We start from the raw sequence: 59,126 nt of genomic DNA, 5'->3' as shown, positions 1-59,126 counted from the left end.
ATAACTGTCCACACTCTCTGTAAGGCCTTTACCCCTCTCCTGAAATGGGAGGGCCTAGAACAGAACACAATCCTCCAGCCAGAGACAAAACAAGATTTTATAAATTTTTAGCAGCACTTCCTGGTTTTTGTCATGTCTGTTTCACATGACGGAGCTGGTATTGGACTAGGGTGGAGCTCTGGGTTGGAGCACACACAGAGAGAGGCAGAGCAGGAGAATGGCAGCATCTGTCCAGCTCCAAGATCAACTCTTTCAAAAGCAGTGACTACAGACTGTTCTTCAACCTCGGAGAAGGAAGATAATGATGATGATACTCATACTTCTCATCCTTCTGTGTGGAGGGGCATCTGCTGGTGAGTAACGGGCATAGAGGGGATCTCAGTGCCAGTCTGGGTATTGGGGCATTAACACTTGGTCAGTGGGTAATGGGCATAGAGAGGGTCTCAGTGTCAGGCTGTGTACTGGGCATTAATCCTCAGTCAGTGGGTAATGGGCACAGAGAGGGTCTCAATACCAGACTGGGTATTGGGGCATTAACTCCAGGTCAGTGGGGTCAGAAAGGGCCTTAGTGCTGGAGTGGGGAAAGATAGACAATAAACTGGTTGGGGATAAGTTGACACTGGGATCAGGGGCTGGTGAGAGAGACTGGGAGACTGTGTAGGTGACTGAGGGACAGAGTGATGAGGCTAGAGGGAGAGAGATGGTGTGTGGGTGAGGGGCTTAGGGTGATGAGACAGTAGAAAGAGAGTTGATGTTAGGGTCTGAGAATGAGTGTGTTGAGGGTGGAGAGAGGGGTCAACAAAGGTTCGTTCCCTCCAGTCAGTCCCACCAATGTCCAATTAGATCAGAGCTGGTCTGTCGCTCATTCCCCAGCTTTGCTCAATCTCCTGGTTTGTCCAATATATCATTTCAGCTGCATGACACTGTAACCTTTTGCTATAAATTCTGATCCTGCTTCACAACTGCCTGGTGAAGGAGCAGCGCTCTGAAAGCTAGTGCTTCCAAATAAATCTGTTGGACTATAACCTGGTGTTGTGTGATTTTAACAGTGTCCACCCCAGTCTTACACCGGCTCCTCCACATTATAGAGAGGGAACAGCAGTCACAGGCTGATCATCGATCATTGCCCAGAAATACCAACTGCTTTTCTCTTCACACAGACAAACAAAGCTACTAGGGATTTCCAGCACTTTCAATTTGGATTCAGATTTCCAAAATCTGCAGTTTTTTTTGTAAAAGCCTATATCCTTCTGTACCAAAAACTGCAATTATTCCCCAGTATCTCCAGCTTTGTGAGGAGAATGTGTGAGTAACTGTTTCCTGATTCCTCTCCTGAACAGTCGAGGGTTAATGTTCAGATTATGTCACCGGTTATGTCTGCTCCCAGCAGAGGGAGTAGTTCCTCTGGATCTGAAACCTGTGTTGAAAGTTCCTCTTGGGATTGTTATAAAATAGTCAGACATTGAGCCCCACAAGAAGATGTTCAGACAGGGTGACTCAGTGTTTCGTGCTGCTACCTCACAGTACCAGGGTCCTGGGTTCAATTCCAGCCTTGGGCAACTGACTGTGTGGATTTTGCACATTTTCCCCGTGTCTGCGTAGGTTTCCTCGAGGTGCTCCGGTTTCCTCCCACAGTCCAAAGATGTGCAGGTTGGGTGAATTGGTCATACTAAATTGCCCATAGTGTTCAGGGATGTGTAGGTTAGATGCATTGATCAGGGGTAAATATAGGAGTAATACAGTAGGGGGATGTGTGTGAGTGAGTTACTCTTTGGAGGGTCGGTTTAGACTTGTTGGGCCGAAAGGCCTGTTTCCACACAGTAGGGGATTCTATTCTAAGGTCAAAGAGGGGAGTTAAATGGTAGGCCTGAAAGGTGGAAGGTGAGCTGGAGAGACGGAGAGGTTTAGGGAAGGAATTCCCTAGACTGGGCCTTTGATAGCTGAGGGTGCAGCAAGAGGGAGAGTTGTTGAAGTGGTCTCTGAAAGGGTTGTGGGTTTGTAAGAAATGATAGAGACTCGGGGGTGGGGAAGGTCACAAAGGGACTTGAAAACAAGTATAAAAATATAAAATGGTGTTGTTGTTTGACCAGGAGCCAGTGGAGGTCAATGAGCAGGAGATGGGAGATGGGGGAATGGGGAGTTGGGGGGTGTTGGGGTTGGGTGTATTTCAACTGGAGCTGGGGTGAATTGGAGGGTGAACTGTGAGATTCCAGTCAGGAGGCCTTCGGAATAGTCGTCTCCAGAATGAAGGTTTCAGGAGCAGGTGGAGGTGAGATGGGGTAAAGTTAAGTTGGAATTACATGCTCAGTTGTTCACTTCAGTTTTGGGAATATAGTATCATTCATATTTTAAACCCTTCCATTCACTCACCCCAATCTTCTCAATGAAAGGATTACAGACCCTCTGAATTTAACCATTTAATTTCCAAGCACATTAAGGTGACTGTACGCTGCACTCCCTCCCAGGCCAGCACCTCCTCCCTGAGCTGCAGTGTGCAGAACTGAACATAGTTCTCCAGCTGTAGTCTGAACAGGGTCTGTACAGATGGAATATAACTCCATCCCATTGTATGCTGTCCCTGGAGATAAATAACACTATTTCATCAGGGCAGTGGTTCCCAACATTTTTATTATCGAGGCACATGTTACAAACAGTTCCCCGGCTCACCCACTGTCTGCAGCTGAATTGGTTGCTCATAACCATCCCATTTACTTGCCTCTATTCTGGTTATGGCCTGACAAGAGGGATTTGCTACATCGTGCATACAGCAAGTTAAAGAAGGACCAAAATGTTAACGTTTCAAATCCACCAGCACCATTGTGAGAGCAGCCAGGTTTTCAAATTCAACTCAACTCAGTGATTTCTGATTATTCACGATTTGAAATCTGTTCCACATACCTCACTCACTTGAAAGGGTCTGAATTTCACAGGGAACATTTCATTTTTCTAATAATATTTTTAAAGTATGATTTTTATTACATAATTATATTCACTCACAGAATGTGGGTATCTCTGACTGGGCCTGCATTGCCCACAGGGCAGTGAAGAGTAAACCACATTACTGTGGGTCTGGAGTCACATGTAGGGGAGGTAAGGAAGGTAGATTTCCTTCCCTAAAGGACATTAGTGAACCTGATGAGCTTTTCCTAATAATGGATTTGTGGTCATTGATACACACTTAATTCCAGATTCTACAGATGCACATTCCACCATCTGCTGGGCTTCGATTCGAACCTGTGTCCCCAGGACATTATGAGAGTCTCCAGACTAATAGCCCAGTGATAAATGTATTGAATTGAATTAGTTTTATTGTCATATGTTCTCAATTCAATGCAAAGTTGATAGGTCACCACTTAGAGCGCCATTTTAGGTACAATGTACAGTTTATGCAGCTTTACATTGGTTACAGTGCAATGATATCACCAGCTGACTACTATCTTACAGACAAAGTATTGAGGGATGTTCCTTAGTTATGGAATAAAAAGAATGAAGAAGAAAAAGGTACATTACAGCGATACAAAGTATAACTACAGGTCAGAAAAACAAGAAGGCATGTTATAATACAAACATGACTGTCTCTGAGGGATCTCTGTAGCTGATCAGCACCGGGGGGTCTCCACATGGTCTGACCCTTGGCTGTACACAGGCTTCACACTGGGCCACTGATCGCTGGGGTCCCTGCTTCACACAGTGTGTCTGCGGGCTCAGTATCGGGGTCTATTTACAGGGAGCTCTGTGTTTTAGGGTTTATTTACAGGGGGCCCTGTGTTTTAGGGTTTATTTACAGGGGGCCCTGTGTTTTAGGGTTTATTTACAGGGGGCCCTGTGTTTTAGGGATTATTTACAGGGGGCCCTGTGTTTTAGGGATTATTTACAGGGGGCTCTGTGTTTTGGGGTTTATTTACAGGGGGCCCTGTGTTTTAGGGATTATTTACAGGGGGCCCTGTGTTTTAGGGTTTATTTACAGGGGGCCCTGTGTTTTAGGGTTTATTTACAGGGGGCCCTGTGTTTTAGAGATTATTTACAGGGGGCTCAGTGTTTTAGGGTTTATTTACAGGGGGCCCTGTGTTTTAGGGATTATTTACAGGGGGCTCTGTGTTTTGGGGTTTATTTACAGGGGGCCCTGTGTTTTAGGGATTATTTACAGGGGGCTGTGTGTTTTGGGGTTTATTTACAGGGGGCCCTGTGTTTTAGGGATTATTTACAGGGGGCCCTGTGTTTTAGGGTTTATTTACAGGGGGCCCTGTGTTTTAGAGATTATTTACAGGGGGCTCAGTGTTTTAGGGTTTATTTACAGGGGGCCCTGTGTTTTAGGGATTATTTACAGGGGGCTCTGTGTTTTAGGGTTTATTTACAGGGGGCTCTGTGTTTTAGGGTTTATTTACAGGGGGCCCTGTGTTTTAGGGATTATTTACAGAGGGCCCTGTGTTTTAGGGTTTATTTACAGGGGGCTCTGTGTTTTGGGGTCTATTTACAGGGGGCCCTGTGTTTTAGGGTTTATTTACAGGGGGCCCTGTGTTTTAGGATTTATTTACAGGGGGCCCTATGTTTTAGGGTTTATTTTCAGGGGGCCCTGTGTTTTAGGGTTTATTTACAGGGGGCCCTGTGTTTTGGGGTTTATTTTCAGGGGGCCCTGTGTTTTAGGGTTTATTTACAGGGGGCCCTGTGTTTTGGGGTTTATTTACAGGGGGCCCTGTGTTTTAGGGTTTATTTACAGGGGGCCCTGGGTTTTAGGGTTTATTTACAGGGGGCCCTGTGTTTTAGGGTTTATTTACAGGGAGCTCTGTGTTTTAGGGTTTATTTACAGGGGGCCCTGTGTTTTAGGGTTTATTTACAGGGGGCTGTCTGTTTTAGGGTTTATTTATAGTGTACACTGTGTTTTAGGGTTTATTTACATGGGGCCCTGTGTTTTAGGGTTTATTTACAAGGAGCTCTGTATTTTGGGGTGTATTTATTGGTGAATTGAATCTCGGGCCGAGCCTGGAGAGGATGACCTGTGCCTGTGTTTTATTTCAGTGACTCACTCCCTGCGATACCTGCACACTGCCGTCAGTTCCTTGTCGGAATTCCCTGAGTACACTGATGTGGGTTATGTGGATGATCAGCAGTTTGTTTACTATGATAGTAAGATCCAACAGTACACCCCTCGGCAGCGTTGGATCACGAAGAATGTGGCAGCTGATTACTGGGATCAGAACACACAGAAACTGCGGGGCTGGGAGTCGTCGGGAAAGGTCGCTATCCAGACGCTAATGGAGAGGACCAACCAGACCGGGGGTAAGTGACTAGGGGGTCACCCCCTGCGGAGGGAGGGGGTGATCCTTTGGGGGTGGGGGCTGTGATTGGCTCTCTGTGTGTGATCCCTCCCTGTGATTGGCTCTGTGAGTGTGACATCTTTAATGGCCTTATATTACATTCTGTATCATAGTGTCTTCAGAAAAAGGAAGATGCTGAGAGTTTTTCTATGGTTTATTTCAGGTATTAATGAGACACTCCACTGTTAAAATATCATGTGATTGGCGGTCCCTGTGTGTGTGTGATCCTTCCCTGTGATTAGTTCTCTGTGTGAGATCCCTCCCTGTGATTGGTTCTGTGTGTGTGATTCCCTACCTGTGATTGACTCTGTCTGCATGATCCCTCCATGTGATTGGTTCTCAACGTGTGATCCCTCTGTGTGATTGACGGTCCCTGTCTGTGTGAGAGACCTCCCTGTGATTGGCTCTGTGGGTGATCCCTCCCTGTGATTGGCTCTCTATGTGTGAATCCCCCCTGTAATTGGCTCTCTCTCTCTCTCTCTGTGATCCACAGGGATCCACACCTACCAGCTGGTATACGGCTGTGAGCTCCAAGATAATGTCCCCATCAGCGGGTTTCATCAGCACGGCTGGGATGGACGGGATTTCATCAGCTTTGACAAGGACAGGATGGTGTGGGTGACCCCTGTAAGCTGGGGGGAGAGCACCAAAAATAAATGGGACAAGGACTCAGGATTAAACAAACAGAAGAAGGGTTACCTGGAGCAGGAGTGTATTGAATGGCTGAAAAAATACCTTCAGTATGGAGAGAAAGAACTGAAACCAGGTAATCAGATAGAGAGAGAGGTCGAGCGGGAGGAGGAAGGGATGGGGTGGGTGAGGAGGGATGGTGAGTGGGGGTGAGGGGTTGAGAGTCTCTGTGTCCCTGTCTAACCTCTCTCTCCCTCACTCTCTCTCTCTCTCACTCTCTCTCTCTCCCAGTTAAACCCTCTGTAACACTGACCCCTGTGAGGGAAAATAAAGATCTCTCCTGTTTCGCCACTGGCTTCTACCCTCAGGCCATTGAAGTGAATCTGTTCCGGGATGGAGTGAAGATTGATGAATTACAATCGACTGGAATCCGACCCAATCACGATGGATCCTACCAGATCCGCAAACGGATGGAGTTTGACCCACATTCCCAGGCCAAGTATTCCTGCGAGGTGGAACACAATGGATTGGGGCAGAAGCTGGTCGTCTTTTATGGTAAGGATTTTCCTCAGTGAGTCAGGGTCCAGTCTCTCTCTCCCCAGGAGGGGGATCGATGCTGAGCACAGGGTGGGGATCCAGTCCCTCTCTCCCCAGGAGGGGGAACAGTACTGAGCACAGGGTGGGGATCCAGTACCTCTCCCCAGGAGGGGTTCAGTGCTGAGCACAGAATGAGGATCCAGTCCCTCTCTCTCCAGGATGGGGATCAGTGCTGAGCACAGGGTGGGGATCCAGTCCCCCTCCCACCAGGACAGGGATCAGTGCTGAGAACAGGGTGGGGATCCAGTGCCACTCTCACCAGGAAAGGGATCAGTGCTGAGCACAGGGTGGTGATCCTGTCTCTCTCCCCAGGAGGGGGAACAGTGCTGAGCACAGGGTGAGGATTCAGTACCTCTCCCCAGGCGGGGTTCAGTGCTGAGCACAGGGTGAGGATCCAGTACCTCTCTCTCCAGGATGGGGATCAGTGCTGAGCACAGGGTGCGGATCCAGTCTCTCTCCCCAGGAGCAGGATCAGTGCTGAGCACAGAGTGGGGATCCAGTCCCTGTCTCCCCAGGAGGGGGATCAGTGCTGAGCACAGGGTGAGGATCCAGTCCCTCTCTCCCCAGGAGGGGGATCAGTGCTGAGCACAGGGTGGGGATCCAGTCACTGTCTCCCCAGAGGGGGATCAGTGCTGAGCACAGGGTGGGGATCCAGTCCCTCTCCCCAGGAGGGGGATCAGTGCTGACGACAGGGTGGGGATCCTGTCCCTCTTTCCCCCAGTGAGGGACCAGTGCTGAGCACAGTGCGGGGATCCAGTCCCTGTCACCCCAGGAGGGGGATCAGTGCTGATCACAGGTTTGGGATCCAGTCCCTGTCTCCCCAGGAGGGGGATCAGTTCTGAGCACAGGGTGGTGACCCAGTCCCTGTCTCCCGAGGAGAGGAATCAGCGCTGAGCACAGAGTGGGATTCCAGTCCATCTCCCCAGGAGGGGGATCAGTGCTGAGCACAAGGTGAGGATCCAGTTTCTCTCCCCAGGAGAGGGATCAGTGCTGAGCACAGTGTGAGGATCCAGTCCCTCTCCCCAAGAGAGGGATCAGTGCTGAGCACAGGGTGGGGATCCAGTCCCCCTCTCCCCAGGACGGGGATCAGTGCTGAGCAGAGGGTGGGGATCCAAACCCTCTCTCCCCAGGAGGGAGATCATTGCTGAGCACAGGGTGAGGATCCAGTCCCTGTCTCCCCAGGAGGGGGATCAGTGCTGAGTTCAGGGTGGGGATCCAGTCCCTGTCTCCCCAGGAGGGGGATCAGTGCTGAGCACAGAGTGGGGATCCAGTCCCTCTCTCCCCAGGAGGGGGATCAGTGCTGAGCTCAGGGTGGGGATCCAGTCCCTGTCTCCCCAGGAGGTGGATCAGTGCTGAGCACAGGGTGGGGATCCAGTCCCTGTCTCCCCAGGAGGGGGATCAGTGCTGAGCACAGGGTGGGGATCCAGTCCCTCTCTCCCCGGACAGGGATCAGAGCTGAGCACAGGGTGGGGATCCAGTCCCTGTCTCCCCAGGAGGGGGATCAGTGCTGAGCACAGGGTGGGGATCCAGTCCCTCTCCCCAGGAGGGGGATCAGTGCTGAGCTCAGGGTGGGGATCCAGTCCCTGTCTCCCCAGGAGGGGGATCAGTGCTGAGCACAGAGTGGGGATCAAGTCCCTCTCTCCCCAGGAGGGGGATCTGTGCTGATCACAAGGTTGGGATCCAGTACCTCTCCCCAGGAGGGGGATCAGTTCTGAGCACAGGGTGGTGACCCAGTCCCTGTCTCCCGAGGAGAGGAATCAGCGCTGAGCACAGAGTGGGATTCCAGTCCATCTCCCCAGGAGGGGGATCAGTGCTGAGCACAAGGTGAGGATCCAGTTTCTCTCCCCAGGAGAGGGATCAGTGCTGAGCACAGTGTGAGGATCCAGTCCCTCTCCCCAAGAGAGGGATCAGTGCTGAGCACAGGGTGGGGATCCAGTCCCCCTCTCCCCAGGACGGGGATCAGTGCTGAGCAGAGGGTGGGGATCCAAACCCTCTCTCCCCAGGAGGGAGATCATTGCTGAGCACAGGGTGAGGATCCAGTCCCTGTCTCCCCAGGAGGGGGATCAGTGCTGAGCACAGGCTGGGGATCCAGTCCCTGTCTCCCCAGGAGGGGGATCAGTGCTGAGCACAGAGTGGGGATCCAGTCCCTCTCTCCCCAGGAGGGGGATCAGTGCTGAGCTCAGGGTGGGGATCCAGTCCCTGTCTCCCCAGGAGGTGGATCAGTGCTGAGCACAGGGTGGGGATCCAGTCCCTGTCTCCCCAGGAGGGGGATCAGTGCTGAGCACAGAGTGGGGATCCAGTCCCTCTCCCCAGGAGGGGGATCAGTGCTGAGCACAAGGTGGGGATCCAGTCCCTCTCTCCCCCGGACAGGGATCAGAGCTGAGCACAGGCTGGGGATCCAGTCCCTGTCTCCCCAGGAGGGGGATCAGTGCTGAGCACAGGGTGGGGATCCAGTCCCTCTCTCCCCAGGAGGGGGATCAGTGCTGAGCTCAGGGTGGGGATCCAGTCCCTGTCTCCCCAGGAGGGGGATCAGTGCTGAGCACAGAGTGGGGATCAAGTCCCTCTCTCCCCAGCAGGGGGATCTGTGCTAATCACAAGGTTGGGATCCAGTACCTCTCCCCAGGAGAGGGATCAGTTCTGAGCACAGGGTGGTGATCCATTCCCTGTCTCCCCAGGAGGGGGATCAGTGCTGAGCACATGGTGAGGATGCAGTCTCTCTCCCCAGGAGAGGGATCAGTGTTGAGCACAGGGTGGGGATCCAGTCCCTCTCCCCAAGTGAGGGATCAGTGCTGAGCACAGGGTGGGGATCCAGGCCCTCTCCCCAGGAGGGGGATCAGTGCTGAGCACAGGGTGGGGATCCAGTCCCACTCACCCCAGGAGTGGGATCAGTGCTGAGCACAGGGTGAGGATCCAGTCCCTATCCCCCAGGAGGGGGAACAGTGCTGAGCTCAGGGTGGGGATCCAGTCCCTCTCTCCCCAAGAGGGCGTCAGTGCTGAGCTCAGGGTGGGGATCCAGTCCCTGTCTCCCCAGGAGGGGGATCAGTGCTGAGCTCAGGGTGGGGATCCAGTCCCTGTCTCCCCAGGAGGGGGATCAGTGCTGAGCACAGTGTGGGGATCCAGTCCCTATCCCCAGGAGGGGGATCAGTGCTGAGCACGGCCTGTGGATCCAGTCCCTATCCCCAGGAGAGGGATCAGTTCTGAGTACAGGGTGGGGATCCAGTCCCTCTCTCCCGAGGAGAGGAATCAGGGCTGAGCACAGAGTGGGATTCCAGTCCATCACCCCCGGAGGGGGATCAGTGCTGAGCAAAAGGTCAGGATCCAGTCTCTCTCCCCAGGAGAGGGATCAGTGCTGAGCACAGGGTGAGGATCCAGGCCCTCTCTCCCCAGGAGAGGGATCAGTGCTGAGCAGAGGGTGGGGATCCAGGACAGGGATCAGTGCTGAGCACAGGGTGGGAATCCAGGCCCTCCCCCCAGGAGGGGGATCAGTACTGAGCACAGAATGGGGATCCAGTCCATGTCTCCCCAGAAGGGGGATCAGTGCTGAGCACAGGATGGGGATCCAGTCCCTCTTCCCAGGAGGGGGATCAGTGCTGAGCACAGGATGAGGATCCAGTCCCTCTTCCCAGGACAGGGATCAGTGCTGAGCACAGGATGGCGATCCAGTCCCTATCCCCAGGAGGGGGATCAGTGCTGAGCACAGGGTGGGGATCCAGTCCCTCTTCCCAGGAGGGGGATCAGTGCTGAGAACAGGATGAGGATCCAGTCCCTCTTCCCAGGAGGGGGATCAGTGCTGAGCACAGGATGAGGATCCAGTCCCTTTTCCCAGGAGGGGGATCAGTGCTGAGCACAGGATGGGGATCCAGTCCCCCTCTCCCCAGGAGGAGGATCAGTGCTGAGCACAGGATGGGGATCCAGTCCCTCTCCCCAGGTGGGGGATCAGTGCTGAGCACAGGGTGGGGATCCAGTCCCTCTTCCCAGGAGGGGGATCAGTGCTGAGAACAGGATGAGGATCCAGTCCCTATCCCCAGGAGGGGGATCAGTGCTGAGCACAGGGTGGGGATCCAGTCCCTCTTCCCAGGAGGGGGATCAGTGCTGAGAACAGGATGAGGATCCAGTCCCTATCCCCAGGAGAGGGATCAGTGCTGAGCACAGGGTGGGGATCCAGTCCCTGTCACCCCAGGAGGGGGATCAGTGTTGATCACAGGGTTGGGATCCAGTACCTCTCCCCAGGAGAGGTATCAGATCTGAGCACAGGGTGGTGATCCAGTCCCTGTCTCCCGAGGAGAGGAATCAGCGCTGAGCACAGAGTGGGATTCCAGTCCATCGCACCAGGAGGGGAATCAGTGCTGAGCACAAGGTGAGGATCCAGTCTCTCTCCCCAGGAGAGGGATCAGTGCTGAGCACAGGGTGGGGATCCAGTCCCTGTCTCCCGAGGAGAGGAATCAGGGCTGAGCACAAAGTTAGATACCAGTCCATCTCCCCAGGAGGGGAATCAGGGCTGAGCACAGTGTGGGGATCCAGTCCCTCTCTCCCCAGGAGGGGGATCAGTGCTGAGCACAGGGTGGGGATCCAGTCCCTGTCACGCCAGGAGGGGGATCAGTGCTGAGCACAGGATGGGGATCCAGTCCCTCTCCCCAGGAGTGGGATCAGTGCTGAGCACAGGGAGGGGATCCAGTCCGTCTCCCCAGGATTGGGATCAGTGCTGAGCACAGGGTGGGGATCCAGTCCGTCTCCCCAGGAGTGGGATCAGTGCTGAGCACAGGGTGAGGATCCAGTCCCTCTCCCCAGGAGTGGGATCAGTGCAGCGCACAGGATGGGGATCCAGTCCCTCTCCCCAAGAGAGGGATCAGTGCTGAGCACAGGGTGAGGATCCAGTCCCTCTCCCCAGGAGGGAGATTAGTGCTGAGCACAGGATGGGGATCCAGTCCCTCTCCCCAGGAGGGGGATCAGTGCTGAGCACAGGATGGGTATCCAGTCCCTCTCTCCCCAGGAGAGGATTCAGTGCTGAGCACAGGGTGGGGATCCAGTCCCTGTCTCCCCAGGAGAGGGATCAGTGCTGAGCACAGGGTGAGGATCCAGTCCCTCTCCCCAGGAGAGGGATCAGTGCTGAGCACAGGGTGAGGATCCAGTCCCTCTCCCCAGGAGGGGGATCAGTGCTGAGCACAGGATGGGGATCTAGTCCCTCTCCCCAGGAGGTGGATCAGTGCTGACCACAGGGTGGGAATCCAGTCCCTCTCTCCCCAGGAGTGGGATCAGTGCTGAGCACAGGGTGGGGATCCTGTCCCTCTCTCCCCGGGAGGGGGATCAGTGCTGAGCACAGGGTGAGGATCCAGTCTCTCTCACCAGGAGGGGGATCAGTGCTGAGCACAGGGTGAGGATCCAGTCCCTCTCCCCAGGAGGGGGTTCAAATGCTGAGCACAGAGTGGGAATCCAGTCTCTCTCTCCCCAGGAGGGGGATCAGTGCTGATCACAAAGTGGGGATCCAGTTCCTGTCTCCCCAGGAGGGGGATCAGTGCTGAGCACAGGGTGGTGATCCAGTCCCTGTCTCCCGAGGGGAGGAATCAGCGCTGAGCACAGGGTGGGGATCCAGTCTCTCTCCCCAGGAGAGGGATCAGTGCTGAGCACAGAGTGGGGATCCAGTCCCTCTCCCCAGGAGGGGGATCAGTGCTGAGCACAAGGTGGGGATCCAGTCCCTCTCTCCCCCGGACAGGGTTCAGAGCTGAGCACAGGCTGGGAATCCAGTCCCTGTCTCCCCAGGAGGGGGATCAGTGCTGAGCACAGGGTGGGGATCCAGTCCCTCTCTCCCCAGGAGGGGGATCAGTGCTGAGCACAGAGTGGGGATGAAGTCCCTCTCTCCCCAGCAGGGGGATCTGTGCTGATCACAAGGTTGGGATCCAGTACCTCTCCCCAGGAGAGGGTTCAGTTCTGAGCACAGGGTGGTGATCCATTCCCTGTCTCCCGAGGAGAGGAATCAGCGCTGAGCACAGAGTGGGATTCCAGTCCATTTCCCCAGGAGGGGGATCAGTGCTGAGCACAAGGTGAGGATGCAGTCTCTCTCCCCAGGAGAGGGATCAGTGTTGAGCACAGGGTGGGGATCCAGTCTATCTCCCCAAGTGAGGGATCAGTGCTGAGCACAGGGTCGGGATCCAGGCCCTCTCCCCAGGAGGGGGATCAGTGCTGAGCATAGGGTGGGGATCCAGTCCCACGCACCCCAGGAGTGGGATCAGTGCTGAGCACAGGGTGAGGATCCAGTCCCTATCCCCAGGAGGGCGAACAGTGCTGAGCCCAGGGTGGGGATCCAGTCCCTCTCTCCCCAAGAGGGCGTCAGTGCTGAGCTCAGGGTGGGGATCCAGTCCCTGTCTCCCCAGGAGGGGGATCAGTGCTGAGCTCAGGGTGGGGATCCAGTCCCTGTCTCCCCAGGATGGGGATCAGTGCTGAGCACAGGGTGGGGATCCATGCCCTCTCTCCCCAGGAGAGGGATCAGTGCTGAGCTGAGGGTGGGGATCCAGGACAGGGATCAGTGCTGAGCACAGGGTGGGAATCCAGGCCCTACCCCCAGGAGGGGGATCAGTACTGAGCACAGGATGGGGATCCAGTCCCTGTCTCCCCAGAAGGGGGATCAGTGCTGAGCACAGGATGAGGATCCAGTCCCTCTTCCCAGGAGGGGGATCAGTGCTGAGCACAGGATGGGGATCCAGTCCCTCTTCCCAGGAGGTGGATCAGTGCTGAGCACAGGATGAGGATCCAGTCCCTCTTCCCAGGACAGGGATCAGTGCTGAGCACAGGATGGGGATCCAGTCCCTCTCCCCAGGAGGGGGATCAGTGCTGAGCACAGGATGGGGATCCAGTCCCCCTCTCCCGAGGAGGAGGATCAGTGCTGAGCACAGGATGGGGATCCAGTCCCTCTCCCCCCGTGGGGGATCAGTGCTGAGCACAGGGTGGTGATCCAGTCCCTCTTCCCAGGAGGGGGATCAGTGCTGAGAACAGGATGAGGATCCAGTCCCTATCCCCAGGAGGGGGATCAGTGCTGAGCACAGGGTGGGGATCCAGTCCCTCTTCCCAGGACAGGGATCAGTGCTGAGCACAGGATGGGGATCCAGTCCCTCTCCCCAGGAGGGGGATCAGTGCTGAGAACAGGATGAGGATCCAGTCCCTATCCCCAGGAAGGGGATCAGTGCTGAGCACAGGATGGGGATCCAGTCCCCCTCTCCCGAGGAGGAGGATCAGTGCTGAGCACAGGATGGGGATCCAGTCCCTTTCCCCCCGTGGGGGATCAGTGCTGAGCACAGGATGGGGATCCAGTCCCCCTCTCCCGAGGAGGAGGATCAGTGCTGAGAACAGGATGAGGATCCAGTCCCTATCCCCAGGAGAGGGATCAGTGCTGAGCACAGGGTGAGGATCCAGTCCCTGTCTCCCCAGGAGGGGGATCAGTGCTGAGCACAGGCTGGGGATCCAGTCCCTGTCTCCCCAGGAGGGGGATCAGTGCTGAGCACAGAGTGGGGATCCAGTCCCTCTCTCCCCAGGAGGGGGATCAGTGCTGAGCTCAGGGTGGGGATCCAGTCCCTGTCTCCCCAGGAGGTGGATCAGTGCTGAGCACAGGGTGGGGATCCAGTCCCTGTCTCCCCAGGAGGGGGATCAGTGCTGAGCACAGAGTGGGGATCCAGTCCCTCTCCCCAGGAGGGGGATCAGTGCTGAGCACAAGGTGGGGATCCAGTCCCTCTCTCCCCCGGACAGGGATCAGAGCTGAGCACAGGCTGGGGATCCAGTCCCTGTCTCCCCAGGAGGGGGATCAGTGCTGAGCACAGGGTGGGGATCCAGTCCCTCTCTCCCCAGGAGGGGGATCAGTGCTGAGCTCAGGGTGGGGATCCAGTCCCTGTCTCCCCAGGAGGGGGATCAGTGCTGAGCACAGAGTGGGGATCAAGTCCCTCTCTCCCCAGCAGGGGGATCTGTGCTAATCACAAGGTTGGGATCCAGTACCTCTCCCCAGGAGAGGGATCAGTTCTGAGCACAGGGTGGTGATCCATTCCCTGTCTCCCCAGGAGGGGGATCAGTGCTGAGCACATGGTGAGGATGCAGTCTCTCTCCCCAGGAGAGGGATCAGTGTTGAGCACAGGGTGGGGATCCAGTCCCTCTCCCCAAGTGAGGGATCAGTGCTGAGCACAGGGTGGGGATCCAGGCCCTCTCCCCAGGAGGGGGATCAGTGCTGAGCACAGGGTGGGGATCCAGTCCCACTCACCCCAGGAGTGGGATCAGTGCTGAGCACAGGGTGAGGATCCAGTCCCTATCCCCCAGGAGGGGGAACAGTGCTGAGCTCAGGGTGGGGATCCAGTCCCTCTCTCCCCAAGAGGGCGTCAGTGCTGAGCTCAGGGTGGGGATCCAGTCCCTGTCTCCCCAGGAGGGGGATCAGTGCTGAGCTCAGGGTGGGGATCCAGTCCCTGTCTCCCCAGGAGGGGGATCAGTGCTGAGCACAGTGTGGGGATCCAGTCCCTATCCCCAGGAGGGGGATCAGTGCTGAGCACGGCCTGTGGATCCAGTCCCTATCCCCAGGAGAGGGATCAGTTCTGAGTACAGGGTGGGGATCCAGTCCCTCTCTCCCGAGGAGAGGAATCAGGGCTGAGCACAGAGTGGGATTCCAGTCCATCACCCCCGGAGGGGGATCAGTGCTGAGCAAAAGGTCAGGATCCAGTCTCTCTCCCCAGGAGAGGGATCAGTGCTGAGCACAGGGTGAGGATCCAGGCCCTCTCTCCCCAGGAGAGGGATCAGTGCTGAGCAGAGGGTGGGGATCCAGGACAGGGATCAGTGCTGAGCACAGGGTGGGAATCCAGGCCCTCCCCCCAGGAGGGGGATCAGTACTGAGCACAGAATGGGGATCCAGTCCATGTCTCCCCAGAAGGGGGATCAGTGCTGAGCACAGGATGGGGATCCAGTCCCTCTTCCCAGGAGGGGGATCAGTGCTGAGCACAGGATGAGGATCCAGTCCCTCTTCCCAGGACAGGGATCAGTGCTGAGCACAGGATGGCGATCCAGTCCCTATCCCCAGGAGGGGGATCAGTGCTGAGCACAGGGTGGGGATCCAGTCCCTCTTCCCAGGAGGGGGATCAGTGCTGAGAACAGGATGAGGATCCAGTCCCTCTTCCCAGGAGGGGGATCAGTGCTGAGCACAGGATGAGGATCCAGTCCCTTTTCCCAGGAGGGGGATCAGTGCTGAGCACAGGATGGGGATCCAGTCCCCCTCTCCCCAGGAGGAGGATCAGTGCTGAGCACAGGATGGGGATCCAGTCCCTCTCCCCAGGTGGGGGATCAGTGCTGAGCACAGGGTGGGGATCCAGTCCCTCTTCCCAGGAGGGGGATCAGTGCTGAGAACAGGATGAGGATCCAGTCCCTATCCCCAGGAGGGGGATCAGTGCTGAGCACAGGGTGGGGATCCAGTCCCTCTTCCCAGGAGGGGGATCAGTGCTGAGAACAGGATGAGGATCCAGTCCCTATCCCCAGGAGAGGGATCAGTGCTGAGCACAGGGTGGGGATCCAGTCCCTGTCACCCCAGGAGGGGGATCAGTGTTGATCACAGGGTTGGGATCCAGTACCTCTCCCCAGGAGAGGTATCAGATCTGAGCACAGGGTGGTGATCCAGTCCCTGTCTCCCGAGGAGAGGAATCAGCGCTGAGCACAGAGTGGGATTCCAGTCCATCGCACCAGGAGGGGAATCAGTGCTGAGCACAAGGTGAGGATCCAGTCTCTCTCCCCAGGAGAGGGATCAGTGCTGAGCACAGGGTGGGGATACATGTCCCTCTCCCCAAGAGAGGGATCAGTGCTGAGCACAGGGTGGGGATCCAGTCCCTGTCTCCCGAGGAGAGGAATCAGGGCTGAGCACAAAGTTAGATACCAGTCCATCTCCCCAGGAGGGGAATCAGGGCTGAGCACAGTGTGGGGATCCAGTCCCTCTCTCCCCAGGAGGGGGATCAGTGCTGAGCACAGGGTGGGGATCCAGTCCCTGTCACGCCAGGAGGGGGATCAGTGCTGAGCACAGGATGGGGATCCAGTCCCTCTCCCCAGGAGTGGGATCAGTGCTGAGCACAGGGAGGGGATCCAGTCCGTCTCCCCAGGATTGGGATCAGTGCTGAGCACAGGGTGGGGATCCAGTCCGTCTCCCCAGGAGTGGGATCAGTGCTGAGCACAGGGTGAGGATCCAGTCCCTCTCCCCAGGAGTGGGATCAGTGCAGCGCACAGGATGGGGATCCAGTCCCTCTCCCCAAGAGAGGGATCAGTGCTGAGCACAGGGTGAGGATCCAGTCCCTCTCCCCAGGAGGGAGATTAGTGCTGAGCACAGGATGGGGATCCAGTCCCTCTCCCCAGGAGGGGGATCAGTGCTGAGCACAGGATGGGTATCCAGTCCCTCTCTCCCCAGGAGAGGATTCAGTGCTGAGCACAGGGTGGGGATCCAGTCCCTGTCTCCCCAGGAGAGGGATCAGTGCTGAGCACAGGGTGAGGATCCAGTCCCTCTCCCCAGGAGAGGGATCAGTGCTGAGCACAGGGTGAGGATCCAGTCCCTCTCCCCAGGAGGGGGATCAGTGCTGAGCACAGGATGGGGATCTAGTCCCTCTCCCCAGGAGGTGGATCAGTGCTGACCACAGGGTGGGAATCCAGTCCCTCTCTCCCCAGGAGTGGGATCAGTGCTGAGCACAGGGTGGGGATCCTGTCCCTCTCTCCCCGGGAGGGGGATCAGTGCTGAGCACAGGGTGAGGATCCAGTCTCTCTCACCAGGAGGGGGATCAGTGCTGAGCACAGGGTGAGGATCCAGTCCCTCTCCCCAGGAGGGGGTTCAAATGCTGAGCACAGAGTGGGAATCCAGTCTCTCTCTCCCCAGGAGGGGGATCAGTGCTGATCACAAAGTGGGGATCCAGTTCCTGTCTCCCCAGGAGGGGGATCAGTGCTGAGCACAGGGTGGTGATCCAGTCCCTGTCTCCCGAGGGGAGGAATCAGCGCTGAGCACAGGGTGGGGATCCAGTCTCTCTCCCCAGGAGAGGGATCAGTGCTGAGCACAGAGTGGGGATCCAGTCCCTCTCCCCAGGAGGGGGATCAGTGCTGAGCACAAGGTGGGGATCCAGTCCCTCTCTCCCCCGGACAGGGTTCAGAGCTGAGCACAGGCTGGGAATCCAGTCCCTGTCTCCCCAGGAGGGGGATCAGTGCTGAGCACAGGGTGGGGATCCAGTCCCTCTCTCCCCAGGAGGGGGATCAGTGCTGAGCACAGAGTGGGGATGAAGTCCCTCTCTCCCCAGCAGGGGGATCTGTGCTGATCACAAGGTTGGGATCCAGTACCTCTCCCCAGGAGAGGGTTCAGTTCTGAGCACAGGGTGGTGATCCATTCCCTGTCTCCCGAGGAGAGGAATCAGCGCTGAGCACAGAGTGGGATTCCAGTCCATTTCCCCAGGAGGGGGATCAGTGCTGAGCACAAGGTGAGGATGCAGTCTCTCTCCCCAGGAGAGGGATCAGTGTTGAGCACAGGGTGGGGATCCAGTCTATCTCCCCAAGTGAGGGATCAGTGCTGAGCACAGGGTCGGGATCCAGGCCCTCTCCCCAGGAGGGGGATCAGTGCTGAGCATAGGGTGGGGATCCAGTCCCACGCACCCCAGGAGTGGGATCAGTGCTGAGCACAGGGTGAGGATCCAGTCCCTATCCCCAGGAGGGCGAACAGTGCTGAGCCCAGGGTGGGGATCCAGTCCCTCTCTCCCCAAGAGGGCGTCAGTGCTGAGCTCAGGGTGGGGATCCAGTCCCTGTCTCCCCAGGAGGGGGATCAGTGCTGAGCTCAGGGTGGGGATCCAGTCCCTGTCTCCCCAGGATGGGGATCAGTGCTGAGCACAGGGTGGGGATCCATGCCCTCTCTCCCCAGGAGAGGGATCAGTGCTGAGCTGAGGGTGGGGATCCAGGACAGGGATCAGTGCTGAGCACAGGGTGGGAATCCAGGCCCTACCCCCAGGAGGGGGATCAGTACTGAGCACAGGATGGGGATCCAGTCCCTGTCTCCCCAGAAGGGGGATCAGTGCTGAGCACAGGATGAGGATCCAGTCCCTCTTCCCAGGAGGGGGATCAGTGCTGAGCACAGGATGGGGATCCAGTCCCTCTTCCCAGGAGGTGGATCAGTGCTGAGCACAGGATGAGGATCCAGTCCCTCTTCCCAGGACAGGGATCAGTGCTGAGCACAGGATGGGGATCCAGTCCCTCTCCCCAGGAGGGGGATCAGTGCTGAGCACAGGATGGGGATCCAGTCCCCCTCTCCCGAGGAGGAGGATCAGTGCTGAGCACAGGATGGGGATCCAGTCCCTCTCCCCCCGTGGGGGATCAGTGCTGAGCACAGGGTGGTGATCCAGTCCCTCTTCCCAGGAGGGGGATCAGTGCTGAGAACAGGATGAGGATCCAGTCCCTATCCCCAGGAGGGGGATCAGTGCTGAGCACAGGGTGGGGATCCAGTCCCTCTTCCCAGGACAGGGATCAGTGCTGAGCACAGGATGGGGATCCAGTCCCTCTCCCCAGGAGGGGGATCAGTGCTGAGAACAGGATGAGGATCCAGTCCCTATCCCCAGGAAGGGGATCAGTGCTGAGCACAGGATGGGGATCCAGTCCCCCTCTCCCGAGGAGGAGGATCAGTGCTGAGCACAGGATGGGGATCCAGTCCCTTTCCCCCCGTGGGGGATCAGTGCTGAGCACAGGATGGGGATCCAGTCCCCCTCTCCCGAGGAGGAGGATCAGTGCTGAGAACAGGATGAGGATCCAGTCCCTATCCCCAGGAGAGGGATCAGTGCTGAGCACAGGGTGGGGATCCAGTCCCTGTCACCCCAGGAGGGGGATCAGTGTTGATCACAGGGTTGGGATCCAGTACCTCTCCCCAGGAGAGGGATCAGTTCTGAGCACAGGGTGGTGATCCAGTCCCTGTCTCCCGAGGAGAGGAATCAGCGCTGAGCACAGAGTGGGATTCCAGTCCATCGCCCCAGGAGGGGAATCAGTGCTGAGCACAAGGTGAGGATCCAGTCTCTCTCCCCAGGAGAGGGATCAGTGCTGAGCACAGGGTGGGGATCCAGTCCGTCTCCCCAGGAGGGGGATCAGTGCTGAGCACAGGGTGGGGATACATGTCCCTCTCCCCAAGAGAGGGATCAGTGCTGAGCACAGGGTGGGGATCCAGTCCATCTCCCCAGGAGGGGGATCAGTCCTGAGCACAAGGTGATGACCCAATCTCTCTCCCCAGGAGAGGGATCAGTGCTGATCACAGGGTGGGGATCCAGGCCCTCTCCCCAGGTAGAGGATCAGTGCTGAGCACAGGATGGGGATCCAGTCACTCCCCCCAGGAGAGGGATCAGTGCTGAGCACAGGATGAGGATCCAGTCCCTCTCCCCAGGCGGGGGATCAGTGCTGAGCACAAGGTGAGGATCCAGTCTCTCTCCCCAGGAGAGGGATCAGTACTGAGCACAGGATGCAGATCCAGTCCCTCTCTCCCCCGGACAGGGATTAGTGCTGAGCACAGGATGGGGATCCAGTCCCTCTCCCCAGGAGGGGAATCAGTGCTGAGCACAGGATGCGGATCCAGTCCCTCTTTCCCCCGGACAGGGATCAGTGCTGATCACAGAGTGGGGATCCAGTTCCTGTCTCCCCAGGAGGGGGATCAGTGCTGAGCACAGGGTGGTGATCCAATCCCTGTCTCCCGAGGAGAGGAATCAGCGCTGAGCACAGGGTGGGGATCCAGTCTCTCTCCCCAGGAGTGGGATCAGTGCTGAGCACAGGATGGGGATCCAGTCCCCGTCTCCCCAGGAGGGGGATCAGTGCTGAGCACAGGGTGGGGATCCAGTCCCTCTCCCCAGGAGTGGGATCAGTGCTGAGCACAGGGAGGGGATCCAGTCCATCTCCCCAGGTGTGGGATCAGTACTGAGCACAGGGTGGGGATCCAGTCCCCGTCTCCCCAGGAGGGGGATCAGTGCTGAGCACAGGATGAGGATCCAGTCCCTCTCCCCAGGAGGGGGATCAGTGCTTAACACAGGATGGGGATCCAGTCCCTCTCCCCAGGAGGGGGATCAGTGCTGAGCACAGGATGGGGATCCAGTCCCTGTCTCCCGAGGAGAGGAATCAGGGCTGAGCACAGAGTGGGATTCCAGTCCATCACCCCAGGAGGGGGATCAGTGCTGAGCAAAAGGTCAGGATCCAGTCTCTCTCCCCAGGAGAGGGATCAGTGCTGAGCACAGGGTGAGGATCCAGGCCCTCTCTCCCCAGGAGAGGGATCAGTGCTGAGCAGAGGGTGGGGATCCAGGACAGGGATCAGTGCTGAGCACAGGGTGGGAATCCAGGCCCTCCCCCCAGGAGGGGGATCAGTACTGAGCACAGAATGGGGATCCAGTCCCTGTCTCCCCAGAAGGGGGATCAGTGCTGAGCACAGGATGGGGATCCAGTCCCTCTTCCCAGGAGGGGGATCAGTGCTGAGCACAGGATGAGGATCCAGTCCCTCTTCCCAGGACAGGGATCAGTGCTGAGCACAGGATGGCGATCCAGTCCCTATCCCCAGGAGGGGGATCAGTGCTGAGCACAGGGTGGGGATCCAGTCCCTCTTCCCAGGAGGGGGATCAGTGCTGAGAACAGGATGAGGATCCAGTCCCTATCCCCAGGAGGGGGATCAGTGCTGAGCATAGGATGAGGATCCAGTCCCTCTTCCCAGGAGGGGGATCAGTGCTGAGCACAGGATGGGGATCCAGTCCCCCTCTCCCCAGGAGGAGGATCAGTGCTGAGCACAGGATGGGGATCCAGTCCCTCTCCCCAGGTGGGGGATCAGTGCTGAGCACAGGGTGGGGATCCAGTCCGTCTCCCCAGGAGTGGGATCAGTGCTGAGCACAGGGTGAGGATCCAGTCCCTCTCCCCAGGAGTGGGATCAGTGCAGCGCACAGGATGGGGATCCAGTCCCTCTGCCCAAGAGAGGGATCAGTGCTGAGCACAGGGTGAGGATCCAGTCCCTCTCCCCAGGAGGGAGATTAGTGCTGAGCACAGGATGGGGATCCAGTCCCTCTCCCCAGGAGGGGGATCAGTGCTGAGCACAGGATGGGTATCCAGTCCCTCTCTCCCCAGGAGAGGATTCAGTGCTGAGCACAGGGTGGGGATCCAGTCCCTGTCTCCCCAGGAGAGGGATCAGTGCTGAGCACAGGGTGAGGATCCAGTCCCTCTCCCCAGGAGAGGGATCAGTGCTGAGCACAGGGTGAGGATCCAGTCCCTCTCCCCAGGAGGGGGATCAGTGCTGAGCACAGGATGGGGATCCAGTCCCTCTCCCCAGGAGGGGGATCAGTGCTGAGCACAGGGTGGGGATCCAGTCCCTCTCTCCCCAGGAGTGGGATCAGTGCTGAGCACAGGGTGGGGATCCTGTCCCTCTCTCCCCGGGAGGGGGATCAGTGCTGAGCACAGGGTGAGGATCCAGTCTCTCTCACCAGGAGGGGGATCAGTGCTGAGCACAGGGTGAGGATCCAGTCCCTCTCCCCAGGAGGGGGTTCAATGCTGAGCACAGAGTGGGAATCCAGTCCCTCTCTCCCCAGGAGGGGGATCAGTGCTGATCACAGAGTGGGGATCCAGTTCCTGTCTCCCCAGGAGGGGGATCAGTGCTGAGCACAGGGTGGTGATCCAGTCCCTGTCTCCCGAGGGGAGGAATCAGCGCTGAGCACAGGGTGGGGATCCAGTCTCTCTCCCCAGGAGAGGGATCAGTGCTGAGCACAGAGTGGGGATCCAGTCCCTCTCCCCAGGAGGGGGATCAGTGCTGAGCACAAGGTGGGGATCCAGTCCCTCTCTCCCCCGGACAGGGATCAGAGCTGAGCACAGGCTGGGGATCCAGTCCCTGTCTCCCCAGGAGGGGGATCAGTGCTGAGCACAGGGTGGGGATCCAGTCCCTCTCTCCCCAGGAGGGGGATCAGTGCTGAGCTCAGGGTGGGGATCCAGTCCCTGTCTCCCCAGGAGGGGGATCAGTGCTGAGCACAGAGTGGGGATGAAGTCCCTCTCTCCCCAGCAGGGGGATCTGTGCTGATCACAAGGTTGGGATCCAGTACCTCTCCCCAGGAGAGGGATCAGTTCTGAGCACAGGGTGGTGATCCATTCCCTGTCTCCCGAGGAGAGGAATCAGCGCTGAGCACAGAGTGGGATTCCAGTCCATTTCCCCAGGAGGGGGATCAGTGCTGAGCACAAGGTGACGATGCAGTCTCTCTCCCCAGGAGTGGGATCAGTGTTGAGCACAGGGTGGGGTTCCAGTCCCTCTCCCCAAGTGAGGGATCAGTGCTGAGCACAGGGTGGGGATCCAGGCCCTCTCCCCAGGAGGGGGATCAGTGCTGAGCATAGGGTGGGGATCCAGTCCCACTCACCCCAGGAGTGGGATCAGTGCTGAGCACAGGGTGAGGATCCAGTCCCTATCCCCAGGAGGGCGAACAGTGCTGAGCTCAGGGTGGGGATCCAGTCCCTCTCTCCCCAAGAGGGCGTCAGTGCTGAGCTCAGGGTGGGGATCCAGTCCCTGTCTCCCCAGGAGGGGGATCAGTGCTGAGCTCAGGGTGGGGATCCAGTCCCTGTCTCCCCAGGAGGGGGATCAGTGCTGAGCACGGGGTGGGGATCCATGCCCTCTCTCCCCAGGAGAGGGATCAGTGCTGAGCTGAGGGTGGGGATCCAGGACAGGGATCAGTGCTGAGCACAGGGTGGGAATCCAGGCCCTACCCCCAGGAGGGGGATCAGTACTGAGCACAGGATGGGGATCCAGTCCCTGTCTCCCCAGAAGGGGGATCAGTGCTGAGCACAGGATGAGGATCCAGTCCCTCTTCCCAGGAGGGGGATCAGTGCTGAGCACAGGATGGGGATCCAGTCCCTCTTCCCAGGAGGGGGATCAGTGCTGAGCACAGGATGAGGATCCAGTCCCTCTTCCCAGGACAGGGATCAGTGCTGAGCACAGGATGGGGATCCAGTCCCTCTCCCCAGGAGGGGGATCAGTGCTGAGAACAGGATGAGGATCCAGTCCCTATCCCCAGGAGGGGGATCAGTGCTGAGCACAGGGTGGGGATCCAGTCCCTCTTCCCAGGAGGGGGATCAGTGCTGAGAACAGGATGAGGATCCAGTCCCTATCCCCAGGATGGGGATCAGTGCTGAGCACAGGATGGGGATCCAGTCCCCCTCTCCCGAGGAGGAGGATCAGTGCGGAGCACAGGATGGGGATCCAGTCCCTCTCCCCCCGTGGGGGATCAGTGCTGAGCACAGGGTGGGGATCCAGTCCCTCTTCCCAGGAGGGGGATCAGTGCTGAGAACAGGATGAGGATCCAGTCCCTATCCCCAGGAGGGGGATCAGTGCTGAGCACAGGGTGGGGATCCAGTCCCTCTTCCCAGGACAGGGATCAGTGCTGAGCACAGGATGGGGATCCAGTCCCTCTCCCCAGGAGGGGGATCAGTGCTGAGAACAGGATGAGGATCCAGTCCCTATCCCCAGGAGGGGGATCAGTGCTGAGCACAGGGTGGGGATCCAGTCCCTCTTCCCAGGAGGGGGATCAGTGCTGAGAACAGGATGAGGATCCAGTCCCTATCCCCAGGAGGGGGATCAGTGCTGAGCACAGGATGGGGATCCAGTCCCCCTCTCCCGAGGAGGAGGTTCAGTGCTGAGCATAGGATGGGGATCCAGTCCCTCTCCCCCCGTGGGGGATCAGTGCTGAGCACAGGATGGGGATCCAGTCCCCCTCTCCCGAGGAGGAGGATCAGTGCTGAGAACAGGATGAGGATCCAGTCCCTATCCCCAGGAGAGGGATCAGTGCTGAGCACAGGGTGGGGATCCAGTCCCTGTCACCCCAGGAGGGGGATCAGTGTTGATCACAGGGTTGGGATCCAGTACCTCTCCCCAGGAGAGGGATCAGTTCTGAGCACAGGGTGGTGATCCAGTCCCTGTCTCCCGAGGAGAGGAATCAGCGCTGAGCACAGAGTGGGATTCCAGTCCATCGCCCCAGGAGGGGAATCAGTGCTGAGCACAAGGTGAGGATCCAGTCTCTCTCCCCAGGAGAGGGATCAGTGCTGAGCACAGGGTGGGGATCCAGTCCGTCTCCCCAGGAGGGGGATCAGTGCTGAGCACAGGGTGGGGATACATGTCCCTCTCCCCAAGAGAGGGATCAGTGCTGAGCACAGGGTGGGGATCCAGTCCATCTCCCCAGGAGGGGGATCAGTCCTGAGCACAAGGTGATGACCCAGTCTCTCTCCCCAGGAGAGGGATCAGTGCTGATCACAGGGTGGGGATCCAGGCCCTCTCCCCAGGTAGAGGATCAGTGCTGAGCACAGGATGGGGATCCAGTCACTCCCCCCAGGAGAGGGATCAGTGCTGAGCACAGGATGAGGATCCAGTCCCTCTCCCCAGGCGGGGGATCAGTGCTGAGCACAAGGTGAGGATCCAGTCTCTCTCCCCAGGAGAGGGATCAGTACTGAGCACAGGATGCAGATCCAGTCCCTCTCTCCCCCGGACGGGGATTAGTGCTGAGCACAGGATGGGGATCCAGTCACTCTCCCCAGGAGGGGAATCAGTGCTGAGCACAGGATGCGGATCCAGTCCCTCTTTCCCCCGGACAGGGATCAGTGCTGATCACAGAGTGGGGATCCAGTTCCTGTCTCCCCAGGAGGGGGATCAGTGCTGAGCACAGGGTGGTGATCCAATCCCTGTCTCCCGAGGAGAGGAATCAGCGCTGAGCACAGGGTGGGGATCCAGTCTCTCTCCCCAGGAGTGGGATCAGTGCTGAGCACAGGGTGGGGATCCAGTCCCCGTCCCCCCAGGAGGGGGATCAGTGCTGAGCACAGGGTGGGGATCCAGTCCCTCTCCCCAGGAGTGGGATCAGTGCTGAGCACAGGGAGGGGATCCAGTCCGTCTCCCCAGGAGTGGGATCAGTGCTGAGCACAGGGTGGGGATCCAGTCCCCGTCTCCCCAGGAGGGGGATCAGTGCTGAGCACAGGATGAGGATCCAGTCCCTCTCCCCAGGAGGGGGATCAGTGCTTAACACAGGATGGGGATCCAGTCCGTCTCCCCAGGAGGGGGATCAGTGCTGAGCTTAGGATGGGGATCCAGTCCCTGTCTCCCCAGGAGGGGGATCAGTGCTGAGCACAGGATGGGGATCCAGTCTCTGTCTCCCCAGGAGGGGCATCAGTGTTGAGCACAGAGTGGGCATCCAGTCCCTCTCTCCCCAGGACGGGGATCAGTGCTGAGCAAAGGATGGGGATCCAGTCCCCCTCTCCCCAGGAGGGAGATCAGTGCTGAGCACAGGGTGGGGATCCAGTCCCTGTCTCCCCAGGAGGGGGATCAGTGCTGAGCACAGGATGGGGATCCAGTCCCTCTCCCCAGGAGGGGGATCAGTGCTGACCACAGGGTGGGGATCCAGTCCCTCTCCCCTGGAGGGGGATTAATGCTGACCACAGGGTGGGGATCCAGTCCCTCTCTGCAGGAGGCGGATCAGTGCTAAAATGATATCCAGGTGAAGGGCATTTGCCTGAAACATTGATTTTCCTGATCCTCAGATGCTACTTGACCTGCTGTGCTTTTCCAGCACCACTCTGATTTTGGCTGAATTCTGAGCGTACCAGGCTGTTGGGTCCGACGTCAGAGGACCTGTTGGTCACTTCTTGTCCCAGGGACACCAACTGTTGTCTCGTTCCTTGTTAGACACTTCTGACCAGAATGTTCGGAATGAATTTGCCCAGGTTTCCAGTCTGTGAACACAAGCAGGTACCAATGCAGAACAGTCCCAACTTGCTTCGGAAACAAGTTACAATAATCTTCAATACAAAATATCTTCTTTCTAATCCTTTAGGCCCCTTAAGCCTTACAACACTTCTCGAGTCTCTTGTAGATTTACACAGTGGCTGTCGTTCTGTCTCTGGGTCTGTGGAGCTGCTTTCTTCTGTCTCTCTCTCTCACTCTCTCTCTCTCTCACTTTCTCTCTCACCCTCTCTCTCCCTCTCTGACTCTCTCTCTCTCTCTCACTCTCTGGATGGTAAATGAGTCCCTGCGTCTTGCTATGATGGTCTGTCCGAAGGCCTCATGATTTCAGAGAGGGGGCTGGAGGTGAACCCTGGTTTTATACCTTTTAGATCGTTTTCTGGAATGTTCTATAGTTCTGGTCAATCAGGGAGACACCCTTAATAGTTTGAAACCTTGTCAGCCATTTGGATAGTTTGTTACTGCTGGTGTCTTTGTGTAACTGGACTCTGTACCTTTCTGTCTGGGCCCTCTGTTTGGGGCTTAAATAGTTTGGGACATGCGTGTCCAGGAAACCGTTTGCCTTTTACGTTACACTGATGTCATTAGCACCTGGTTGCTGTGTCTGCACTGGGCCTGGTGTGTGGCTTTGGGATTTTAAGCTTTTTCTTGGCCTATGTACCCAGCATCCCTTGGTGTTTGGCCAAGTTAACAATCTGTCTGTGTCTCAGCAGCCAGGGGGCTGCGAGTGTGTCCCTGTCCAGTGTATACTCTGTTGGATTGCTGATGTGTGACTGTCTCTTGTTGGATAATTCTCTTCCAGAACCAAAGAGCAGCTCCAAGCTCCCGGTTAAAATCGGTATTGTCGTTGCTCTCCTGCTAATTGTTGCTGTCATCGCTGGGGCTGTCTGGTACAAGAAGAAAGGTAGGAGTCTGGGTGAGAAAGGGCAGGTACATGCTGTGGGAAGGGAGTCTGGGTGAGAATGGGCAAGTACATGCTGTGGGAAGGGGGTCTGGGTGAGAATGGAGAGGGACATGCTGTGGGAAGGGAGTCTGGGTGAGAATGGGGAGGTACATGCTGTGGGAAGGGGGTCTGGATGAGAATGGGGAGGTACATGCTGTGGGAAGGGGGTCTGGGTGAGAATGGGGAGGTACATGCCGTGGGAAGGGGGTCTGGGTGAGAATAGGGAGATAGATGCTGTGGGAAGGGGGTCTGGGTGAGAATGGGCAGGTACATGCTGTGGGAAGGGGGTCTGGGTGAGAATGGGGAGGTACATGCTGTGGGAAGGGGGTCTGGGTGAGAATGGGGAGGTACATGCTGTGGGAAGGGGGTCTGGGTGCCGAAGTGCGGGGAGAGACTGGGGAATTGTGTTAGAGAATGAAGAGGGTAAAGTGAGTAGGAATGGGCTGGCCCTGTGGGTGGAGAGGTGTCAATGTCCGCATCTGATGATCTGTAGGTCACTTGGTTCTGCAATCGGTCTCTTATCCAAGCACAAGATTTTCTTCCCGAATTTATATTGATTTATGTTTTCTTTAACTACGTGCGTATATCCTTGGGACCTACAAATGTTACCTTATATTTCTGTTCGTCCAAGTTATTACAAGATTTTCCCTAGGTAATCTGCCTTTAATGAACAAAAAACACAACTTCTCAGTAATTTCTTTCATGACTAACTAATCACAGGGTCAGTGTCCCGTCAGCATTCCATTTTGGAATCCGAGCCACATTTTGTATAATCTCTGTTTACCGTACCATGACCATATATCATGATATTTCTTGACATCAGCTTATACGAAGGGGCGTAACTACAAATTGAGGTGTGATAGATTTAAGAAAGATGTCAGAGGCAGGTTCTTTACTCAGAGAGTGGTAAGGGCGTGGAATGCCCTGCCTGCCAATGTAGTTAACCCCGCCACATTAGGGAGATTTAAACAATCTTTGGATAAGCACATGGATGATGATGGGATAGTGTCGGGGGATGGGCTTAGATTAGTTCACAGGTTGGCGCAACATCGAGGGCCGAAGGGCCTGTTTTGCGCTGTATTGTCCTATGTTCTATGTACTCTCATCACATAATAAGATCAAATCTGTTTATCATAGAGTCAGCGTCCCATCAGTATTCCGTTTCGGAATCTGAACCACAGACCGGTGTCCCGTTGGACTTCTGTTTTGGAAGCCAAACCACCTTTTTGTGTCTCAATTTAAATGCCACTATAATTCAAAACTTATCATTTGTAAGGCCTTGTTTCCTCAACATTCCCCTCCACAAAGTCTCCAATTGACGTACAACTCTAAAACCAGTATTCAATGTCAAAACTTCTTAAAATGTAAATTTCTGTGACTGATACTTTGTCGGGTTGGATCAGAACCAAAATCAGCGAGGAGTCGAGCCCACCCCGAAACAAGAGAGAGGAAAACCAAACGGAGGAGGAAATACTCACATCTGAGTGGCCCATTCCTCAACACCTAATCGTGAAGGACTCAAGGCACTTACACTGCTGCCGATGATCTGTCTGTAGTGAGTTGAGTCACGGCACCAAATGATGATCTGTGGGTCACCCAGTTCCGCGATCGGTCAGTTAACACACTCTTTGTCCAACACGCCAACAATCGTTTATTGTGTGTTCCAGCGCTGGGTTGGCAGATTCTGATTCACCCAGAAGTATGAAAACTTCTTGGCAATCAAAAGAATCCAACAACCTTACAGAGCCTGCATAAGGTTTATCTACATTATTCATCATCAGACATGGAGCATGTTCACATAGTTATAACCAATCACTTCATGGGTAGTTGGTTGAACCAATGATATTGATTAAGTCATAATGATTTATGTCACCTTTACAAAGATTTGCAGCTTGCAAAATGTGGTTTAGTATTTCCTCTAGGAGGACTCGCAGTTTGCAAAGGGTGGTTAGTTTTTTTCTGTGTACCTTTAGAGACTAGCTGCAGATAGCCACGTAGGCGCAGGGAACCATTTTGTCTCTAACTGCAATTTAGAATTAATCGTAATTTCTGTTTTTTATTGGAATGACATCAGTCTGTGGTTTCTTATTTCTGTCTAGTTCAGTGCAATCTAATTTAGCAATGCAGAAGCCATTCTTTGTAGGTCCTTTATCCATTTTGTCCTACCTCCCAGAGGCCCATATCCTCACATCCAGTGGGAGGAGAGTGGGGAGTGTGATACTTGGGAACGTCCAGTAACGGGAGAATTTGAAGATGTGAAATCTGGAATGTGACAGTGTAGTGTTAGAGCAGGAGGACAGATTGGAGACTGTGGAGCTTTGTTCACACAGACACAGGGAGTGTCAGGAATAAATAGATCAGATACACTAATTACTGTGGAGGATAGAAGACGGTGGGCAGGGCTGCTCGATCAACTAGACCCTAAGTTACATCGACTCAATAATGAGGGCAGCAGCTAAATGCTGGTGAGGGCGGCGTAGCCATGGTGATTGATTAATAGAGTCATGCGAGAGAATAGTTGACAGTGGATATTTGAGGGGTGGAATGAAGAAATGGAGAAGGATTTCAGCCTGTAGGAAGGAGGGGTTGTAGATCAGTCCCAATCGGATGGGATATTGGACAGGCCCAAGGAGAGGGGTAGGGATTGGGGGGCAGGGTTGGGGGTTGGGTGGGAGTGGTGGTGGAGGGGTTAGGGGGCTGGGGTGGGGGTTGGGTGGGGGTGGTGGTGGTAGTGGAGAGGTGGGGGGTGGTGTTTGGATGGGAGCGGTGGTGGAGGGGGTTTGGGGCAGGGGTGGGGGCGGTGGTGGAGGGGGAAGGGGGCAGGCGTGGCGGTTGGGTTGGAGCACTGGTGGAGGGGGTAGGGGTCAGGGGTGGGAGTTGGGTGGGGGCAGTGGTGGAGGGGGTAGGGGGCAGGGGTGGGGGTTAGGTGAGGGTGGTGGTGGAGGGGGTAGGGGGCAAGGGTGGGGGTTGGGTGGGAGCAGTGGTGGAGGGGGTAGGGGGCAGAGGTGGGGGCCGTGGTGGAGGGGGTGGGGGTCAGGGGTGGGAGTTGGGTGGGGGCGGTGGTGGAGAGTTGGGGGTTGGGTGGGAGCAGTGGTGGAGGGGATAGGGGGCAGGGATGGGGTTGGGTGGGGGTGGTGGTGGAGAGGTGGGGGGTGGGGGTTAGGTGGGAGCGGTGGTGGAGGGGGTTGGGGGAGCAGTGTTGCTATCTGGTCCCCTCTTACCCCTCGGTGCTGAGCTCTCTGTGGGAGCTGCTCCCGGGGGATATGGGAGGTGACAGTCCCTCCCTCCCAGATCTCTCTTCCTGACTGTGGGGGTGCGGTCACTAACTGAGCTTTCCTTGTTTTTCCAGCAGGCCAGAATACTGGCTACAACCCAGTGAAGAGTAAGTTTACCCCAATCACTGTCTCTCCATTGAATCATGCAGCAGGCAACATTGTTCATTCTGTGCGTGTGTGTCTGTGTGTGTCTGTGTGTGTCTGTCTGTGTGTCTGTGTGTGTGTCTGTGTGTGCGTGTCTGTGTGTGTGTCTGTGTGTGTGTCTGTGTGTGTGTCTGTGTGTGTGTCTGTGTGTGTGTCTGTGTGTGTCTGTGTGTGTCTGTGTGAGCGTGTCTGTGTGTGTCTGTGTGTGCGTGTCTGTGTGCGCATGTGTGCGTGTGTGTGTGCATGTCTCTGTGTGTCTGTGTGTATCTGTGTGTGTATGTCTGTGTGTCTGTGTGTGTGCTTGTGTGTGTGTGTCTGTGTGTGTTTGTTGTGTGTGTGTCTGTGTGTGTGTCTGTGTGTGTGTGTCTGTGTGTGCGCGTGTGTGTATGTGTCTGTCTGTGACTGTATCACTGGGTGTGTCCATGCGTCTGTATCTATGTGTGTGTGTCTGTGTGTGTCTATGTGTACTGAGCACTGCATTAGACTGTCTTCATTTCTGACTGACATCTCTTGTTGGCTTCATGAATATGTCAGGCTGCATCAACCCACCCGCCTTTTCTTGCAGAGTCCATGTCAATGTATATCAGTCTCTGTCCCCCCACACCCTCCCCATGTGTACCTGTGTCCCCCCCAAACCCTCCACGTGTTTCATGTCTGTGTCCCCCCCACCCCCTCCCCCTCCCCGTGTGTACCTGTCTGTGTCCCGCCCACCCCCTCCCTGTGTGTCAATGTCTGTGTCACCCCCACCCCCACACCCTTGCTGTGTGTACATGTCAGTGTCAACCCAACCCACACCCCGTGTGTACCTGTCTGTGTCACACCCACCCCCTCCCCATGTGTACCTGTCTGTGTCATCCCCTCTCCATGTGTACCTGTCTGTGTCCCCGCCACCCCCTCCCCGTCTGTACCTGTCTGTGTCCCACCCACCCCCTCCCCATGTGTACCTGTCTGTGTCATCCCCTCTCCATGTGTACCTGTCTGTGTCCCCGCCACCCCCTCCCCGTCTGTACCTGTCTGTGTCCCACCCACCCCCTCCCCATGTGTACCTGTCTGTGTCATCCCCTCCCCATGTGTACCTGTCTGTGTCCCCGCCACCCCCTCCCCGTGTGTAACTGTCTGTGTATCCCCCACCCCCTGCCTGTGTGTACTCGTCTGTGTCCCCGCCACACTCAAAGCCTCCCCGTGTGTACCTGTCTGTGTCACACTCCCACCCCCTCCCCATGTATACCTGTCAGTGTCCACCCCTACACCCTCCCCGTGTTTATCTGCCTGTGTTCCCCCCACCCCCTCCCCATGTGTACCTGTGTCTCCCCACCCCCTCCCCGTGTGTACCTGTCTGTGTCCTCCCCACACCCTCCCCCTGTGTACCTGTCTGTGTCCCCCACCACCCCATGTGTAGATTAGATTACTTACAGTGTGGAAACAGGCCCTTCGGCCCAACAAGTCCACACCGACCCGCCGAAGCGCAACCCACCCATACCCCTACATTTACCCCTTACCTAACACTATGGGCAATTTAGCATGGCCAATTCACCTGACCTGCACATCTTTGGACTGTGGGAGGAAACCGGAGCACCCGGAGGAAACCCACGCAGACACGGGGAGAACATGCAAACTCCACACAGTCAGTCGCCTGAGGCGGGAATTGAACCCGGGTCTCTGGTGCTGTGAGGCTGCAGTGCTAACCACTGTGCCACCGTGCCGCCCACTCCCTCCCCCCGTGTAGTTGTCTGTGTTCCCCCAACCCCTGCCCGTGTGTACTTGTCTGTGTCCCCGCCACACTCAAAACCTCCCCGTGTGTACCTGTCTGTGTCCCCCCGACCCCCCCAATGTGTGTACCTGTCTGTGTCACCCCCACTCCCACCCCCTCCCCATGTGTACCTGTCTGTGTCCCCCCACCCCCTCCACATGTGTACCTGTCTGTGTCACCCCCACTCCCACCCCCTCCCCATGTGTACCTGTCTGTATCCGCCCACCCCTCCACATGTGTACCTGTCTGTGTTCCCCCATCCCCTCCCCGTGTGTACCTGTCTGTGTCCCCCCATCCCCTCCCCGTGTGTACCTGTCTGTGTTCCCCCATCCCCTCCCCCTGTGTACCTGTCTGTGTCCCCCCATCCCCTTCCCGTCTGTACCTGTCTGTGACCCCCCTCCCCAACCCCGTGTGTACCTGTCTGTGTCACACACATACCCTCCCCGTGTGTACTTGTCTGTGTCGCCCACCCATTCCCCGTGTGTACCTGTCTGTGTCCCCCCCACCACCTCCTTTTGAGTACCTGCCTGTGTCCCCCCACCCCATCTCCGTGTACCTGCCTGTGTTCCCACGAACCCCTCTCCGTGTGTACCTGTCTGTGTTCCCCCCACCCCCACCCCGTGTGTACCTGTCTGTGCTCCCCCACAACCTCCCCCTGTGTACCTGTCTGTGTCATCCCCCAGCCTCTCACCATGTGTACCTGTCTGTGACCCCCATCCCACCCCATGTGTACCTGTCTGTGTCCCCCACCCCTTCCCCATGTGTACCTGTCTGTGACCCCCATCCCACCCCATGTGTACCTGTCTGTGTCCCCCCACCCCTTCCCCATATGTACCTGTCTGTGTCCCCCCATCCCACCCCGTGTGTACCTGTCTGTGTCCCCCCATCCCACCCCGTGTGTACCTGTCTGTGTCCCCCCATCCCACCCCGTGTGTACCTGTCTGTGTCCCCCCATCCCCTCCCCGTGTGTACCTGTCTGTGATCCCCTCCCCCACCCCGTGTGTACCTGTCTGTGTCACACACACCCCCTCCCTGTGTGTACTTGTCTGTCCCCCCCCACACCCTCCCCGTGTGTACCTGTCTGTGTCATTCCCACACCCTCCCCGTGTGTAGTTGTCTGTGTCCTCCCCACCACCTCCCTTTGAGTACATGCCTGTGTTCCCCCATCCCTCCCCGTGTGTACCTGTCTGTGTCCCCCCCATCCCCTCCCCCTGTGTACCTGTCTGTGTCCCCCACACCCCCACCCCGTGTGTACCTGTCTGTGTCAACACCCACCCTCTCCCCGTGTGTACCTGTCTGTGTCACCCCCAGCCCCTCCCCATGTGTACTTGTCTCTGTTACCCCCACTCCCACCCTCTCCCCGTGTGTACCTGTCTGTTTCCCCACACTCATTCCCCGTGTGTATCTGTGTGTGACACACCCACCCCCACCCCCTCCCCGTGTGTACCTGTCTGTGTCACCCCCACCCCCTCCCCGTGTGGATCTGTCTGCGTCACCCCCACTCCCAGCCCCTCCCCGTGTGTACCTGTCTGTGTCCCCCACCCCCTCTCCATGTGGACCTCTCTGTGTCCCCCCAACCCCTACCCCCTCCCCGTGTGTACCTGTACGTGTCATCCGCACCGCCACCCCCTCCCCGAGTGTACATGTCTGTGTCCCTCCACCTACTTCCTGCGTGTACCTCTCTGTGTCCAGTCCCACCCCCAGCCCCTCCCCGTGTGTACTTGTCTCCGTCACCCCCACCCTCTCCCCATGTGTACCTGCCTGTGTCTCCCCCACCCCCTCCCTTTGTGTACCTGTCTGTGTCCCCTCCACCCACACACCCTCAATGTGTGTACCTGTCTGAGTCCCCCGCACACCCACCCCCTCCCCGTGTGTACCTGTCTGTGTCACCCCAACCCCCACCCCGTGTGTACCTGCCTGTGTCCTCCCACCTCCTCCCAGTGTGTTCCTGTCTGTGTTCCCCCATCCCCTCCCCGTGTGTACCTGTCCGTGTTCCCCCATCCCCTCCCCGTGTGTACCTGTCTGTGTTCACCCATCCCCTCTCCGTGTGTACCTGTCTGTGTCCCCCCATCCCCTCCCCGTGTGTACCTGTCTGTGTCACCCCCCCACTCCCTCCCTGTGTGTACCTGTCTGTGTTCACCCATCCCCTCCCCGTGTGTACCTGTCTGTGTTCCCCCCATCCCCTCCCCGTGTGTACCTGTCTGTGTTCCCCCCATCCCCTCCCCGTGTGTACCTGTCTGTGTTCCCCCCATCCCCTCCCCGTGTGTACCTGTCTGTGTTCCCCCCACCCCCTCCCTGTGTGTACCTGTCTGTGTTCCCCCCATCCCCTCCCCGTGTGTACCTGTCTGTGTTCACCCATCCCCTCCCCGTGTGTACCTGTCTGTGTTCACCCATCCCATCCCCGTGTGTACCTGTCTGTGTTCCCCCCACCCCCTCTCCGTGTGTACCTGTCTGTGTCCCCCCATCCTGTCCCTGTGTGTACCTGTCTGTCACCCCCCCCACTCCCTCCCTGTGTGTACCTGTCTGTGTACCCCCATCCCCACCCCGTGTGTACCTGTCTGTGACCCCCCCACCCCCTCTCCGTGTGTACCTGTTTGTGTCCCCACGCTCATTCCCTGTGTGTACCTGTGTGTGACATACCCACACCCATCCCCTCCCCGTGTGTACCTGTCTCGGTCACCCCCACCCTCTCCCTGTGTGTACCTGTCGATGTCACCCCACCCCCACCCCGTGTGTATTTGTCTGTGTTTCCCCCACCCCTCCACATGTGTACCTGTCTGTGTCCCCCCCACACCTACCCCCTTCCCGTGTGTACCTGTCTGTGTCCCCTCCACCCACAGACCCCCAATGTGTGTACCTGTCTGTGTCCCCCCCCCCAACCCCCTCTCCGTGTGTACCTGTCTGTGTCCCCTCCACCCACAGACCCCCAATGTGTGTACCTGTCTGAGTCCCCCCCCACCCCCTCTCCGTGTGTACCTGTTTGTGTCCCCACGCTCATTCCCCGTGTGTACCTGTGTGTGACACACCCACACCCACCCCCTCCCCGTGTGTTCCTGGCTGTGTCCCCCCCACCCCCTTCCCCGTGTGTACCTGTGTCCCCACACCCCCTCCCCATGTGTACCTGTCTGTGTCCCCGATACCCCCTCCCCGTGTGTACCTGTCTGTGTCATCCCCAGCCCCACCCCCTCCCTGTGTATTACTGTCTCTGTCTCCTGATGGTAAACAATATTTTAAAACATGTTTCATTGCGTTAACAGCTTCTTATCAAAGGAAATCTTCCTCAAGCTCCTCTGCCACTAACTAGAGGTAGGAATCTTTCTGGGAGTAGATGCTGCTGGTGTGTTCCCCATGGGAGGGAAGGGGGGGTTACACTGTGTGTGGTTACTGTGCCCAGGGTCTGCTTCTCCCACTCACTGACTGGTGGGTCAAAGAGCAACTCCCACAATTCCCCACTGAGCTTCGAGACTGCCCTCCTGGAGGTGCTGACCCTGGGGACATTGTGGGTTGTGGTGGAGAGCTGGGTGTGTCTGCTGGGGAAGCAGACCTTGTAGCATCTCACCCAGGATGTGGCCTCCTATTGGTCACTCTCTTTAACGTCCCTGGGGTTTCCTGTTGGCATCCCCAGGAGCCAGTCTGACTGGGACATGGAGAAGGAGGGATCTGCTGGGATTGGGCTGGTGTTAGAGGAAGGTTTCTGCTGGGATTGGGCTGGTGTTGGGGGGAGGGCTGTGCTGGGATCGGGCTGGTGTTGGGGGGAGGGCTGTGCTGGGATCGGGCTGGTGTTAAGGGGAGGGTTCTGCTGGGATCGGGCTGGTGTTAGGAGGAGCGCTGTGCTGTGATTTGGCTGGTGTTGGGGCAGGGCTGTGTTGGGATTGGGCTGGTGTTGAGGGAGGGCCGTGCTGGGATTGGGTTGGTGTTGGGGGAGGGTTTGGGCTGGTGTGGGCTGGTGTTGGGGGAGGGCCGTGCTGGGATTGGGCTGGTGTTGGGTGGAGGGCTGTGCTGGGAGTGGGCTGGTGTTGGGGGTTGGCTGTGCTGGGAGTGGGCTGGTGTTGGGGGTTGGCTGTGCTGGGATTAGGCTGGTTTTGGGGGAGGGCTGTGCTGGTATTGGGCTGGTGTTGGGTGGAGAGCCAGGCTGGGATTGGGCAGGTGTTGGGGGAGGGCTGTGCTAAGATTGGGCTGGTGTGGGAGGTGGGCCATGCTGGGGCTGGGCTGGTGGGATTGGGGGAGCGCTGTGCTGGGATTGGGCTGGTGTTGGGGAGCGGGCCACGCTGGGGTTGGGCTGGTGTTGGGGGGAGAGCCATGCTGGGATTGGGCTGGTGGGATTGGGGGGAGGGCTGTACTGGGATTGGGCTGGACTGGTGTTGTGGGAAGGCCGAGCTGGGACTGGGCTGGTGTTGGGAGAAGGGCTTTGCTGGGATTGGGCTGGTGTTGGGGGGAGAGCTGGTGTTAGGGGAGGGCTGTGCTGGGATTAGGCTGGTGTTGTGGGAGAGGGCCACACTGGGGCTGGACTGGTGTTGGGGAGGGTTGTGTTGGGGGAGGGCTTTGCTGGGGCTGGGCTGGTTTTGGGGGAGGCCCATGCTGGGACCGGCCTCGTCTTGGGGGAGGGCCGTGCTGGGACTGGGCTGGTGTTGGGTGGAGGGCTGTGCTGGGAGTGGGCTGGTGTTGGGGGTTGGTTGTGCTGGGAGTGGGCTGGTGTTGGGTGGAGGGCTGTGCTGGGAGTGGGCTGGTGTTGGGGGTTGGCTGTGCTGGGACTGGGCTGGTGTTGGGGGGATGGCTGTGCTGGGAGTGGGCTGGTGTTGGGGGTTGGCTGTGCTGGGAGTGGGCTGGTGTTGGGGGTTGGCTGTGCTGGGACTGGGCTGGTGTTGGGGGGATGGCTGTGCTGGGATTGGAGGAGGACTGTGCTGGGATTGGGCTGGTGTTGGGTGGAGGGCTGTGCTGGGAGTGGGCTGGTGTTGGGGGTTGGCTGTGCTGGGAGTGGGCTGGTGTTGGGGGTTGGCTGTGCTGGGACTGGGCTGGTGTTGGGGGGATGGCTGTGCTGGGATTGGAGGAGGACTGTGCTGGGATTGGGCTGGTGTTGGGGAGAGGGCCGTGCTGGGGCTGGGCTGGTGTTGGGGGAGGGCTGTGCTGGGGCTGGGCTGGTGTTGGGGGGAGGGCCGTGCTGGGATTGGGCTGGTGTTATGGGGAGGGCTGTGCTGGGATTGGGCTGGTGGGATTAGGGGAGGGCTGTGCTTGGATTGGGCTGGTTTTGGGAGAGGGCTATGCTGGGGCTGGGCTGGTGTTGGGGGAGGGCTGTGTTGGGACTGGGCTGGTGTTGGGGGAGGGCTGTGCTGGGACTGGGCTGGTGTTGGGGTAGGGCCGTGCTGGGATTGGGCTGATGTTGGGGGAGATCCATGCTGGGCTGGGCTGGTTTTGGGGGAGGCCCAGGCTGGGACCGGCCTCGTCTTGGGGGAGGGGCGTGCTGGGACTGGGCTGGTGTTGGGGGGATGGCTGTGCTGGGATTGGAGGAGGACTGTGCTGGGATTGGGCTGGTGTTGGGGAGAGGGCCGCACTGGGGCTGGGCTGGTGTTGGGGGAGGGCCGTGCTGGGGCTGGGCTGGTGTTGGGGGGAGGGCCGTGCTGGGATTGGGCTGGTGTTATGGGGAGGGCTGTGCTGGGATTGGGCTGGTGGGATTAGGGGAGGGCTGTGCTTGGATTGGGCTGGTTTTGGGAGAGGGCTATGCTGGGACTGGGCTGGTGTTGGGGGAGGGCTGTGTTGGGACTGGGCTGGTGTTGGGGGAGGGCTGTGCTGGGACTGGGCTGGTGTTGGGGTAGGGCCGTGCTGGGATTGGGCTGATGTTGGGGGAGATCCATGCTGGGCTGGGCTGGTTTTGGGGGAGGCCCAGGCTGGGACCGGCCTCGTCTTGGGGGAGGGGCGTGCTGGGACTGGGCTGGTGTTGGGGTAGGGCCGTGCTGTAAATGGGCTGGTGTTGGGGGAAGGCTGTGCTGGGATTGGGCTGGTGTTGGGGGAGGGCCATGATGGGTTTGGGGTGATGTTGAGGGAGGGTTGTGCTGGGATTGGGCTGGTGTTGGGGGGAGGGCTCTGCTGGGATTGGGCTGGTGTTGGGGGAGGGCTGTGCTGGGATTGGGCTGGTGTTGGGGGAGGGCTTTGCTGGAGCTGGGCTGGTGTTAGGGGTAGGGCTGTGCTGGGACTGGGCTGGTGTTGGGGGGAGGGCCGTGCTGGGATTGGGCTGGTGTTATGGGGAGGGCTGTGCTGGGATTGGGCTGGTGGGATTAGGGGAGGGCTGTGCTGGAACTGGGCTGGTGTTGGGGGAGGGCTGTGTTGGGACTGGGCTGGTGTTGGGGGAGGGCTGTGCTGGGACTGGGCTGGTGTTGGGGTAGGGCCGTGCTGGGATTGGGCTGGTGTTGGGGGAGATCCATGCTGGGTTGGGCTGGTGTTGGGGTAGGGCCGTGCTGGGATTGGGCTGGTGTTGGGGTAGGGCCGTGCTGTAAATGGGCTGGTGTTGGGGGAAGGCTGTGCTGGGATTGGGCTGGTGTTGGGGGAGGGCCATGATGGGTTTGGGGTGATGTTGAGGGAGGGTTGTGCTGGGATTGGGCTGGTGTTGGGGGGAGGGCTCTGCTGGGATTGGGCTGGTGTTGGGGGAGGGCTGTGCTGGGATTGGGCTGGTGTTGGGGGAGGGCTTTGCTGGAGCTGGGCTGGTGTTAGGGGTAGGGCTGTGCTGGGACTGGGCTGGTGTTGGGGGGAGGGCCGTGCTGGGATTGGGCTGGTGTTATGGGGAGGGCTGTGCTGGGATTGGGCTGGTGGGATTAGGGGAGGTCTGTGCTGGAACTGGGCTGGTGTTGGGGGAGGGCTGTGTTGGGACTGGGCTGGTGTTGGGGGAGGGCTGTGCTGGGACTGGGCTGGTGTTGGGGTAGGGCCGTGCTGGGATTGGGCTGGTGTTGGGGGAGATCCATGCTGGGTTTGGGCTGGTGTTGGGGTAGGGCCGTGCTGGGATTGGGCTGGTGTTGGGGTAGGGCCGTGCTGTAAATGGGCTGGTGTTGGGGGAAGGCTGTGCTGGGATTGGGCTGGTGTTGGGGGAGGGCCATGCTGGGTTTGGGGTGATGTTGAGGGAGGGTTGTGCTGGGATTGGGCTGGTGTTGGGGGGAGGGCTGTGCTGGGATTGGGCTGGTGTTGGGGGAGGGCTGTGCTGGGATTGGGCTGGTGTTGGGGGAGGGCTGTGCTGGAGCTGGACTGGTGTTAGGGGTAGGGCTGTGCTGGGACTGGGCTGGTGTTGGGGGAGGGCTGTGCTGGTATCGGGCTGGTGTTGGGGGAAGAGCTGGTGTTGTGGGAGGTCCATTCTGGGACTGGGCTGGTGTTAGGGGAGGGCTGTGGTGGGATTGGGCTGGTGTGGGACAGCCGTGCTGGTGCTGGGCTGGTGTTGGAGGAGGGCCATGCTGGGTTTGGGGTGATGTTGAGGGAGGGATGTGCTGGGATGGGCTGGTGTTGGGGGGAGGGCTGTGCTGGGATTGGGCTGGAGTTAGAGGGAGGTTTCTGCTGGGATTGGGCTGGTGTTGGGGGGAGGGCTGTGCTGGGATCGGGCTGGTGTTAGGAGGAGGGCTGTGCTGTGATTTGGCTGGTGTTGGGGCAGGGCTGTGTTGGGATTGGGCTGGTGTTGAGGGAGGGCCGTGCTGGGATTGGGTTGGTGTTGGGGAGGGTTTGGGCTGTTGTGGGAGGGCTGTGCTGGTGCTGGGCTGGTGTTGGGGGAGGGCAGTGCTGGGATTGGGCTGGTGTGGGAAGGCCGTGCTGGTGCTGGGCTGGTGTTGGGGGAGGGCCGTGCTGGGATTGGGCTGGTGTTGGGTGGAGGGCTGTGCTGGGAGTGGGCTGGTGTTGGGTGGAGAGCCAGGCTGGGATTGGGCAGGTGTTGGGGGAGGGCTGTGCTAAGATTGGGCTGGTGTGGGAGGGCCGTGCTGGTGCTGGGCTTGTGTTGGAGGTGGGCCTAGCTGGGGCTGGGCTGGTGGGATTGGGGGAGCGCTGTGCTGGGATTGGGCTGGTGTTGGGGAGCGGGCCACGCTGGGGTTGGGCTGGTGTTGGGGGGAGAGCCATGCTGGGATTGGGCTGGTGGGATTGGGGGAGGGCTGTACTGGGATTGGGCTGGACTGGTGTTGTGGGAAGGCCGAGCTGGGACTGGGCTGGTGTTGGGGGAAGGGCTGTGCTGGGATTGGGCTGGTGTTGGGGGTAGAGCTGGTGTTAGGGGAGGGCTGTGCTGGGATTAGGCTGGTATTGTGGGAGGGCTGTGCTGGGATTAGGCTAGTGGGATTGGGGGAGGGTTGTGCTGGGATTGGGCTGGTGTTGGGGAGAGGGCCACACTGGGGCTGGACTGGTGTTGGGGGAGGGTCGTGCTGGGCTGGTGTTGGGGGAGGGCTTTGCTGGGGCTGGGCTGGTTTTGGGGGAGGCCCATGCTGGGACCGGCCTCGTCTTGGGGGAGGGCCGTGCTGGGACTGGGCTGGTGTTGGGGGGATGGCTGTGCTGGGATTGGGCTGCTGGGATTGGAGGAGGACTGTGCTGGGATTGGGCTGGTGTTGGGGAGAGGGCCGCGCTGGGGCTGGGCTGGTGTTGGGGGGAGGGCCGTGCTGAGATTGGGCTGGTGTTATGGGGAGGGCTGTGCTGGGATTGGGCTGGTGTTGGGAGAGGGTTATGCTGGGACTGGGCTGGTGTTGGGGGAGGGCTGTGTTGGGACTGGGCTGGTGTTGGGGGAGGGCTGTGCTGGGACTGGTCTGGTGTTGGGGTAGGGCCGTGCTGGGATTGGGCTGGTGTTGGGGTAGGGCCGTGCTGTAAATGGGCTGGTGTTGGGGTAGGGCTGTGCTGGGATTGGGGTGATGTTGAGGGAGGGTTGTGCTGGGATTGGGGTGATGTTGAGGGAGGGTTGTGCTGGGATTGGGCTGGTGTTGGGGGAGGGCTGTGCTGGGATTGGGCTGGTGTTGGGGGAGGGCTGTGCTGGGATTGGGCTGGTGTTGGGGGAGGGCTGTGCTGGAGCTGGGCTGGTGTTAGGGGTAGGGCTGTGCTGGGACTGGGCTGGTGTTGGGGGGAGGGCCGTGCTGGGATTGGGCTGGTGTTATGGGGAGGGCTGTGCTGGGATTGGGCTGGTGGGATTAGGGGAGGGCTGTGCTGGGACTGGGCTGGTGTTGGGGGAGGGCTGTGTTGGAACTGGGCTGGTGTTGGGGGAGTGCTGTGCTGGGACTGGGCTGGTGTTGGGGTAGGGCCGTGCTGGGATTGGGCTGATGTTGGGGGAGATCCATGCTGGGTTTGGGCTGGTGTTGGGGTAGGGCCGTGCTGGGATTGGGCTGGTGTTGGGGTAGGGCCGTGCTGTAAATGGGCTGGTGTTGGGGGAAGGCTGTGCTGGGATTGGGCTGGTGTTGGGGGAGGGCCATGATGGGTTTGGGGTGATGTTGAGGGAGGGTTGTAGTGGGATTGGGCTGGTGTTGGGGGGAGGGCTGTGCTGGGATTGGGCTGGTGTTGGGGGAGGGCTGTGCTGGGATTGGGCTGGTGTTGGGGGAGGGCTGTGCTGGAGCTGGACTGGTGTTAGGGGTAGGGCTGTGCTGGGACTGGGCTGGTGTTGGGGGAGGGCTGTGCTGGTATCGGGCTGGTGTGGGGGGAAGAGCTGGTGTTGGGGGAGGGCCATTCTGGGACTGGGCTGGTGTTGGGGGACGGCTGTGGTGGGATTGGGCTGGTGTGGGACAGCCATGCTGGTGCTGGAGGAGGGCCGTGCTGGGGCTGGGCTGGTGTTGGGGTAGGGCCGTGCTGGGATTGGGCTGGTGTTGGGTGGAGAGCCGTGCTGGGATTGGGCTGGTGTTGGGGGGAGGGCTGTGCTGGAATCGGGCCGGTGTTTGGGATGAGCCGTGCTGGTATTGGGCTGGGACTGGGGGAGGGCTGTGCTGGGATTGGGCTAGTGTTGGGGGAGGGCCTTGCTGGGATTGGGCTGGTGTTGTGGGTGAGCTGTGCTGGTATTGAGCTGGTGTTGGGGGGAGGGCTGTACTGGGGCTGGGCTGGTGTTGGGGGAGGGCTGTGATGGGATAGGCCTGGTGGGTCTCATGTCAGCGGTAGGATACTTTGGAGACAATTCTGAAGGGGTGAATTAATACCCAGTTGGAAAGGCCGAAACATCGATTTCGAAGCTGCTTGGATGCTGCCTGAACTGTTGTGCTCTTCCAGCACCACTAACCCAGAATCTGGTTTCCAGCATCTGCAGTCATTGTTTTTACCTCGTTAAATAGCAATAGTCAGCCTGGCTTTGTCAGGGGGAGGTCATGCTGAATAAATGTGTTAGACTGGGATCACGTGTGTGGGTGAGTGAAGCTCAGTTGATGGGGTTTATATGGATTTTAGTGAAGCTTTTGACAAGGTGCCCTGTGGGAGACTGACTGAGATGGAATTCAGGGAGTGCGGGGTGATGTCTGATGGAGTTTGGTGGGAGTCGGGGGAGTGCGGGGTGATGTCTGATGGAGTTTGGTGGGAGTTGCGGGGAGTGCAGGGTGATGTCTGATGGAGTTTGGTAGGAGTCGGGGGGAGTGCGGGGTGATGTCTGATGGAGTTTGGTGGTGGGAGTCGGGGGCGAGTGTGGGGTGATGTCTGCTGGAGTTTGGTGGGAGTTGGGGGGAGTGCAGGGTGATGTCTGATGGAGTTTGGTAGGAGTCGGGGGGAGTGCGGGGTGATGTCTGATGGAGTTTGGTGGTGGGAGTCGGGGGCGAGTGTGGGGTGATGTTTGCTGGAGTTTGGTGGGAGTCGGGGGGAGTGCAGGGTGATGTCTGATGGAGTTTGGTGGGAGTCAGGGGGTGTGCGGGGTGATGTCTGATGGAGTTTGGTGGGAGTCGGGGGGAGTGCAGGGTGATGTCTGATGGAGTTTGGTGGGAGTCAGGGGGTGTGCGGGGTGATGTCTGATGGAGTTTGGTGGGAGTCGGGGGGAGTGTGGGGTGATGTCTGCTGGAGTTTGGTGGGAGTTGGGGAGAGTGCGGGGTGATGTCTGATGGAGTTTGGTGGGAGTCGGGGGGAGTGCAGGGTGATGTCTGATGGAGTTTGGTGGGAGTCGGGGGGAGTGCAGGGTGATGTCTGATGGAGTTTGGTGGGAGTCAGGGGGTGTGCGGGGTGATGTCTGCTGGTGTTAGTTGTCTCTGGGAGGCTCTGCTGGGTTTTCTCTGTCTCTAACCCGTGGCCTCACCCTGTAACCATCTCCTTTATTTCTCCTCCACAGCGGACTCTCGTGTCCCGCAGATATTCCTGGGAGTTCAGTCGTTGGCAACAGGATTATTTGAAGAACTGGGGAAGGGAGGGGAAGGGGGCAGGGTAGGAGGTGGGGGGGGGGGGGGGGGGGGTTTCTGTCACGTAAACAGTTCTCTATCCTGTAAAAGGGTGAGGGAACCTTGATTCTCAATGTTTGCTCCTGCTGATTTAAGCTTTGATTTGCACTGATCTTTGTACTGACTGTGGGATGCAGCTGAACTCAGTCACTTCAGCCTGAGGCTTGTTTTCAATGTTGTATTTTAACGGGTGAAGCCCCCTCATTGTGACTGGGCTGAAGGGAAGGGTCTCCATGGGAGAATGACTCAGCTCCAGCTCACTCCCTCACTCACTCCCTCACTCCCTCCCTCACTCACTCACTCACTCACTTACAGTCTGGCTGCTGTGTCGGACACATTCCCTGGTGCGGGACGTTCACACCCACTCAGTCCGACTGGCCCCTGACAGACTCTGGGATCCACAGGGATGGCCCCTCCCACCAGCCAGTCCCCCAGAGAGTCGAGGGGAGGGTGTGTGGGCCTGATTCCAGAGACCTTCAGTCCCAGTCAGTGGGGGCTACTGATACAGGGGGGGGCCTGCTTTGTGTGACCATTCAGGATCAGAGGGAAGTGCTTGATGATATGGGGCAGTGGGGGGTGGGGGGAGGAATGATCAGATTTATTTTTTTTGCAGCCGGTTGAAGACGGGACACTTTGTTATACTTTGCAAACACAATTCTGTCTCTGTAATTTTACAGTTTCTCGATTTGCCAATAAATGAGATTTGGGGACTGCACACTGTGTCTCTGTTAGTGTTGTACCTCAGGGTGAGGGGAATTACAATCTGTAACAAGGTATTGCCCAGATTTCCAATCGCTGTGTCTCTGCTTCCCAAAGGCTTGCTGTAACCAGAACTTTAACCTTTAGTTTGATGTAGCTCCAGCCTTTATCCTGCCGATATTCCCCGTGTGCCGGGGTCTGATTTCTTCTCTATGTTCATTTTCCAACGTACCACATTCTGCCCAGTTCAGCCTTAACTCTGAGCATAATCGGGACAGCACATGCACACACACACTGTGTGAGAGAGAAAGAGAGGGCAGTGTGTGCGTGTGTGTGAGAGTGAGAGAGAGGTGTGTGTGTGTGAGAGAGAGAGAGAGAGAGAGGGCAGTGTGTGTGTGTGAGAGAGAGGGCAGTGTGTGCATGTGTGAGAGAGAGAGGGCAGTGTGTGCGTGTGTGAGAGAGAGTGGGCAGTGTGTGTGTGTGAGAGAGAGGGCAGTGTGTGCATGTGTGAGAGAGAGAGGGCAGTGTGTGCGTGTGTGTGAGAGAGAGGGCAGTGTATGCATGTGTGAGAGAGAGGGCAGTGTGTGCGTGTGTGAGAGAGAGTGGGCAGTGTGTGCGTGTGTGAGAGAGAGGGCAGTGTGTGCGTGTGTGAGAGAGAGAGAGGGCAGTGTGCGTGTATGAGAGAGAGAGGGCAGTGTGTGCGTGTGTGAGAGAGAGAGGGCAGTGTGTGCGTGTGTGAGAGAGAGAGGGCAGTGTGTGTGTGTGAGAGAGAGAGAGAGGGCAGTGTGTGCGTGCGTGTGTGTGAGAGAGAGAGGGAGGGCAGTGTGTGTATGTGTGTGAGAGAGAGAGGGCAGAGTGTGTGTGTGAGAGAGAGAGAGAGCTGTGTGTGCGTGTGTGAGAGAGAAGGCAGTGTGTGTGTGAGAGAGAGAAGGCAGTGTGTGTGTGAGCGAGAGAGAGAGGGCAGTGTGTGTGTGTATGTGTGAGAGAGAGAGGGCAGCGTGTGCGTGTGTGAGAGAGAGAGAGGGCAGTGTGCGTGTATGAGAGAGAGAGGGCAGTGTGTGCGTGTGTGAGAGAGAGAGGGCAGTGTGTGCGTGTGTGTGAGAGAGAGGGCAGTGTGTGTGTGTGAGAGAGAGAGAGAGGGCAGTGTGTGTGTGCGTGTGTGTGAGAGAGAGAGGGAGGGCAGTGTGTGTGTGTGAGCGAGAGAGGGCAGTGTGTGTGTGTATGTGTGAGAGAGAGAGGGCAGCGTGTGTGTGTGAGAGAGAGAGAGGGCAGTGTGCGTGTGTGTGTGTGAGAGAGAGGGCAGTGTGTGTGAGAGAGAGAGAGAGGGCAGTGTGTGTGTGTGTGAGAGTGAGAGAGAGGGCAGTGTGTGTGTGTGAGTGAGAGGGCAGTGTGTGTGTGAGAGAGAGAGGACAGTGTGTGTGTGTGTGAGAGAGAGAGAGGGCAGCGTGTGTGTGTGTGAGAGAGAGAGAGGGCAGTGTCTGTGTGTGAGAGAGAGAGGGCAGTGTGTGTGTGTGTGAAAGAGAGAGGGCAGTGTGTGCGTGTGTGAGAGAGAGAGAGGGCAGTGTTTGTGTGTGAGAGAGAGAGGGCAGTGTGTTCGTGTGTTTGTGTGTGTGAGAGAGAGGGCAGTGTGTGTATGTGTGTGAGAGAGAGAGAGCTGTGTGTGCGTGTGTGTGTGTGAGAGAGAGGGCAGTGTGTGTGTGTGGGAGAGAAGGCAGTGTGTGTGTGTGTGTGAGCGAGAGAGAGAGGGCAGTGAGTGTGTGTGTGTGAGAGAGAGAGGGCAGCGTGTGTGTGTGTGTGAGAGAGAGAGGGCAGTGTGTGTGTGTGTGTGAGAGAGAGGGCAGTGTGTGTGTGTGAGAGAGAGAGGGCAGCGTGTGTGTGTGTGTGAGAGAGAGAGGGCAGTGTGTGTGTGTGTGAGAGAGAGGGCAGTGAGTGTGTGTGTGAGAGAGAGAGGGCAGTGTGTGTGTGTGTGAGAGAGAGGGCAGTGTGCATGTGCGTGAGTGTGAGAGAGAGAGAGAGGGCAGTGTGTGTATGTGTGTGAGAGAGAGAGGGCAGAGTGTGTGTAAGAGAGAGAGAGCTGTGTGTGTGTGTGTGAGAGAGAGGGCAGTGTGTGTGTGTGTGTGTGTGTGAGAGAGAGGGCAGTGTGCGTGTGTGAGAGAGAGAGAGAGGGCAGTGTGTGTGAGAGAGAGGGCAGTGTGTGCATGTGTGAGAGAGAGAGGGCAGTGTGTGCGTGTGTGAGAGAGAGAGGGCAGTGTGTGCGTGTGTGTGAGAGAGAGAGGGCATTGTGCGTGTATGAGAGAGAGAGGGCAGTGTGTGCGTGTGTGTGAGAGAGAGGGCAGTGTGTGCGTGTGTGAGAGAGAGAGGGCAGTGTGTGCGTGTGTGAGAGAGAGAGGGCAGTGTGTGCGTGTGTGAGAGAGAGAGAGGGCAGTGTGTGTGTGAGAGAGATAGAGGGCAGTGTGTGCGTGCGTGTGTGTGAGAGAGAGAGAGGGCAGTGTGTGTATGTGTGTGAGAGAGAGAGGGCAGAGTGTGTGTGAGAGAGAGAGAGCTGTGTGTGCGTGTGTGTGTGTGAGAGAGAGGGTAGTGTGTGTGTGTGTGAGAGAGAAGGCAGTGTGTGTGTGTGTGAGAGAGAAGGCAGTGTGTGTGTGAGCGAGAGAGAGAGGGCAATGTGTGCGAGAGAGAGAGGGCAGCGTGTGTGTGTGTGAGAGAGAGAGGGCAGTGTGCGTGTGTGTGTGTGAGAGAGAGGGCAGTGTGTGAGAGAGAGAGAGAAAGGGCAGTGTGTGTGTGTGTGAGAGTGAGAGAGAGGGCAGTGTGTGTGAGAGTGAGAGAGAGGGCAGTGTGTGTGTGTGTGTGTGTGAGAGAGAGAGAGAGGGCATGTGTGTGTGTGTGAGAGAGTGAGAGGGCAGTGTGTGCGTGTGTGAAAGAGAGAGGGCAGTGTGTGCATGTGTGAGAGAGAGAGAGGGCAGTGTTTGTGTGTGAGAGAGAGAGGGCAGTGTGTGCGTGTGTGAGAGAGAGAGAGAGGGCAGTGTTTGTGTGTGAGAGAGAGAGGGCAGTGTGTGCGTGTGTGAGAGAGAGAGGGCAGTGTTTGTGTGTGAGAGAGAGAGGGCAGTGTGTGCGTGTGTTTGTGTGTGTGAGGGAGAGAGAGGGCAGTGTGTGTATGTGTGTGAGAGAGAGAGGGCAGAGTGTGAGTGAGAGAGAGAGCTGTGTGTGCGTGTGTGTGTGTGAGAGAGAGGGCAGTGTGTGTGTGGGAGAGAAGGCAGTGTGTGTGTGTGTGTGAGAGAGAGAGGGCAGTGTGTGTATGTGTGTGAGAGAGAGAGGGCAGAGTGTGAGTGAGAGAGAGAGCTGTGTGTGCGTGTGTGTGTGGGAGAGAAGGCAGTGTGTGTGTGTGTGTGAGAGAGAGAGGGCAGTGTGTGTGTGTGTGTGAGAGAGAGGGCAGTGAGTGTGTGTGTGTGAGAGAGAGAGGGCAGCGTGTGTGTGTGTGTGTGTGAGAGAGAGGGCAGTGTGCATGTGCGTGAGTGTGAGAGAGAGAGAGGGCAGTGTGTGTATGTGTGTGAGAGAGAGAGAGGGCAGTGTGTGTGTGTGTGAGAGAGAAGGCAGTGTGTGTGTGTGTGTGAGAGAGAGAGAGAGACAGAGAGAGGGCAGTGTGTGTGTGAGAGAGGGTGTGTGTGTGTGTGAGAGAGAGATTGAGAGAGAGTGCAGTGTGTGTGAGAGAGACAGAGAGAGGGCCGTGTCTGTGTGTGTGTGAGAAAGAGAGAGGGCAGTGTGTGTGTGAGAGAGAGAGGGCAGTGTGTGTGTGTGAGAGAGAGTGGGCAGGGTGTGTCTGTGTGTGAGAGAGAGGGCAGTGTGTGTGTTTGTGAGAGAGAGATGGCAGTGTGTGTGTGTGTGAGAGAGAGAGAGGGCTGTGTGAGAGAGAGAGGGCAGTGTGTGTTTGTGAGAGAGAGATGGCAGTGTGTGTGTGTGAGAGAGAGAGAGGGCTGTGTGAGAGAGAGAGAGCTGTGTGTGTGAGAGAGGGAGAGAGAGAGAGGGCAGTGTGTGTGTGAGAGGGAGACAGAGGGCAGTGTGTGTGTGTGAGAGAGAGAGAGTGAAAGATAGGACAATGTGTGTGTGAGAGAGAGAGAGAGGGCAGTGTGTGTGTGGGAGAGAGGGCAGTGTGTGTGTGAGAGAGAGACAGAGAGAGGGCAGTGTGTGTGTGAGAGAGGGTGTGTGTGAGAGAGAGAGATTGAGAGAGAGTGCAGTGTGTGTGTGCGAGAGAACGAGAGAGATAGAGAGCAGTGTGTGCGTGAGTGAGAGGGCACTGTGTGTGGGAGAGAGAGAGAGTGAGCGAGGGAGCAGTGTATGTGAGACAGAGAGTCAGAGAGAGGGCAGTGTTTGTGTGTGAGAGAGAGGGCAGTGTGTGTGAGAGAGAGAGAGCGAGGACAGTGTGTGTGTGTGTGTGTGAGAGAGAGAGGGCAGTGTGTGTGTGTGTGTGTGTGTGTGAGAGAGAGGGCAGTGTCTATGTGTGAGAGAGAGGGCAGTGTGTGTGTGTGTGAGAGAGACAGGGCAGTGTGTGAGAGAGAGACAGAAAGAGGGCAGAGTTTGTGTGAGAGAGGGTGTGTGTGTGTGAGAGAGAGAGGCGTGTGTGTGTGAGAGAGAGAGGTGTGTGTGTGAGAGAGAGAGGTGTGTGTGTGTGAGAGAGAGAGGCGTGTATGTGTGAGAGAGGGAGAGAGAGAGGGCAGTGTGTGTGTGAGAGAGAGAGACAGAGGGCAGTGTGTGTGTGAGAGAGAGACAGAGGGCAGTGTGTGTGTGTGTGAGAGAGAGTGAAAGATAGGACAATGTGTGTGTGTGTGAGAGAGAGAGAGAGGGCAGTGTGTGTGAGAGAGAGAGAATGCAGTGTGTTTGTGTGAGAGAGAGAGACAGTGCTGTGTGTGCGTGAGAGAGAGTGAGAGAGATAGAGAGCAGTGTGTGTGCGTGAGTGAGAGGGAACTGTGTGTGGGAAAGAGAGAGAGCGAGGGAGCAGTGTATGTGAGACAGAGTGTCAGAGAGAGGACAGTGTTTGTGTATGAGAGAGAGAGGGCAGTGTGTGTGTGTGAGAGAGAGAGAGACGGCAATATGTGTGTAAGAGAGAGAGAGGGCAGTGTGTGTGTGAGTGAGAGAGAGAGGGCAGTGTGTGTGTGTGAGAGAGAGAGGGCAGTGTGTGTGTGTGAGAGAGAGAGGGCAGTGTGTGTGTGTGAGAGAGAGAGGGCAGTGTGTGTGTGTGTGAGAGAGGGCAGTGTGTGTGAGAGAGAGACAGAGAGAGGGCAGAGTGTGTGTGAGAGAGGGTGTGTGTGTGTGAGAGAGAGAGATGTGTGTGTGTGAGAGAGAGGGGTGTGTGTGTGTGAGAGAGAGAGATGTGTGTGTGTGAGAGAGAGGGGTGTGTGTGTGTGAGAGAGGGCAGTGTGTGTGTGTGAGAGAGAGCGCAGTGTGTGTGTGTGTGTGAGAGAGAGGGCAGTGTGTGTGAGAGAGACACAGAGAGAGGGCAGAGTGTGTGTGAGAGAGGGTGTGTGTGTGTGAGAGAGAGAGATGTGTGTGTGTGTGAGAGAGGGCAGTGTGTGTGTGTGAGAGAGAGGGCAGTGTGTGTGAGTGTGAGAGAGATATAGAGAGGGCAGTGTACGTGTGAGAGAGAGGGCAGTGTGTGAATGTGTGAGAGAGAGGGCAGTGTGTGTGTGAGAGAGAGGGCAGTGTGTGTTTGTGTGAGAGAATGAAAAGTGTGTGTGTATGAGAGAGAGTGAGAGAGGACTGTGTGTGTGTGTGAGAGAGAGGGCAGTGTGTGTGTGTGTGTGTGAGTGAGAGGGCAGTGTGTGTGTGTGTGAGTGAGAGGGCAGTGTGTGTGTGTGTGTGAGAGAGAGAGGCAGTGTGTGTGAGAGAGTGAGACAGAGAGGGCTGTGTGTGTGTGAGAGAGACAGAGAGAGGGCTGTATGTGTGTGTGAGTGTGTGTGTGTTTGAGAGAGAGTGAGTGAGATGGCAATGTGTGTGTTTGTGAGAGAGAGAGAGGACAGTGTGTGTGTTTTTGAGTGGGAGCAGCGGCCGAGTTGAGGTGAACCCGGGAGACTACAGCTAAGGTAAGAGTTTTTTTCAAAATTACTTACCTGTAGCGGGCATCGGTGTTTTGTTTTCTCTCTCCTTCACAGAAAGAGCGGGAGCAGCAGAGGAAGTGACGGCAAGCAGAGGGGCAGCCGAGACCCGGAAGCAGTTAGTGTAAGCTTAGCTGGGTTAGTTTTTTTCCCCCTTTAAAAGCGTGAAGGAGAGGAGGTGGGGGTAAAAGAGGGGGAGGTGTGGCATTGCTTGTCAAAGATAGTATTACAGTGGTGGAAAGGACGATGGATGAGGACTTGCCATCTGAGGTAGTTTGGGCTGAGGTTAGGAATAGGAAAGGTGAGGTCACCCTGTTAGGAGTCTTTTACAGGCCTCCTAATAGTCCTAGAATCATTGAAGAAAGGATTGGGAAGGTGATTCAGGAGATGAGTGACAGTAATAGGGTGGTTGTCATGGGGGACTTTAACTTTCCTGATATTGATTGGGAAAGCTATAGCTCAAGTTCGTTAGATGGGTCAGTGTTTGTTCAATGTGTGCAGGAGAGTTTCCTGACACAATATGTAGACAGGCCAACAAGAGGTGAGGCCACACTGGATTTGGTTCTGGGTAACGAACCAGGCCAGGTGTTAGAATTAGAGGTAGGTGAGCACTTTGGGGATAGTGACCATAATTCGGTGATTTTTACACTCGTGATGGAGAGGGATAAGTGTGTACTACAGGGCAAGAGTTATAGCTGGGGTCAGGGAAATTATGATGCGGTGAGGCATGACTTAGGATGTGTGGCTTGGAAAAGTAGACTCCAAGGCAAGAGTGTAAATGATATGTGGAACTTGTTCAAGGGGCAACTATTGAGTGTCCTTGATAATTATGTACCTGTCAGGCAGGAAGGAAAGGGTCGTGCGAGGGAGCCGTGGTTTAATAAGGAATTGGTATCCCTTGTTAAATGGAAGAGGGCGGCCTATCTCAAGATGAGACGTGAAGGTTCAATTGGGGCGATTGAGAGTTATAGGGTAGCCAGGAAGGACCTGAAGAGAGAGCTAAAAGCAGCAAGGAGGGGACATGAAAGGTCCTTAGTAGATAGGATTAGGGAAAACCCTAAGGCTTTCTATAGGTATGTTAGGAATAAAAGAATGACTAGGGTAGGAATAGGTCCAGTCAAGGATAGTAGGGGGAAGTTGCGTGTGGAGGCGGAAGAGATTGGGGAGACACTGAATGAATACTTTTCTTCAGTATTCACTCAGGAACAGGGCATTGTTGTCGATGTGAATACTGAGTCACAAATAAGTAGAATGGATGGCTTTGAGGTATGTAGAGAAGAGGTGTTGGAAATCCTGGAAAAGGTGAAAATAGATAAGTCCCCTGGGCCTGATGGCATTTATCCTAGGATTCTCTGGGAAGCAAGGGAGGAGATTGCAGAGCCATTGGCCTTGATTTTTATGTCCTCTTTGTCTACAGGAGTAGTCCCAGAAGACTGGAGGATAGCAAATGTGGTTCCCTTGTTCAAAAAGGGGAGTAGGGATAGCCCTAGTAACTATAGGCCGGTGAGTCTCACTTCTGTTGTGGGCAAAGTCTTAGAGAGAATTGTAAGGGATAGGATTTATGCACATCTGGATAGGAATAATGTGATCAAGGATAGTCAGCATGGTTTTGTGAAGGGCAAGTCGTGCCTCACAAACCTTATTGAATTCTTTGAAAAGGTGACGAAGGAGGTTGATGAGGGGAAAGCGGTAGATGTGGTATATATGGATTTTAGTAAGGCGTTTGATAAGGTTCCCCATGGTAGGCTACTGCAGAAAATACGGAGATATGGCATTGAGGGTGAGTTGGAGGTTTGGATTAGAAATTGGCTGGATGGAAGAAGACAGAGGGTAGTAGTTGATGGCAAAGTTTCTTCATGGAGTGCCGTCACTAGCGGTGTTCCGCAAGGATCTGTTTTGGGACCATTGCTGTTTGTCATTTTTATAAATGACCTGGAAGAGGGGTTAGAAGGTTGGGTGAGCAAGTTTGCGGATGATACGAAAGTCGGAGGAGTTGTTGACAGTGAGGAAGCATGTGGCAGGTTACAGCAGGATATAGAGAAGCTGCAGAGCTGGGCAGAAAGGTGGCAGATGGAATTCAATGTAGCTAAGTGCGAGGTGATTCACTTTGGGAAGAATAACAAAAAGATGGGGTACTGGGCTAATGGTCGGATACTTGGTAGTGTGGATGAGCAGAGGGATCTTGGTGTCCATGTACACAGATCTCTGAAAGTTGCCACCCAGGTAAATAGTGCGGTGAGGAAGGCATATGGCGTACTGGCTTTTATTGGTAGAGGAATTGAGTTCCGGAGTCCTGAGGTCATGATGCAGTTGTATAAGACTCTGGTACGGCCGCATCTGGAATATTGTGTGCAGTTTTGGTCGCCATACTATAGGAAGGATGTGGAGGCATTGGAACGGGTGCAGAGGAGGTTTACCAGGATGTTGCCTGGTATGGAAGGAAAATCGTATGAGGAAAGACTGAGGCACTTGGGGCTGTTTTCACTAGAGAAAAGAAGGTTTAGGGGTGACTTGATTGAGGTGTACAAGATGATTAGGGGGTTAGATAGGGTCGACAGTATGAACCTTTTCCCGCGTATTGAGTCGGGTATTACAAGGGGGCATAGCTTTAAATTAAGGGGGGGTAGATATAGGACTGATGTTAGGGGTAGGTTCTTCACTCAGCGAGTCGTTAGTTCATGGAATGCCCTGCCAGTAACAGTGGTGGACTCTCCCTCTTTATGGGCATTTAAGAGGGCATTGGATAGGTATATGGAGGATAGTGGGTTAGTGTAGTTTAGGTGGGCTTGGATCGGCGCAACATCGAGGGCCCAAGGGCCTGTACTGCGCTGTATTCTTCTATGTTCTATGTTCTATGAAAGAGAGAGACAGAGAGTGCAGTGTGTGTGAGAGAGATAGAGAGGGCAGTGTGCGTGTGTGAGAGAGAGAGGGCAGTGTGCGTGTGTGAGAGAGAGAGGGCAGTGTGCGTGTGTGAGAGAGAGAGGGCAGTTTGTGTGTGTGAGAGAGAGGGCAGTGTGTGTGTGTGAAAGAGAGAGGGCATTGTGTGTCTGTCTGTGTGTGTGTGAGAGAGAGAGAGAGAGCGGGCAGTGTGTGTGTGAGTGAGAGGGCAGTGTGTGTGTGTCTGTGTGGGAGATAGAGAGAGTGAGAAAGAGGGCGGTGTGTGAGTGAGAGGGCAGTGTGTGTGTGAGAGAGAGAGGGGGCAGTGTGTGTGTGTGAGAGAGAGGGGGCAGTGTGTGTGTGTGTGAGAGAGAGAGGGGGCTGTGTGTGTGTGAGAGAGAGAGGGGACTGTGTATGTGTGTGAGAGAGAGAGGGGCAGTGTGTGTGTGTGTGTGTGTGTGTGTGTGGGAGAGAGAGAGAGGGCAGTGTGTGTGAGAAAGAGAGGGCAGTGTGTGTGTGTGAGAAAGAGGGCAGTGTGTGTGTGAGAGAGAGAGAGGGCAGTGTGTGTGTGTCTGTGTGGGAGACAGAGAGAGTGAGAAAGAGGGTGGTGTGTGTGTGAGAGGACTGTGTGTGTGTGAGAGAGAGAGAGAGGCAGAGAGAGGGCAGAGTGTGTGTGTGAGAGAGGGGGCAGTGTGTGTGTGTGAGAGAGAGAGAGAGGGCAGTGTGTATGTATGAGAGAGAGGGCAGTGTGTGTGTGCGTGAGAGAGAGAGAGTGGGCGGTGTGTGTGTGTGTCTGAAAGAGAAAGGGTGAGAGAGAGGGCAGTGTCTGAGAGAGAGGGTAATGTGTGTGTGTGTCTGTGTGAGAAATAGAGAGAGGGCAGTGTGTGTGTGTGTGAGAGAGAGAGAGGGCAGTGTGTGTGTGTGTGAGAGAGAGAGAGGGCAGTGTGTGTGTGTGTGTGAGAGAGAGAGAGGGCAGTGTGTGTGTGAGAGAGAGATAGAGAGGGCAGTGTGTGTGTGTGTGAGAGAGAGGGCAGTGTGTGTGTGAGAGAGAGGGCAGTGTGTGTGTGAGAGAGAGAGGGCAGTGTGTGTGAGAGAGAGGGCAGTGTGTGTGAAAGAAAGAGAGAGAGAGAGCAGTGTGTGTGTGTGAGAGAGATTGAGAGAGTGCAGTGTGTGTGAGAGAGATAGAGGGGGCAGTGTGTTTGTGTGAGAGAGAGGGCAGTGTGCGTGTGTGAGAGAGAGGGCAGTGTGTATGTGTGTGAGAGAGAGGGCAGTGTGTGTGTGTGTGTGTGTGTGAGGGAGAGGGCAGTGTGTGTGTGTGTGAGAGAGAAGTGTGTGTTTGAGAGAGAGGGGTGTGTGTGAGAGAGAGAGAGCGCAGTATATGTGAGAGAGAGAGGGCAGTGTGTGTATGTAAGAGAGAGAGAGCAGTGTGTGTGTGAAGAGAGAGAGGACAGTGTGTGTGTGAGTGTGAGGGAGATATAGAGAGGGCAGTGTGTGTGTGTGTGAGAGAGAGGGCAGTGTGTGTTTGTGTGAGAGAGATAGAGAGAGCAGTGTGTGTGTGTGTGTGTGTGTGAGAGGGAAGGGCAGTGTGTGTGTGAGAGAGAGATAGAGAGGGTTGTGTGTGTGAGAGAGAGATAGAGAGGGTTGTGTGTGTGAGTGAGAGAGACAGAGAGAGGCCAGTCTGGGTGTGTGTGTGTGAGAGAGAGAGTAAGTGAGATGGCAATGTGTGTGTGTGTGTGAGAGAGAGAGAGGGCAGTGAGTGTGGGAGAGAGAAAGAAAGAGAGGGCAGTGTGTGTGTGAGAGAGTGCAGTGTGTGTGAGATATATAGAGAGGGCAGTGTGTGTGTGTGTGAGTGAGAGGGCAGTGTGTGTGTGTGTGTGAGAGAGAGATGCAGTGTGTGTGAGAGAGTGAGACAGAGAGGGCTGTGTGTGTGAGAGAGAGTGAGAGAGAGGGCAATATGTGTGTGTGTGTCTGTGTGAGAAATAGAGAGAGGGCAGTGTGTGTGTGTGTGAGAGAGATAGAGAGGGCAGTGTGTGTGTGTGAGAGAGAGGGCAGTGTGTGTGTGTGAGAGAGAGGGCGATGTGTGTGTGTGTGCGTGTGCGTGTGTATGAAAGAGAAAGAGTGAGAGAGAGGGCAGTGTGTGAGAGAGAGGGAGTGAGAGAGGGCAATGTGTGTGTGTGTGTCTGTGTGAGAAATAGAGAGAGGGCAGTGTGTGTGTGTGTGAGAGAGATAGAGAGGGCAGTGTGTGTGTGTGAGAGAGAGGGCAGTGTGTGTGTGTGAGAGAGAGGGCAGTGTGTGTGTGAGAGAGAGATAGAGAGACAGAGAGAGGGCAGTGTGTGTGTGAGAGAGGGTGTGTGTGTGTGAGAGAGAGAGATTGAGAGACAGTGCAGTGTGTGTGAGAGAGACAGAGAGAGGGCCGTGTCTGTGTGTGTGTGTGAGAGAGAGTGAGATGGCAATGTGTGTGTTTGTGAGAGAGAGAGAGGGCAGTGTGTGTGTGTGTGAGAGAGGGCAGTGTGTGTGTTTGTGAGAGAGAGTGGGCAGGGTGTGTGTGTGTGTGTGAGAGAGAGGGCAGTGTGTGTGTTTGTGAGAGAGAATGGGCAGTGTGTGTGTGAGAGAGAGAGAGAGAGAGAGAGAGGGCAGTGTGTGTGTGTGTGTGTGAGAGAGTGGGCAGGGTGTGTGTGTGTGTGTGTGAGAGAGAGAGGGCAGTGTGTGTGTGTGAGAGAGAGGGCAGTGTGTGTGTGTGAGAGAGAATGGGCAGTGTGTGTGTGTGAGAGAGAGAGGGATGTGTGAGAGAGAGAGAGAGCTGTGTGTGTGTGAGAGAGGGAGAGAGAGAGGGCAGTGTGTGTGTGAGAGAGAGACAGAGGGCAGTGTGTGTGTGAGAGAGAGACAGAGGGCAGTGTGTGTGTGTGTGTGTGAGAGAGAGTGAAAGATAGGACAATGTGTGTGTGTGAGAGAGAGAGGGCAGTGTGTGTGAGAGAGAGAGAATGCAGTTTGTTTGTGTGAGAGAGAGAGACAGTGCTGTGTGTGCGTGAGAGAGAGTGAGAGAGATAGAGAGCAGTGTGTGTGCGTGAGTGAGAGGGAACTGTGTGTGGGAGAGTTAGAGTGAGCGAGGGAGCAGTGTATGTGAGACAGAGTGTCAGAGAGAGGACAGTGTTTGTGTGTGAGAGAGAGAGGGCAGTGTGTGTGTGTGAGAGAGAGAGAGACGGCAATGTGTGTGTAAGAGAGAGAGAGGGCAGTGTGTGTGTGTGTGAGAGAGAGGGCAGTGTGTGTGTGTGAGAGAGAGAGGGCAGTGTGTGTGTGTGTGTGAGAGAGAGGGCAGTGTGTGTGAGAGAGAGACAGAGAGAGGGCAGAGTGTGTGTGAGAGAGGGTGTGTGTGTGTGAGAGAGAGGGGTGTGTGTGTGTGAGAGAGGGCAGTGTGTGTGTGTGAGAGAGAGAGGGCAGTGTGTGTGTGTGTGTGTGAGAGAGAGAGGGCAGTGTGTGTGAGAGAGAGACAGAGAGAGGGCAGAGTGTGTGTGAGAGAGGGTGTGTGTGTGTGAGAGAGAGAGAGTGAAAGATAGGACAACGTGTGTGTGAGAGAGAGAGAGAGGGCAGTGTGTGTGTGGGAGAGAGGGCAGTGTGTGTGTGAGAGAGAGAGACAGAGAGAGAGGGCAGTGTGTGTGTGAGAGGGGGTGTGTGTGAGAGAGAGAGATTGAGAGAGAGTGCAGTGTGTGTGTGCGAGAGAACGAGAGAGATAGAGAGCAGTGTGTGCGTGAGTGAGAGGGCACTGTGTGTGGGAGAGAGAGAGAGTGAGCGAGGGAGCAGTGTATGTGAGACAGAGAGTCAGAGAGAGGGCAGTGTGTGTGAGAGAGAGAGAGGACAGTGTTTGTGTGTGAGAGAGAGAGAGGGCAGTGTGTGTGAGAGAGAGAGCGAGGACAGTGTGTGTGTGTGTGAGAGAGAGAGAGGGCAGTGTGTGTGTGTGTGAGAGAGAGGGCAGTGTCTATGTGTGAGAGAGAGGGCAGTGTGTGTGTGTGTGTGAGAGACAGGGCAGTGTGTGAGAGAGAGACAGAGAGAGGGCAGAGTTTGTGTGAGAGAGGGTGTGTGTGTGTGAGAGAGAGAGGCGTGTGTGTGTGAGAGAGAGGCGTGTGTGTGTGAGAGAGAGGCGTGTGTGTGTGAGAGAGAGAGGTGTGTGTGTGAGAGAGAGAGGTGTGTGTGTGAGAGAGAGAGGTGTGTGTGTGAGAGAGAGAGGTGTGTGTGTGAGAGAGAGAGGCGTGTGTGTGTGAGAGAGAGAGGGGTGTGTGTGTGTGAGAGAGGGCAGTGTGTGTATGTGTGTGAGAGAGGGCAGTGTGTGTATGTGTGTGAGAGAGGGCAGTGTGTGTATGTGAGAGAGAGAGGGCAGTGTGTGTGAGAGAGAGGGCAGTGTGTGTGAGTGTGAGAGAGATATAGAGAGGGCTGTGTGTGTGTGTGATAGAGAGGGCAGTGTGTGTTTGTGTGAGAGAGAGGACAGCGTGTGTGTGTATGAGAGAGAGTGAGAGAGGACTGTGTGAGTGTGAGAGAGAGGGCAGTGTGTGTGAGTGAGAGGGCATTGTGTGTGTGTGAGAGAGAGTGAGAGAGAGGCAGTGTGTGTGAGAGAGATAGAGAGAGAGAGAGAGGGCGGTATGTGTGTGCATGAAAGAGAAAGAGTGAGAGAGAGGGCAGTGTGTGAGAGAGAGGGAGTGAGAGAGGGCAATGTGTGTGTGTGTGTCTGTGTGAGAAATAGAGAGAGGGCAGTGTGTGTGTGTGTGAGAGAGAGGGCAGTGTGTGTGTGTGAGAGAGAGGGCAGTGTGCGTGTGTGAGAGAGAGGGCAGTGTGCGTGTGTGAGAGAGAGGGCAGTGTGTGTGTGAGAGAGGGTGTGTGTGTGTGTGAGAGAGAGAGATTGAGAGACAGTGCAGTGTGTGTGAGAGAGACAGAGAGAGGGCTGTGTCTGTGTGTGTGAGAGAGAGAGAGTGAGATGGCAATGTGTGTGTTTGTGAGAGAGAGAGAGGGCAGTGTGTGTGTGTGTGTGTGTGTGAGAGGGCAGTGTGTGTGTTTGTGAGAGAGAGTGGGCAGGGTGTGTGTGTGAGAGAGAGGGCAGTGTGTGTGTTTGTGAGAGAGAATGAGCAGTGTGTGTGTGTGAGAGAGAGAGAGAGAGAGAGAGGGCAGTGTGTGTGTGAGAGTGGGCAGGGTGTGTGTGTGTGTGTGTGAGAGAGAGAGGGCAGTGTGTGTGTGTGAGAGAGAGGGCAGTGTGTGTGTTTGTGAGAGAGAATGGGCAGTGTGTGTGTGTGAGAGAGAGAGAGGGATGTGTGAGAGAGAGAGAGAGGGCTGTGTGTGTGTGAGAGAGGGAGAGAGAGAGGGCAGTGTGTGTGTGAGAGAGAGACAGAGGGCAGTGTGTGTGTGAGAGAGAGACAGAGGGCAGTGTGTGTGTGTGTGAGAGAGAGTGAAAGATAGGACAATGTGTGTGTGTGAGAGAGAGAGAGAGGGCAGTGTGTGTGTGAGAGAGAGAATGCAGTTTGTTTGTGTGAGAGAGAGAGACAGTGCTGTGTGTGCGTGAGAGAGAGTGAGAGAGATAGAGAGCAGTGTGTGTGCGTGAGTGAGAGGGAACTGTGTGTGGGAGAGAGAGAGAGTGAGCGAGGGAGCAGTATATGTGAGACAGAGTGTCAGAGAGAGGACAGTGTTTGTGTGTGAGAGAGAGAGGGCAGTGTGTGTGTGTGAGAGAGAGAGAGATGGCAATGTGTGTGTAAGAGAGAGAGAGGGCAGTGTGTGTGTGAG

At 56.8% G+C, this 59,126-nt stretch overlaps 1 protein-coding gene across 2 annotated transcripts; it reads left to right on the top strand.

The window, feature by feature from the left end:
* Positions 1-209: 209 nt before the first annotated feature.
* On the top strand, positions 210-44,417 carry LOC122541211 (class I histocompatibility antigen, F10 alpha chain-like). Of its 2 annotated transcripts, XM_087979762.1 has the most exons (8): positions 210-353; positions 5,017-5,277; positions 5,809-6,081; positions 6,237-6,500; positions 27,071-27,172; positions 30,561-30,593; positions 35,638-35,686; positions 43,602-44,417. In XM_087979762.1, the coding sequence occupies exons 1-7, from the start codon at positions 302-304 to the stop codon at positions 35,682-35,684; spliced, it is 1,032 nt and encodes a 343-aa protein (XP_087835888.1). In that variant the 5' UTR covers positions 210-301; the 3' UTR covers positions 35,685-35,686; positions 43,602-44,417. The 2 variants fall into 2 exon arrangements, with proteins under 2 accessions (XP_087835888.1, XP_087835889.1); XM_087979763.1 differs by lacking the exon at positions 5,809-6,081.
* The last annotated feature ends 14,709 nt before the right edge of the window (positions 44,418-59,126 follow it).

The sequence above is a fragment of the Chiloscyllium plagiosum genome, unplaced genomic scaffold (genome assembly GCF_037043375.1).
Source record: "Chiloscyllium plagiosum isolate Xiang-an unplaced genomic scaffold, Cpla_swu_hap1 HiC_scaffold_35, whole genome shotgun sequence".
In the NCBI taxonomy this organism is placed as follows: domain Eukaryota; kingdom Metazoa; phylum Chordata; class Chondrichthyes; order Orectolobiformes; family Hemiscylliidae; genus Chiloscyllium; species Chiloscyllium plagiosum.
Note: the sequence above shows the minus strand (reverse complement) of the source record. Positions and strands in the feature narration are given on the sequence as shown.

Bases quoted from the DNA above. Each gene is read 5' to 3' on its own strand.
- LOC122541211 (XM_087979762.1), top strand. From the start codon at position 302: ATGATGATGATACTCATACTTCTCATCCTTCTGTGTGGAGGGGCATCT. The intron at 354-5,016 runs GTGAGTAACGGG...GTTTTATTTCAG, and splicing joins GTGTGGAGGGGCATCTGCTG to TGACTCACTCCCTGCGATAC. The intron at 5,278-5,808 runs GTAAGTGACTAG...TGTGATCCACAG, and splicing joins GAGGACCAACCAGACCGGGG to GGATCCACACCTACCAGCTG.